General features: G+C 35.3%; 1 protein-coding gene across 2 annotated transcripts; it reads left to right on the top strand.

Moving 5' to 3' along the window:
• Positions 1-1774: 1774 nt before the first annotated feature.
• Positions 1775-57685, top strand: LOC149805826 (glutamate dehydrogenase 1, mitochondrial-like). 2 transcript variants are annotated; one of them, XM_089950540.1, is made up of 12 exons: positions 1775-1974; positions 10888-11088; positions 21002-21088; positions 28701-28789; positions 35298-35396; positions 39089-39226; positions 39732-39869; positions 42402-42482; positions 43744-43867; positions 48504-48592; positions 51091-51153; positions 54310-57685. In XM_089950540.1, exons 1-12 carry the CDS (start codon positions 1962-1964, stop codon positions 54424-54426), a joined length of 1239 nt encoding a protein of 412 aa, XP_089806666.1. In that variant the 5' UTR covers positions 1775-1961; the 3' UTR covers positions 54427-57685. The 2 variants fall into 2 exon arrangements, with proteins under 2 accessions (XP_089806666.1, XP_089806665.1); XM_089950539.1 differs by lacking the exon at positions 1775-1974 and adding an exon at positions 7434-7942.
• Positions 57686-57922: the final 237 nt, after the last annotated feature.

Below are 57922 nucleotides of genomic sequence, written 5' to 3'. Positions count from 1 at the left end.
GTTTTACCCTTCGAATTGATTACAGTCAGACATAGTATGTGAAACAATCGTACTGCTTAAAACGCACGCTTATGCACGAACTTTAAAAAATATATATGTATTTTACATGTGTGAAAATCTTCATATTCACTTCTATGTGGCATATCTATTCAATTGGAAATGGGGAGCACGAACAAACACATTTATTATTCTTACGTACTCGACATATTCTCGAAGTCACAAGTACTACAATGAAACATATAACGAAGGCGGTACAGGCCATTAAAAATAAAATTATCAAAGAGACTTTTCCCCATTGCTAACTTTTACAACACAGGGCAAAACAAATTAAGAAACTTTTCTTTATTTAAGAACATTCTCTTTATTTAAGACAATTCTCTAGTAATGATGGCGATATTTAGCTTCTTGTGTTCCATTAAATCTCGTATGAATGTTTTGGCCTTTGCATGTTTTAGTTGTACATCCTACAGAGTATGAATCGAAAACATTTATCTAAGAAGATTATACAATAAATTATTTATTCTAGGAATATCCTTGCTGGCGTACAGAGAAGCTGTAAATAACAGAGGGGAAATCAGTTTTGCATGCAGGCCATGCAGAGAATTGAATCAGGTATGATATAAAGCAACAAACAAGAAGAACTAACAGTATTTAAATCATTTATGTAAACGTAGACAAATGCATATGATTTATTTTCAATTCTGACAATTCGATTTCTTCAAAATCCTGGACAAACATTTGTACTTATATATGCGACAAACATAACATAACAATTCCACATGATACTTTCAATTTAGTTTGTTAATATGGACTTGAACTTACGTGCATGAAGTGAGATTACTGCAGTATTTAAATTGAATTTGTCCTTATTTAGAATCAAAATACATACTTACTGAATGTCCCCATATTGGTTGTATAATTTATAACACTGAATATTTGTGTCCCCGTTCTGATGGTAACGATTGTGATACGGTGTTTCTTGGCACAGGTGTACGCCAAAGTAATTTTTTTGTCATCATAGCAATGTTACATTGGCAGCTAATTGTACAATTTGTACAAAATCAACGCACATTTGATAATATTAATAATATTAATGTAAATTTAAAATTAAACATTACTCAACAACGCTAACAGTGCTAAAATTAATGACATCACACAATATCATTAGGACACCGTATTACCTTTCACATAGAATGGTTTCATACACAAACAATATAATTAAGGGATTTTTATTTGCATATTTTTTGCTGCATGGCTCGCCATCAGAGAGACCTTAAGGGCTGTCCCTTCCACTGGTCCCAGGCTGTGTGGCGACACGTTTAGTCTGTTGGATTGGCTGAAACGTACATGCGACGAGAGGGCCTTCACTCCTTCGTTCGTCAAGTGCTGGTCCTTCAGTTCCTGCCCAGCGCTCACATACGTCAAGCAGTGCAGATGCTGCAAATGAAGGCTACAACCGATGCTACACGGACCCTTATCGGGTACCTCCGCAGGGAGTGACTGGACAACCCAGTGTTTGCAGCTGAGGCCTGGTCAGTATGCCGCCAGAAAGTACGAGCGAACAACGACGTTGAAGGTAAGCACAGCAAAAATAAAGCATATCAGTATAAAGACTTTAGTCTATTAATATGAATGACATAATTCTCAGTATCATATTAATATTTATACATGTTGATATGTTAAAAAAATTATTACGTTTACAATTAAATTGTTCGTTATCTGTTATACATTTTCAAGCTGGTACCATCATATAAATTCAAGGGCAGTACACATGGGACTAGGCTTCTAACAGCTAGTGCCACTACTGCGGAGGGAGACCGATCTGGTGCGCTTAGCCGTCCAGTGTAACGACCTATGACGTGAGAGACGAAGCTACAGATTTGAAAAATCATTAAATACACTTTGGGACCAGTACATTCAGCACGAGATCAAAACCTTTCTGAGTTCCATCGGCGAGCTGTATGGTCTCTGAGTGTAAGTATAAACACTGTAGCAACAACACGGGGTTCCCACGCTACTAGAAAATCGGGAAAAAAGTCGGGAGAAATTATAATTTTTTTCCCGACCTTGAAAAGTCTTTAAATCTCGCAAATATTGATGAAAGTCGGGAAAAATCCGGGAATTTTTCGCCAACATTTGACGCCCGAAATAATCACGTTATTGAGTCGTAACTAAATTGATCGTGAGTTAAATTTATCGAGTTTTAACCTAGCCTAGCAAACTTTAAACGTTGTTAGATCGAGTGATAGATACATGAAATCGATATGAAAATTGCTTATTTTCTCAGGAATTGTGAGTATTAAAAATCGTTATGTATTTATTCTGCTGAAAGACATGATTAAACTACGTCGTTGCTGAAATGTGACCTGGTACTTGGGTTTTGCATAATCAACGCAAATAAAATAAGCATACACATGTATTAACGATACTGAATGTATGTGAAACAGGAAGAGTCAATAGTCTTCGCAAATTCAGTCTTGATATGTTATAACAAAGCTATTACTGATTCGCTTTACATAGTTTTCTTACACAATTATTATTTGCCTTCTTTGTTCATTTTACATAGAACATGTAGTAGCGTGTCGCGATTATTTTCATGATCACTTGACGTACGATTGTGACATACTGCACAATGATTCTCCACTGCACATTATTTATAGACATTTCACAGTAAAACAAGGATTTGATATGTACGTATTAGTTAATTTTCTTAGACATGATACTAGTAATTGGTAATTAATACATAAATGGGCCTTTTTGGGTCGGGCCTTTTCGGACCGGGCCTTTTAAGCACTGGTCCATTTTGGTCGTGGGCCTTTTTGGTACCGGTCCGTTTTGACCCTGATCCGTCATGTGGGATAGATCACTACAACCTAGATCAGTCACCAACAAAGTCGCTATTATCATACTGCTCACGTCTCTGAGATTGTCCGTCGATGTGACAAATACATACGCGTGTGCAACGAATATACACCATGAGTACATGCACGTCCATTATCCACTGTCATGATTTGCATATGCGACAGCATGGTAAACATATCGACCACTATAAAATGAAATGTATTATAAACACCCACACACACCAATCGGACACAACATGATCGGTGGATTTGACCGATTTGTTAGCTGGCTATTTACAAACCGTTTCATCTCGGATTTCCTCTACGATGTCTTTTGCCATCTGATTGCTTTCTTTTCCATATTGTTGTTTTATAAAATACTCGTTGACTTTTACAATAAAGTGTGTTAATACTGCTAACAGTGTTACAAGCATTACGAACTTATTTAATGACACTGAAAGATTATCTTCCATTTCCGATATTCCTTTGCACACAACTGATATTTTTAGCTCCATATTGTTGAATCTAAGCATCAGTGACTGCATGCTCTCACGTGGAGACTAATTGCTAAACAGGCTGTCCATGTTCGGCTACAATATGCGTATGCACTTCCAACCATGCCCTTTTTTTCACGTGTATAACCCTCACACAAATTAAGTATAATCTGGGGGGAGTATTTACGTCTCCGGCAATTGTGCGTTCCTGGGGTTTGACACTGCTTTCATTTCGAAGCACGCAATATACGCCTTTGCATTTTTGTCCCTAACGATCGTATTCGTCCAATAACTTACTCGAACAAGTGTATTACTGAATAACAGTCGAGATCTTTCACTTCTTAATACAGTCAATGCTGGTATTACATATTCGCTAGAGATGTAACCGGGCTGATTCAGCGGTGAATTTTACTTCACCGTTGCAGAAGCAGCCTTTGGTTTGTTGCACGTCCGACGGTGGCTTATTTTTTTTGTGTGTGTGGCGTTGTCGTGTGCTAATGCTATGAATACAAGCTGGTTCGCCAAGAAGTGCCACCTCGGATTTTGACATCTTTAATATCACTGAGCTGTTCTTCGATTTGCTGCATTAAGCTGATCAAGTCACGTTTGGAATAATTCCAGTATACTTTGTTTGAGAAAGTTTCAAAGTGACCCCACAATCCTTTCGTAATGAGCTCTTGTTTTCGCAAGCGGCTCTGGCTAAGGTCATTCTTAACTGCTTGATAGGACATTATTATTTGAAAACATAACAGGTTCAATTACAATGTTATGAATTATCCAAAGGCACATCGATGACACCTTATTCGACCACTTGCGTGCTCCAACATCGTTGTCTTGTCGGAGAGGATCACATCAGTACGCTTTATTCGGGGACAGCAATGCAGACCAGTGGGATTAGCACGTGCGTGAAAGTACATACTGACCACGGACTGCTTGAACAACTCCAAATGTTCAAGCAAAATAAATCGGGTGCAGCCAAGTCAATGCAATATCAGTTGCTTTCGTCCGAGTGATAAAACAGTCCAACTTATACGTACAAACGTTGACTCTCTATGGAATACCTAAAAAAATCACACACACACACACACACACAACATGCAACACATTTGCAAATTTTCTTTTATAAAAATAATATTAATGTACCAATATAAGTTTGTTTCTTCTCTCTTTCGCTGCATTCCTCAAATTTCGTACATGACTAACTGCTCCTGTTTCCTTTTTGGGACGTTGTTTATGTTCAAATAAACAAAAAATAGTAAAGACAACATTATGTAAAGTTTTGAGATATCATTTTTCGAATGACACGCATTCACAGTTATTTCCAAATATGCAATGGTTGTATATATGCACAGTGTATGTATATATGTATGCATGTATTCATATGGTGAAGAATAACAACTCGCCTTTTCACTATACCGTCATCATGTAATTTCATTCATCTGAATAAAAGTTTAACACTCCTCCTTTAAAGTGCAAAAGAGGACAACTATGAAAAGAAAAGAAGCTTTCGTGGTGTACTACATTTTGAATGAATCTTCTTTTCCAACGAAAATATTTTGAAGAAGACATAAACAGTCAACTTTTTGACAAAACAAACAGACGGTTGTTTAGATTGGCAAACAAGCACAATATTGGATGGATAAAAAGAGGACGAACGGGCAGACGGAAAAGAGACGATAAGAGAAACGAATGGATCAGCAAAGAGTGAGTAGACAGATAGGAAAAAGGAACTGATAGACAGACAAGCTTACAGACGTAAAAAAGGATTGAAGGACATGTATACTCTTTGGTCAACATATAAACGGACAGAAACATGGTTCAAATTCAGAAGGAAAACGAACAGAAACAAGCACGGCCATGTAAACGGTATATAGGGCAGATAATGCAGCTGTCCAATGAAAAGCTGAACGGAAGTATGATCAGAATTTCCAATAATTGATCAGAATTTTCAATAATTGTATAGTATTCATATATACAAATAAGAGATCAATCAACTGAAACGTTTGCCTGACAAAAACACTCGAATACAAGTAATAATGTGTGACTAATTTTGAGCCCATTCGTTCCAAGAGGAAATCTGATATGCCCAATAAATCATTTTTTAAGAAGTCGGTTTATGAACACATTATATCAGAAACATTCCTTTGGCTTGGTCAATGTAATAATATTCCTATATTAGACAAGTTTTAGTCGCCTCTTATATAGATAGCGAATTGTGTCAAGACTTTTTACAAAAGTATTTAATACCTTTGTGGCAACTTATCAGATATATTCAACAAAGACCTTTTCTACACGCTGAATAATATACCCGTTATTATTATTATTATTATTATATATATATATATATATATATATATATATATATATATATATATATATATATATATATATATATATATATATATATATATATATATATATATTTTATATATATATATATATATATATATATATATATATATATATATATATATATATATATATATATATATATATATATATATATATATATATATATATATATTGCTAAGAAAAATATACATGTTGTCTTCAGTATTGAATGAAATTAGTCTCCATTTGTTTATTAGCCTGTCAGACATCAGTTGGGAGGGGGGTTGGTGGCCGAATGGTCTTAGACGCTCTCATTTGCCAATCAGTGTCTTCTCACATATGCCCGCGTGAGTTCGAGTCTCGGGCTCAGCCAATGCGATTATGCTAGAAAGCTCGCCAGTAGCTTCTCGTATGTCGGTGGTTCTTTTCCGGGTTCTTCCTCCACCAGATATACTGGCCGCCATGTATAGCCTATCGTGTGCTGACGAATGGTGTTAAACCCAGAATACAAACATCACCAAAGATACGAGTGTCATAATAAAGTGGAATTAAAGTACACATATCTGAAAATATGTGAAAACAATTATAAAATTATAAGCCCATGGTGGCACACTAATGAAAACAAAAAGGGACATGATCTGTCAGTCAATGTTCTTAGGAACACGAGGAAACCATGATGTTTTTTTTACGAAACACACACACACACACACACACACACACACACACACACACACATATATATATATATATATATATATATATATATATATATATATATATATATATATATATATATATATATATATATATATATATATATATATATATATATATATATATATATATATATGTAGTGTAAGGCAGTGTGATTAAAGACAAATTTACCAGTACCGGGAAGTTCGACCCAGCCTAGCCAAATGAAATGAAAGCCCTGACGTCAAAGGGATTTCTTTCTTTCTTTGTGCTCATAAGTGATTTAGGTCTAAAACTCTATGACGCTCTAAATGAGACAAGGAAGATTAATTCATTAACAGTTTAAGAATTAAAGGCGACGTATGTTTCACGTCAAAAAAGATAAACATTTTTGAAAGTTTACAAAGTTAGTTTATATATATATATATATATATATATATATATATATATATATATATATATATATATATATATATATATATATATATATTCAGTGTAAGAAATAAACTACATCTGTGGGGATATGTAGATAAGAAGAATTGTTGCATCAAGAGGGTTGTCGTGATAGTGGTGGCAATATGATAGTTTCTCAATAAAGTTCATTTCTAATGCTATCTTAACCGGTATATCAGAGCGGTTACTGCAACATATTCCCCCTTCTTTTCAAAGTCGCACAAGTGCGACCGTATTATTTGTATGTCAGTGCCCTACCTACTTAGGCGGAAAGCCAAATTCTTGACGAGTATGACGGGTCTTAATGTGTTAATGCTGCCACTGCCACCAAAAGTCAGTGGACAAAAAAATTGCGAACGGACCTTGGCTGGAACCCCCGTAATTTTTGTCTGCAGATCTAGGACAGTCATTTCACCCGATTCGTTTTCGCGACATTGTCTTGCCATTAATGATTCATCTGTCAATCACATATTGCTTAAATTTGGAGTTTAATATATTTGAGGCATTATGGTGGGGCATAAGATTTCCATGAAATTTAACTATTTATATATCAGAGTATCACCTGATTAGGCTTTAAGATTATGATTTCTGCGAACTGCTGGCACAGCTTAAACTGCTTATTTCATACACTGTTGGCCGGACTCTTTGTATATAAGGCATTGCTTTTTTAAAACCATAGACTAGGTCTTGTCTGAAATTATATTTTTATGGTCTCCAAACACAACAGAATGCTGCGAAACATTACTCCTAGATTTGTAAGAACTTTGCATCAATTAATCAATAAAAATGGGCGGTGTGTGTTGTCTGAAGGAAGATGTACCCCTATTTCGCCAAGATTTGTTAGCAGTCATGTACAACAAAATGAATCTGAGAACTTGAGCTTCGCCCAAACAGTTGACAAAGTTTTCGATAAAGCTTCAGCGCTCATGGAAGACAAGTTGGTGTCTGAAGTGAAAGGCAAGGAACCAATAGAAAGAAAGAGGCAAAAAGTAAATGGAATCTTCAGGATTATTAAAGCGTGCAGCCACTTGATCAAGTTTACGTTTCCAATCCGGAGAGATACGGGTGAGATTGAACTCATCGAGGCATGGAGAGCCCAGCATAGCCAACACAGGACACCATGCAAAGGAGGTGAGAAGCTCGGATATTGTAGCAAGGGCCAAATTATTTACTTTCAGATACGTTTTCTGGTATTGTTTATAATTTGATGATCCAGCTGTATTACTTACTTCCGGGACTGACCTGGGGTTTTAATTGTAGAGCTTACTATACCCCGGGTTATCATGTCCCACACAGCAGATGGTATAAGGGGAAATAGCTATAGTTTTACTGTGCTGTCATTCCTTCCTGGATTGTTTAGGTCCTCTAAAACTTTGAACGTGCTCGAATTATAAGAGGGCAAAATCTAGGCCTTGAAATTATTTGAAAATTAACATGTTGGGTAAAAGGTGCTTGAAAGTTTTCGAATATTTAAATGAAATTCAAATGTCGCTTAAATAATTTTCAGAAAAAGTTTCCGTCATGCTGACGATTTGCTTTGATTTGAAACAAAAGACAAAAAAAACCCACATAATTACTAAATATTTTTAAAGCTCATTCAAGACAAAAGATACACAACTGAGCCTTAATTTTGAAGTTTTAAAAGTAAATGGAGATATGAAAAATAACTGTTATTACACCAAATGCAATGTATGACAATTTATGTGGCTCATCAAACAGATTCAAATCTTGGTGGCCGATTTACATATATTTGGTGTAGATGAGATAAAATTGGTACAGTTTATTAATACCAACAAAATAGTCATTTCTCCAGTGGACTGAAATGCCGCACAGAGCATTCTAAGTTAATGTCATAATGAAAGATATATCGAATGTGCTCACTTTTTAAATTGTTCAGCTTTTTTTTCATTGTTCCCACAATAACTATCTTTTACTTCAACCACAGTAGCGCTTTGATGTCATCCCAGGCAATCATGAAAGCCCTTATACCTTCTCATGACCTGCTGCTTGAAAATTATTACATGCATCCTAAAACATCCTTAAGAAGTTCTGGAATTTTATGCTCCCAAAGCTCTATGAACCATGTCACCGGTAGTCTGCCAGCGAAACCGACTATGACTCATTCAAGAAGGCGATTGACTTCAGTTTTCATCAATTGAGGGCATTAACTTTTGATAAAGAACAAAATCAATCAAGCCTGTCAATTTTTGTTTTAAAAATTTTGTATATTTTTCTTATTTTTTGGGTGGGTGGGTGGGTACTAATATGTTGAGATTTATTCCCAAGATTTTCCAACATAAATTTTAATAAAATTTCATTTTTTTTAGAAGGCAATATGAAGAAAAAAATTCAATAAAACAAAATGTATTTGTCTTGCGGAAATGTAAATCTAATCTTTGGATTGGGAACATTACAGGTATGTGGTTTATTCAATAGCTGACAGAGCAAACGGCACTAACTTAAATCCTGGGCCAATTGTATATTACTGTCGTAAAACCTTCCAGGATCTGGATGTTTAAATACAGACTTCTTGCCCTTAGGTGGACTTTTTCAGAAATTAATTGTGGTGATGAAATTTATTTAATTTTTTGAAAACAACCACTGGCACATAGCCTATATTCTTGAAAATTTAATAATAATAATAATAATAATAATGTAGACTTAGTGCAGAGCCGAATCTTCAGATGCACAGGTGCTTCACAATATTAGATAACACATAAAACGTATACAACGACAATTATTTAAAAAAAATATCGTGAAATTAAAAAGTTAAGTTGATAGGTTTTCTTGTTTGTCATGTATTACTTATGGTTTTATTTACCATACGGATATTTCTCTTAGTAGCAAAAAGTGATGGAGGGTTAAGGATTGGTACGGTGAGATAGCATATGACGCAGAGGTAATATGATGCAAGTTCGTGGGACATTAATATTATCATTACGTCTGTGAAGAATCCAGTCTATACTGAGACTATGTTTATGAGTGGGTTGGCTAACAAACTGTTTGAGATTCCAAAACAGAGAAATGAATGAGTAAATGGTCCTGGAATAGCATGAGCAATTTGTCTCCAAAGACTTTCAGTTGCCTATCTGCTTACCTTGTCATGTGTGTGTGTGTGTGTGTCCTTGGGCAAGGCATTTTACTCTAATTGCGTTGGCACTAAATAACCCACTTGTCTGGCTGTGCTTTTCATGTTGTCAAAAATGACTATTTCCACAGCAGTAATAAAACTTGATCTGCAGAGGATTATCCATTATTTTTTTTTACAGGATACATGTAATTCAGTCTCTTTACTCTTCACCGAAATGTCAACTGTATCGTTGGCCTTGATAGATGATATTTTCCTCGCACTTCTATATATGATTACCAGACTTTTTCATCTTGTCTGCTGGATCCTGCCATATTAACCAGTCTGTAATGGGCGACCAACTGCATAGGTATAGATCTGCTTCCCCGTAGCAGAGTTTTTTTTTATTTTTCATAATATATATCTCAGTTTTGAGGCCCACTCATGTCATGATGTTTTGTATGCCGTAACATTCTGCCATCATAATACGGGTGCGCATTCCATGGCTGAATAAGATTTTCATGTACCCTGGCACTATGGCAACTGCTTAAAATATGCTTTAACTAGCCGATTTTTTTCAGTCGTTCCTGAATTGAAAAGAAGCATCTATTTGAAAAGATAGATGTCCGTTTTCAGTGTAGAAATGTTTTACACATCCTCTCATGCTGTCACGTTTGGGGTATATTTAAAATATAACACTGAAAACCGGCATTAATATTTAGAAATGGATACCTCATTTCAAGTCATTACTTCTAAGTTGAACAGAGAGTATATACCTTGGTAGACCCTAATCTGACGTTTGTGATATGACAACAAATCTTTTGCTGATTGTCACGCAGTGCACAAGAGTGAATATGATGATCGCTTTGTCAGAGTTGTCAATTCGATAACGATCTTGTTCATGACAAGGGTTTCAAGTCATAGTACTAACTTTTGTAAATGAAATACTTGTAAGGTTGATCAAATCTGGATTAACACTATTGCTTTATATTCCTCTGCTGTTCCACAGGTATCCGATACAGTACAATGGTTGATGCCGACGAGGTGAAGGCTTTGGCTGCAATGATGACATACAAATGTGCTGTTGTGGATGTTCCCTTTGGTGGTGCCAAGGCCGGAGTAAAGATTGACCCATCCAAATACTCGGAAACAGAACTAGAGAAAATCACCAGAACATTGGCAGTGGAACTGGCCAAGAAAGGATTTCTTGGTAGGGAAGTAAACTACTTCTTTAAAGTAAATGTAGACAAAACCAAAATTTTTCAACCGTTTTTTAAGTTGGGCCTAAATTAGCTAAATTGGGGATTAAGAAAAAGAAACAAAACAATACTGCAGAGGGTTTGAAATTAAAATATTTTCAAAGCCAAGAAGACTGGAAGTGGGAATATCTAAAAATCCTCAAAGTTATTGGAAAACCTCCAACTGCCATCACAGAAATCGCCATCCTTACTGCATGGTTCATACAATCTTGAAATCACATTGAATATGAGAGCGTGTCTTGGAAATTCCTTGAATTGAAAGGTTTAATTTTATCCTTAAAATATCATTGAATTTTGCCAAATACTCTCATAATTTATCTAAAGAAATTAAAAACTTTAAAGAAATTTATCACTTTTTACTTTCAGAACTTAAGTGGATATTTTACTTCATTAATATCGAATGAATACATAAATAAATAAAAAAGGGATAACATGGGCGCATCAGCGGCCAAACACTGGTCATTACCATGTAACCAGTATTCCTTTGCCGCTGACACAATATTTTACTTTTTTAAAATTCCTTTTTTACCTATTTATGAAGTGATAAACGTTGTAGGATAATGGAAAATTTTCATAAGACAAAACACTCCTCGAAAACTTTTATAAGGAATTGAAAAGTCAATGAAAACACACTCAGCAGTCTGTATGCACAATGTACAGTGAAATTCACATTCCTTATTATCAAAGAACAAGTTGGACATTTCATATTAATGAAAAAGTTGGACATTTCATATCAAATAGCAAGTTGGACATATTAAAAAAATAAGTTGCAACTAATTCTCGTCACAAACAAATCAGCTTTAAGGAATCATACAAGTTTTTCTTTCATGTAAACATAAATGACCCCAAAACTAATTTGCCAGTAGTTGATTTCCTCTATTTAGGCAAACAAAACCGGCATGATGTTAACAACTCTAGAAATAAATTGACTTAACTGATATCAATTTAGTTACATATTCCTTATTCCTTGTTAACTTTTCAATAAGTAATAAGTAACCAGTTTTACCTATTCAATAAGGATTTTGACATTGAGTTGTCCCGTATTCCTTATTCCTGATTCAAAAAAAAAAATGGCACATTAAATCGGAAGACTCTTTAGGGCATTCATAGCTAGTGATTCATGTGGACCCGTATAAGCATGCTCAGATTTGATGTAGCTTTCTTCCTGAAACCTGTCTGTAGTTGTTACGGGATTCGCGTTTTACTACCGGTGCCACCAGGTAAACAAATTCGTATTCAGATTCAGTGCCTTTTGCGAAACTAAACAGTATGGCATGTATTAAAGAATAACGTTGTTATGACTGCTTACAGTTTGGAGTAAATAAAAGCACAGATTGATGGTACAACCGTGGTGATAACAACGATCTAGGTGTGTTTTGTATCAGCTTAGTTCCAGGAGGGCCAGTTTATTTATCAGACCCGTGAGTGATTCACATAACACTGTATTTGACCCAGGGTATTAAATGTCCGAGGAACCTTTAGGTGGAAAGTAGCACGTTGCCCTATATCCCACAAGACAAGGATAAAGAAGCATACAACGTTTGTGTGTATTTTATATTGCACACATTACAGGGCATTACAAACGTCGGCGAGAGGCTTCTTAATGACAGCGTTCTGCTGCAGGTTCGGGAATTTTGGACGCACAAACAGTTGCGCTCAGCAAACGGAGAGGATACGTTGGAGCAGAAAGATAAAGATACGCCTCAGCTCATTAGCAAAGTACCGGGCATTTATAGAAAACGCCGTAAGTGATATAGATTATGTTGTTGGGTAAAATCTTTACCTAATGCCAAGCAAAACATCGAGCTAAAAGAAGCAACATAGCGGTGCATAGCAACGCCCAAAAAGGGCACAAACAGCTGAGCTCAGGAAACGGAGTGTGTATTTTATATTGCAGGGCATTACAAACAATATGCAAGCGGAGGCATACTGACTGATACAAAATATCAATAATATAATTCAGAAAAGATATTTACCCAACCACCTTCGCTTGTTGCAGCAGCACCATCACCCCAACAGTCGCAATGACAAAAAATGAATATGTGCATTTTGACACTTCTTACTTCGTGATAAGCGGCAGACTGACTAGCTCTTCGCCTGTTAGAGAGCTTATCGCGTGGGTTATTGTTAGCAGCAACGACAGCGTAGGTGGAACAGCGAAAAGCTCATGCAAAATGAAAGCTGAAAATAGCGAAGACAATAACATGGCAATACTTACAGCTAGCATCAATGCGAGTCTTTTAGTTTTTACGTTCGCAGTTAATAACTGCAAAAAACGCGACTGGTATTTTGATGGCAAGCACCATGAGGTTTCCGGATAGTCAACCAAAGGCAGTTCCAGCGTTCGTAATCAGGAACGCCACGATTGATCCGATAATTCCGGGCAGGGCCGCAGCCACTTTTTCTGCTAGTGTTGTCAGCATTCCGAAAAGCTGCTCCTGATGCATTTTGATCCTTTGTTTCGCGCTGTCATAATCCGGTTTAAGTGTTGGGGCTGGAGATGGTGTTGGCGGATCTGCGCCGTATTCGCATGTGATTGAAAGTACGATCATATTCATGATGAATTTTTGAAGCTATAGTGATGCCTTGCTCGCTTAAGAATATTCCCAGGCACTCGGCCAGAGGTATATCCTTGTGCTGAATTATGTTGGTAGTTTCTCTGATCGTGGAAAACTGGACGCAAAGGGCTTATCGATTGGTGTAAGCAGCCTCTAGCTACGACCAGCGTTTGTCTTATACGCTTATAATGCGAGCTCGTATCTCCTTGTCTCATCTTTTTTTCTTCTTCTATTAGATTGGCTCGAGTCGTTTTCTTCCCGGGTAAGATTTTATTTTCTGTGGCGATATGTTATTGAGCTCAGCAAACTTCAAGAGGTTATTTTTAAGTTCGTTCCGCATCCTTTCAAGCACCACCTTGATACAAATGATTTTTCGCATTGGGGAGGCTGTTATGTTCCTCTGCTGTTGTTGATCGCCGTATCTTCTGATCCCACTACAGCGAGGAGCGCATCATCTGAATACACTCATCGTTCTCGACGGATACGCTTCTTATGGTTTCTGAAGTTTTTGCTTTGCTCTTTGCTGACTGCTCCTTTTGGCTTTTCTGTCGATAGATATTCGTATATTTTAACGCGATAGAGATGTTGTACATATGATTTGGTGCATGATATAACTTTCCTTGCGACCGTGTGCTCAAGATATGTGTACGATTTGTCCGTCTTGACCATTAGTAGGTCGTCTTTCAACTTTTGGTCTGAATTCTATTTAGGCCATCGTGCTTTGAAATATTATCATCCTAAACATTTCGGTAAAAATTCAAAAAGGTTCTCCATCTGTTATTACCAGTAGGCGATCTGCCCGATCAATCATTTCAACGCTAATGCATCCTTGTGTCATGTTTTATTTATTTCATGGCAGCAACTATAAACGCTAATTAAAGGGAGAGTACAAAAGCTGAAATGCAAGATGTTCCAGTACGGAAACAAACTCAACCCATTTCCTTCTCTATGCTTAGCAAATAGGCAGTCATGAGCGCTACTGTTGTGACCAACGATCCAAGCACCACAGAGCAAAAAAAAAAAAAAAAAAAAAAAATATCTTAGCAGCAGCGATGTTTTTGTTCCTGGAGCTGCCAGACTGGCATTTGTAATTGCTTTGAGCAGCAGGAATATGAGCCAGGATGACCCCAACCGTACAAGTGTGATAAATCTGGGCAAGTCCAGCTTGAAGAAGATAAGAGTTTAGCTCGAGGGCTTTGAATTTGTATACGACGACCCGGATTTTTGGGGTGCTTACAAAGATCTTTGGATGACTTAAAAAGAGAGGACCAGCACGGTCTTGAGGGGATACAGAACAATAACACTGTCGCTATACGTGTTAACACTGACAATTCCGTTGTCGCCAGCCAGTTCGAAGCATCTACCGCTGCCTTGTATTGAAGCTGCTTCTCTGTGCCGCTCGAGTTCGAGCTGAAAAGTGTGGAAACGCAACCTCAACTCACGCGAGACGAAGAAAAGCGATAGTCATTCTCTTCTATGACACGACGCAAGGAGCTGATTTTGCAAACGATATTGATCATTTTTACAACCATCTTATCAAAAACGTTCCAGAGACAATCGATGGTGCTACAAACAGTATATATGATCATTGACTGGCGCCATTCCAGATGGGGAAAGACACTCTAAAAATGGCAAATAAATCTATCAAAGACGCAGAGCTGCTGTCGATGAACATTGGTGAATATTTCCAAAACGAATTTTCCTTTGTGTTCGACATGTGGTCGACGGAAGACCAAAGTTTCCACATATCAGAAAGGGTTATTGAAATGCGAATGCGTACTGTCGCAAACCCAAAACAAATCAACCCAGGCAGCGTGTTGAACTCGTACATATACATCATAGTGGACGCGTGGTTCAGCGAAATAGCAGTTTATGAAAACCACGTGATAACAAAGCTTGCGCGCAAGGTTTTTCTGATAACACTGCGCCGTGATCGTTGGCCACCGCGGCTGTGAGGAGCGTTTGCATGTGAACTTCTTCAGTCGGCTTTTAACACATAAGACAGGCCGTGGTGCCATAGTCTGATTATGTTTTGGTTAACTCTGCGGGCTACAATATCGACACTCTGTGCGTTCGCTAAATAATATCGCGAAACAATTCAAACAATCACGCCTTTTCTGCTTGATAGTCGCCGCTGCTGTGTCAAATATTGAGCAGCAACTGAAAAGTTCGTTGGTGAGTGTTCATGCTGGCTGCTAGTGATGTGTAAGATGATAAAGCTTCACATTCTGCAGTATCTACCATTTCGAAGCAAGTGTCACCCAAGTGAATCCCCAAAATGCCATCATAAACGTGAAAACTGTGGCATCCTGTGTTCGCCCTACATTCACCTACTATCAACCGAAACTCACTAGTAGGTAGGACCGCTACCAGAGCGAATTCCGGACTGGTATTAAGTTTCTGATCAGGGTGTTTGAAATAATCACGTTTAAGAGCATTAAACGCAACATTGCTCTGAATGACTCTAGTTAAGACCATGCGCTCTATCCCAATCCCGTTTCTGAATAGGCGCTAGACAAATCTATCAACCTATTGATACTAACCTACCTCGAAATTATCGCTATGGGTGGATTAAAGTCTTTTCCGGATTACTTAAAACAACAGTAACCACAAGAGCCAAGGACACGGTTGCTTCCGATGCCTCCACGCTTTCTACACTTCGGACCTGCTTGAGAACTATGCGATAGACTGTCGCGGAATAGGAGCGAAGCCGCAGAGGACCGTGCTGTCTGAATCTGTAATGAGCAAATCGTACTTCAAGCACATGTTCTGCCAGATGTTATTGCCATATACATATAAGTAATATACGCAGGCTTACATGCTTTTGCCGTAATTGTAGAAGGGTCCGACAACAATATCCACGCCCGAAATCGACACCCTGAAAACCGCTAACCAACCAACCAACTCCCTTGATGCTTCTGCGACATGATCGTCCGTAATGAAGGGAAACCTGGTGTCTTAGCAAGGAAACAGTATGATAGCCAGCATTAGTCGGAGCCGTGATGCATGTCACATCTACCGAATGCGTCAAAGTATTCTATCGGGTGACAGACCACTGCCAGAGAAGATGTCCACAACGAGACGCACCAGATCAATCTCTAGTTTCTACCTAACGACAAGCTTTGACGATAGACATACATAAACGGGCTCAGCGTTCTTTATTAAATCAGCTGCTACAAGGAGGCTGAGCCCCTGACCACAAAGAAGCATTCTAAGGCTGGCTACGCTTTGCTACGTATCTATAAGCGGGAGATGCTAGAGACTGAAACACCATATGATAATCTCTAGTTTCGACCGAACGACGAGCTCGGGCGATAGTCATACAAGAACGTGTTGAGAATTGTTGATATCGTCATCAGCTACAAGGAGGCTGAACCATTGGCCACAAAGAAGGCTTCTAATGTCGGCGACCCGTTCACACGTACCTGTAAATGGTAGATGATAATGTGGTCCAAGTCTGACCCCGGCTAGGAGTTTACGTGCGCTGTGTCGTACCTGTTGAAAAGTACAAAGTGCATATATGGAGACGAGGCCAGCGTCCATCGTGCGCAACGCATTATGAACAGCTTCAACCGTACTATCAACAAGCAGTTCAGTCATGGTGGTTGTTCAGGATACCCGCAACAGGTTTCCCTGACATTTTTCGTTTTAAGCTTTCTGAGAGGTGCCGTAAGGAGTCGGAGGGAAATTATGCAAATAACATCCCAAAATATACAACCTGGAATACTCCCTTATCCCATATGCTCGGGAGTCTTCTCTTTTTCTGGCAGGTATTCCAGCCATAAACGCTATAATAGTTTTAGTCATTAACAATCTCAATCACCCATCTCCTTGACTATCCTATTCGGTGGACTGGTAACTAAGGCTTTGCTGCGTGCAAGAGAAGATTTTCCCCTTGACTCCCAAGATTCACATGTTTTAAGAGCATTTAATGAAATACGGGCATTACTCCGCCCGCCCGAAAGAGATCAATTGCCCACGTAGATTTCTCTGATTCTATGCGACCATTAAGTTTGGAAGATTTGGGTTTTTTGCGCGTATAACTGGTCTTTGGTGTTAAGTGAAGCAGAATCCTGCAGGTCACTCTTTGAGCTCCAATATTCATCGTGAGACAGAAATTATTTCATACCACTGCCTCCATTCATAAGCCTCGATTGAGACGTTTGCCAAGAGCAATTTGTTTACATCACACCCCATACGTAGGAAGCATTCATTGCAAAATAGAGGCTCAGCGTAGTAGGCGTTTACATCTACCAGCCTTTCCACTCCACGAGAGCGGTATTAATCTAGTCGGTTGCCACATTCACGGCTTCTTTCTTAAATCTCTGCAGTATGCTGAAAAGGTAGGTGTACTGCGGCTGCGAGCCATCATATTATGTAATAACGTGTCCTGTGTGCCTTTGTCGTAATCTACCAAAGGCATTGGCTTCTTTCCAGCTGCGCAATAAATAGTTCAGCGCGCCCTCATCAGTAACTAGCCGGGTCATGTACTTGCAGACTTTGGCCCTACAAGCTATAAACTTGCCATTCTGCCCATTTCCTTGATATCTGTGAGCAAAACGTTCGTCTGTTCATTAAAGGAAATTCTGGTCTTTGCTATATTGAGATGCAAGGCAAACTTGGTATCCACCACGAACCGTAGAAGCACGATTGGAGCCCAGCCACGGACTTTTATGGATGCCTCTCCTTCAGCTGACTTGGCAAAATGGCGGCCAAACCAGGCCGGACTAAACGCACGAGTATCTGGCGAAAAGAACCAAAATAGTATCTATGCAGATCTTGTTAGGTACATTTCTGGAAGATCACCGTTAATAGCTACTCTTGCCATTCCACTTTTTTGATGACCCAACCGCTTAAAGTAGGGGACGCATTCTCTCATACCTAAAAAGCTTCCAGGATAGCATGCAGCCATATTGAGGTTTACAACATTTGTTTACACTATAGCCTTTAGTGCTGTTCTAGAGGTCTCCATGTCTGAATTCAAGGCACTCTCACTGAAAGTCCTCGAACACAGATGTTGGCATGAACTTCTGACCGTTTCGATCTTTTGCCACTTTCGCTACGACTATAGAAACACTAAAAACTTTGATCGCTCGTTTTACTGTCTCTTCTCTTGCTTTTTGCATACTTGAAGACATTAGCAATCTGCTTGTACTTTCCATTATTCTAAAGCATTTTCTATCCGCCAACACAAATTGCTCTGTTAGGACAGGATTAGTATTTGTTTCTCTTCCGCCAAGAATCCACACAATCGTTTGGATATCTTCAGTATTTTCCTGAACGGCTTTTCAAATATCATTCTCAAACAACGCAGCCTTTTGGAGTTCTACGAAATCAAGACTTTCAGGCCTGGTCGTTGTGGACATTTAGATTTACAGGGCGATCATTGTATGGGTGATAAAACCCATAATAAGAAATGTTGCCGTCCTTCAGAATAATCGTGCGCTTTAAGGCTGTTTCCTTGTTAGCTTCATCGGCAATAGCTGCTCCCCTTCATGAAGTTCTTTTCCCAAACACTCTAGTACCCCTTCTTCGCGATTTGGTTAAGCCATCTTCTCTTTTAATACTTGTTGAATGCTCAACAAAGTGCTTTCTAACGCAGTTAACATCTCAGCTTTAAGCGGGGTTATATGTCTTCGTCTCTTGACTTGTATATCCCATGAAGACCTTATATACTACCGCTATCGCTGCATGGGTATTTTGAATTATGCCAAAGAAATAATGTTTGCTTGGTAGAAGATGAATTCCATTTTGTTTGTGTTTGTCCAGCTTATTACCATTTAGGTATACTTTAATGAAGTTTATTATCTCTATCCGTCTGTAGAATTTTTTTTAATCCCTAATGAGTCATAGTAATAGAATAATTATAAGGAATCTTTCTTTATATCCATTCGGCTTTTCGTCTTTGACAATCCTTGATAATTCAAACGAATGGTGAATAATATACTTAGAGTTAGTAACATCTTTTTAATAGTATGCACCGATTATAGGAAATGATGTATCTATACTCATGAAGTACATCATATTTAACTTCTTTACACCATGGTACACATTATATTTACTTGTGCTGTATTTTGTAAAATAGGCCAGTGGCTGAATAAATTATTATTATTATTATTATTATTATTATTATTTTGAACTATTCTGTCATGAATAATGAAAACAGGCTGTTAATATCATTAAAATCGTAACAAGACCTCTGGGGAATATCCATACATTCCATACTGACAGAAACTACCGATGTACCGGTACAGAGAAAAAAAATACCAAAGTAAATCGGTATGTCGGTAATACGGAGCACCTCTACTAATTACTCATACCATATTTGTTGTGTTCAAAGTGTTTAGTCTGGCTGATAATTTGGTTTGAAGTGTTTAGGCTGGCTGATAATTTGGTTGAAAGTGTTTAGACTGGCTGTTAATTTGGTTTGAAGTGTTTAGACTGGTTGATAATTTCATTTGAAGTGTTTAGATCGGCTGATAATTTGATTTGAGGTGTTTTGACTGGCTGAAAATTGGATTCAAGTATTTCGACAAGCTGATAATTGGGTCACTGAGCCTAACATGTGATATAACTCGCGCACACATGCAGCATTTATCAAGCCGTCGTATACTGCCGAAGTCCGAACACGACGTAAATTCAAATTCTATCAATGACCACTTACTGTAGTATCACAGGATAAGACAGAATAAATGAAGAGAGGTAGATTCAAGCATAATGGCCAGATATCAGTAGATAAAATGATTATAGAATGATTCAAGTATGACAATTTGCGTTTACCCGACTAGTTTTAAGACAGAATAAAAAAGCACGCATCGTGGGCTAGCGCCATGGAAACTATGACTTGTCCAACATGAGATGTCGGGCTATTGGATTTGATCAGCCTCGACATTTAGTTTTCATAATAAAAAACCTTTATTGGTGTTTGCTTGGTCTTAAAACAATGATGCCGATCTGATGTGCACCTTGTCTACCACTGTGTCTACCACTGTGTCTAAGACCGTGTCTACCATTGTGTCTACCACTGTGTCTACCACCGTGTCTACTACTGCAATTAATTTGAAAATACTGTTCTCGCTATTGGATTGGTTCAATACTAAGCAGTTAACAGCAGGAAATGGAATCATCTTGTTTGTCTTAGAATTATTTTTACCAGTAGAGCGTTAGTCCCACCGATGTACTCTTGTTTATTTTGTACGATTTCATAATGCCATACGTATATTTTGCAATATTTTTCGACCACTGACACTATCTTCTTGTACGATATAACGGACTTTTGATATATGTTGTATTTTGCATTTTGTAGGTTCTTGTATTGACGTGCCTGCACCAGATATGGGAACTGGGAACCGAGAGATGGGCTGGATAGCTGACACTTATGCTAAGACGTTTGGTGTGTACATACACTGTAGCATTACGTGTTAAATTCTTATTTACTATTCTACATTCACATTGTGGCTATAAAGTTTTAATGTGGGTATTGCATGTATGTTTCATAAGCAAAACAATACCAATTGATATACCAATTATAACAAATGAACCCCAAAGTAATGTCAAATACCTCATACTGGTCTGAACGGACAATGCTATGTTAAAGTTTTGATTTTCTTGACTTTTACCAATACATTTTCTAGATGTACAATATTCTGACTCATTTCTTTTGGATCAGCTGGTCTGGAGTTATTATTTATAAACATCCAGGGATACATCTTCATGAAAACTGGTATGTGGATAATTTCAAGAACTGCAACTCAGCCATACCAAAATTATGTCATTGTAACTTAATTTTTATACTTGAATGAATTTATTTTTAAGCCATTCATTTTTTAGTTCCTCAGTATCTTTGAGATATATTTACCAGCACGTATTAAAATCGGCATGTGGATGCATCTCATCAGGAGTAAATCAAACATACCAAAACTTGACTAGTTGACCCTTATTTTTAATGAGTGATTTTGTATAGTTTTAGCAATTTGTCCTTCAAACTCATTTTCAAGTACCATATTTTACATATACTCCTGAAAATTGATGCGTCCCAGCAAGAGTAAGTTAACAATACCAATCTCATTTTCACGTTTGAATACTCCTGATAATTGATACGTGGATGCGTCTCAGCAAGAGTAAGTTAACAATACCAATCTCATTTTCACGTTTGAATACTCCTGAAAAGTGATACGTGGATGCGTCCCAGCAAGAGTAAGTTAACAATACCAATCTCATTTTCACGTTTGAATACTCCTGAAAATTGATACGTGGATGCGTCCCAGCAAGAGTAAGTTAACAATACCAATCTCATTTTTCACGTTTGAATACTCCTGAAAAGTGATACGTGGATGCGTCCCAGCAAGAGTAAGTTAACAATACCAATCTCATTTTTCACGATTGAATACTCCTGAAAAGTGATACGTGGATGCGTCCCAACAAGAGTCAGTTAACAATACCAATCTTATTTTCACGTTTGAATACTCCTGAAAATTGATACGTGGATGCGTCCCAGCAAGAGTAAGTTAACAATACCAATCTCATTTTTCACCCTTGAGTGTTTTATATTTTCAGTCAATTCATTTGTTGCATGTTAAATACGTTGGACCTGTTTGACCAACATTTTTAAATATTCGTATTCGGATGCATCTCAGTAAGTGTAACTCAGCCACACCAATATCAGGTCATCGTGAAGTTATGACTCTGTGATCTTCAACTAAGTAACAGAAAGAAGCGAGTCCAACAAATTCATTAAAATCAAAAAAAAATTTTCCGCTAAGTTACGAAATTAAAATTTAAGAGGAGCTTACAATATTAAGAATTAAATCCCAAATGATCCTAAATTTTCACAAATCCAAAAATAAAGAGAATTCCGAATGAATTCGTATAGAATGTTCTGATGTACCAATAGTTTTGAATGAGCCGATGCGCCAACAGTGTTGATATAGCACAGTGATATCATATATATAAGAAAGTCTTTAAATGAATTCACAATAACCCTGCCCCCCGTATTGATTTAGTCCAACATGTCAACGAGCACTTTGTAATTCCAATGAAGAATTTAATTAAAAGATACATTTCCGATTATTTATGAATACAACTGAACAATCTGATTATAGATTGCTAAAGACTTATATTAAAAACAGGAATAAATCATTTGGTTTTGTACCAAAGCCTTAGACAATAATAAAATAACCAGGATGTGGGTAACAAATTCTCTTCCAGCACATGTTATGTTTGTCAGTAAGGCTAGACCTTGAACTCATATATCATTAAACGATTTATTTATAACTTGTTAAAAAAATCAGGGACACACAAAATCTCTTTCCTCAATAATGGACAAAGGTCAAGCACACAGTATAAGTTAAATATACATAACAGTGAACTGATTTCCACGCTCTTGTACATTTGTTTTATACATTCCTAAGTAACATGGGCCTTTCTTCACCTAAACCCATGCAAGTTGGTATGTAGATGTATATCAAGAAGTGTGTAACTCGACCAATTGTGAATTCTATAAAGTGGAAAGTGGGTCACAGGGGTATCTACTGATATTAAAAACAGAATGAGTAATTTTGTTTGCCATAACATTACACAAAAGCCTAAGACACAATAAAATAACCAGGACGTGGGTCACAAGGTCTCTTCCAGAACGTTAATGTACGTAAATAAGGCTAGACAATGAACTTATATATCATTAAATGATTTATTTATATCTCGAACCGCTGTTAATTCCAGAAATGGGAAAAGCGGGGCATACGGGCATCTACCTTGTCAAATATGAGATAATTTAGAAAATGCTTAGGTCGCAGATATCCTTACCTATTTCTTGCTTACTAAAGTTATATCAATACAGAAGCGTTTTCATACTCTTCTTAATGTTTTCTATCCGTGAACAGCTACCATCTGCTCTGAACAGGTGTCCAACAGGTGTCCAAGTTCATCAAAATCAGTACTTATATATATATATATATATATATATATATATATATATATATATATATATATATATATATATATATATATATATATATATATATATATATATATATATACCATGCAATATTAATGTTAAGTAACACAATTCATGTTAATAATCCTTAGATATGTATTTAAGGTTAATGCTACGGTCACACAATACATGCTAATAACCAAGCAAATAAGAGAGGAGAGGAGGGGGTTGTACTACATGCGTATGAAACATGACGGTTGTATTTCACTGCAGGGTAAGAAGAATATTGATGATTTATAATGTTTAGATATATCATATCAATTATTTGTATCCGCTTTATTGAATATGTATGACCATATACGGCGAGTAACTTTAAAGTAGCTAATGGAAAAAACAAAAGAAACACAAGAAATCGAAAAACTCACCGGACGATATTGATGTATCAGAGCATAACCGAAACAAAATAACAACGTCGTCTTCTACTACAATATCAGGTCCGAATAATCCTGCTGGTTCTTTTGCTTCTTCTTCATCTTTTAAACAAATGTCATATAAGCATTTACTTGTATAAATACTGCCATGCAATGCCAATTTATACTTCGCCGCCTCCACTCGGATTTTGATCATTGGCACCCTCACCTCTATCTGTCAAAGCTATATCTCGGCATCTGTATACAAATGGAGCATCTCCACAGGCTTCTATGAGCTCTAAATCTGCATTTGATGTCCCACAGTATTTTGTAGAAACAGACAAAATATGAACATTGTTACGTAACAATTGACAAAGTATATTACCTAGACATGCAGTTCAGAGGGCTACAAAAGGAAATCCAGGGTATGATTTCTGTTGGGCTAGATTAGTTAGTGGTTATGAAAAAAATAATTTTTGGATAATTCTTATGACACTTAATGGATAGTAATCTATATCAGATGATGCTGGGTTTATCTACATGTGGAGAAATCAAAGCTTTGTGTCAATGAAATGGTTAACAAAATCTATAGAACTACAACATAAAGATAAATACAAAAAAGTCTGGGCAGCGAACAACAATAAGACATGTAAACAGCTTAACTACAGATAATTTATAACTAGCCTTGATTTCTCATGACCAAAAATACATCTTAAAAAAATGATTATGTTCAGAACTGCAAGTCATAGATTTCCTGTTGAAACTTGTATATGCCTAATGTTTTCTATAACAAAAGAGACTGTACACTCTTGTCAGTCGCAAGAAGTAGGGTATGAATACCAGTATCTTCTGTTGTGTTCTTATTGTCACGATGAAAGACAAAAATGATTACCACATTTTTACACTTCCAGGACTAACGTTTTTAAATATAATCAGTTAATGAATACAGTTAACATACGACTCTTGAAAAATATTTGTAGGTTTCTTAGATTGTGTTTTCTGAATTTTGAAATCCTTTTAAAACATTACGTTATGCTATCACACGCCATACTCACGTTCTTTTTCTCATATAACTAATAGATGTTGTAAAGTTTACAACCTGAGTATAATAACATTTTGTATTGTCTACCGTATCCAGACCGTAAACATGTATAATTTGACACTTAATTGCATGAAATGACTATTGAGTGACGCGCATTATCGTATTTTTTTTAATCAACTACTGTGTACACATGAATCTAAATCGATCGTTTGTTTGTTCAGATCTAGTTCTTTTGAAAATAGTCTGCATTTATACCGCACTATATTGTATGTGTTCAAATTATCAGTGTAACTTCACTGTTCCATTGATAAAACAAGTTGAACGGTAATTGAGTGCTTTATGAACGTATAACAATACCTATGAGGTAACTTGATTCTGTTTGGTGCGCTCTCAGAAAAGTTTTAATTATTTTTATAAGCAAAGGCACATACAATTATGAATAAACCCTGGCCTACTCTGAGGTAGGAAAATAGGTTTGATTATTATCTATGAGGGAAAATATACTTATTGGATGCTTATATATTGTAGACATTTTGTATGTGATTTATTGCAAACTATGTCCTTTTTTTTCTCACTCAAACGTGGAATTTGCAGAGTCATTTATGCCGTACTAGTATTTTAGCAGATTTAGTATAGACGATTCGTTTTTTTTCTATCCTTCACTTGCATTAAATGCGTATGTTAATTTTGTACGTGGAAAACTGGTTAGATACCTTTTCAAAGTCACACACACACACACACACACACGTGTGTGTGTGTGTGTGTGTGTGTGTGTGAAATTAAAGATTAAACATCATTTCTCATTTCGGTTATTATATGGTAAAGAAGTTTATACATCTTTGTAGCCTTATTATTTTAAATATATCTAAGTTTTTTTTTTCTTCTCCTGAAATATGGAAATTAAGTCGTCCATCTCACTTTGCATACTTACTCAAAGTTTTAAATTCATATATGCTTTCCTTATTTTCATTTATATAATATGAATGAAAATAACATCAAACACGAATTGTATTGATATTTCTGAAGCTCTTATGATCAAATTGTCATATTTCTTCCCCAATGTGTGTTTTTTTGTTGTTGTGATTCTATGATGATCGTCTGGAAAGCATTGAAGAACAATTAACTATCGTTTTAATGTGAAGCGCATTTGCGGCCCAGCTTAGTTATTTCATTATATGTCATACTTAGCATTTATTGCTATTAGCCAAAATATCGCGGTGGGCGATGCATGCGCTCGATATTAAATAATGTCAAAAAAGTATGTTTATGGCCAAAACTACGTTTTTAAGTGTTACAGTACCTTTTAGTCACATGACGCCATGAGGTATGCATGTTCTTGTGACATCACATCGGTATCAAATTGAAAACTTGTCGGTATTGTGTTATTTGATGATGGAGGTAAGTCTGTGCATGAAAATTTATTTTTACCAGATTTTTAGAGCTGTTTAGAAAGCAAAGCAGGGCCGCGGACAGGGTATGACGACTAGGTTAAAATTCTGGAGGCCCACCACCGTTACAACTGGTAATTTATAGGGGTCTACTGGAGAATTTTTCCTAGGGTCCACAAATCCTGTCCGCTGTCCTGAGGTAAGGTAAACCGAGTCCTTTCCATACGACTAGTATCAACAATATTCTAGTTTGAATATAAACTAAGGAACTAATGATTCTTTAAACAAAGCCGCCAACTTAACAATGTGAGTTCAGACGTTCTTGACATCTGTTTCTTTCAGGGGTAGGTTTTCCCATGATAACGCCATTCTTTATATAGTCCGATTTGTTTTCAGATCTCCAGAAACATTAAAATAAGTTTATTAAATGAATGAACCAGCTTACATGACTTGGCTCATTTGCATATTTGAATTGCTCTAAATGGAGTAATGTGTTGAGATCAGAAAAGATGGCTTGTATTTAAAATTTTCAGAGATACGATCTGTATCTCGTTTTGGAGATATGTTTGGCAGTAATGGACAATCTTAATACATATAAAATAAGAACTTGCTCCCATCAGCAGTTAAATACATTATTATAAGCTAGGTCTCCATGATGTTTAGAGATAAATTTCTAACAATTTTGGAGAAATTAAGAAAGTTACATCATTTGGGCTGATTACTAATGAAAATTACATTATATAGGCCGGTTACTTAGGATATTTGGATAATGCGAACATTTATCACCGTTGCAGTAAATGTTCGTGAAAAGACTGTCATAGTTTGACAAACAAAAACAAAGTGAAAAGCAACACAAAAAAACCACCACAACTGCAACCAGAATTCTTTATTTGTAAAAGAAAACACCGAAACATTATCAGGGAAGTGTCCTTTATTGTCAAGTAGGGATATAGTACAACCTCCTGTCATGGCCTATTTATATGGACACTGATATTGTATTACTGTTATCTCTTTTTGGATAACTCGCGTACTAATGAAATTGATCAGTTTTCTGGAATATTGTCTGGAAAAGTAAAATCTGCATTGTCATGACTACTTCTCCATACGCAAAGTAAGTACACTGTCTAGGTAGGTCATTATTTCCTTGCCTGCCAATAGAAGACAATTATAGGCAAACGTTTCAATGTTCGTTTACAAATAAAGAAGTTTGGTTGTATATCTGCTTTTTGCTCTTTGTAAAACGATGACGTGCTGCTGTTGGAGAATAGTCTAATTAGAAATGTGACCCAATTCTAATATCGATATCGTTTCGTGATGTGAAGACTGTCTTGACGATGACATAAATAATATAAATCTTTTCATATTCTCTTATCTTTCATGATCTGAAAGATAGTCCATATTTTAACTTAAAAATACTTGAAGTAGTATCAACAGTAAACCTACAAATAGGGCGTTTATTGGCTTAAATTTGTAATGGAGCCTAATCAACTCGACTGGTTCAGAAATTGTATTAGAATACCGCTATTTGTACTCGGGTTTCACTTACATGTATGAACACTGGACCAACTATATCAAAATGAGGTTTCCGAGAGGAAAGATGTCACAGAATAAAACTGAGACATGAACTTGCGAAACTAGCGTGTCAGAGATATTAACCGCTTTATCAGAAATAAAATAAACTCAGCTTAGTTTTACTTGAAAAAGGCAAAAGAAAGATAAATAGCGTTCATGCATATTTAGACACTTTATATCACACAATTGCAACCACTTAAGTAAGAAGAGGATTGATGTGCGTAACTGCTACATAAGAAGCCAGCATCAAGAAAACTTAAACAGATATTTGTTTTAATATAATCTGTCAGTTTGTTAAATCTTACTCTGTGAGATTAAAAATAATTAAGATGTAAATCCCTTACCAACTGCCCTGCCAATCCAGTGGTATTTTGTTCCTATTCTTTCATCATCTTTTAAAAAAAATAACAATCACCTTATGTATGCAGTACACGTCCACCTTTCCAATTTTATACCTCAGGAATGACAATGTATATTGTCTCATTATGGTTAGTCCGAAAAGTCAAGGCTGTCCATAATTGTGTAATTTTATCTGAAAATCAACTACAGCTTTGTGGATTGCGATAGTTGCATGTTCTAATGATAGAGGAAAATCGCAGATGAAACTACAAATTCATATCCTACGATGTAGATGTAAAGGTGTTTGAAATAAATTTCAGGTCACTCGGACATAAATGCCTATGCTTGCGTCACTGGGAAACCCATTTGCCTAGGAGGTATTGACGGACGTACATCTGCCACTGGTATGGTAAGTGCTCATCCACCACACTATATACATACATCCGAAGTAGTTATCTGTGGTACTTGGGACTTAGCGGAAATCGTTTATTCCAAGGGTCGAAGGAATAAAGACTCAAACGTTAATTTAACATAAGGAAAGTGGCGGCATGGTATGGTGGTTGATCAGCATTGAGTAAAACGTTTGAGCCTCAAAGGATATAACGTTTATAGACTCAAACGAAATTTACAGTGGGAAGGGTTATAAACTCGAGCGTGAATTTAACATATTGAAGAATTATAGATTAAATGGAAAATTATCATTAAGCTTAAGGTTTCAGTCCATCGTAATGCCAAAGGCAAACCTATGGGCCTCCAACGAGAATGCTAATATTAAAAGTTGTAGATACTATCAAACACATTTTGATGCACTATCTATCACCTATATTTTTATATACTATCCAACACACTTTTCGAATACTATTCAGCACAACGTACATACTATCCAAGGAAAATGGTATAGGTGTTGATACGCACGTTATATATACATACATACAAGCATACTGTCACATTCAAGCAAGGGCAGGATTGTTTATATACACTATACTGACTTGCAAACATACTACAACGGACTCACTTGAGACAGCGTCCCTAACAAATGTTACCAGTCCACCCCCACCCCCCGATCTGTATTTGAGATAACAGGTTAAGTAACCCGGGGTATTTGGAATGTGTTGTGGGGTTTCGCTGAAGTTGGTCTCATGGAGGCATACAACATTCAGTATATTTTGGTCGTGCTGGATTGTAATGTATAAATTTCTGGATATTTTTTTTTATGTACCCTATAATTCCATTGTCAAATACGAATTAGATCATTTGACTTCATTTCTAGGTATTTGTATTTACATCTACATTCCCGCTGTGAGTAGCCTCTGTTGAAATAAGTTCCCTTGGCATAAGTCGTAATATGAAATTATTGAACTGAGTAGATACTGTGATTCTTCTCATAAAGGCATTGACGTTGTCTCCCAGAGGAGGTAATCCATAAGGATCAAAATATTACACACTGTTGTTGTTGGGAAAGCAGACGGCTACCCAGTGGGTTGACGGACGATATCTGTCGTCTGTGTTGATTGTATAGGTTTTAACGTCTTAAGTTTTTCTATGTGGACGTTTTCTTCAGCACACACCACTGCATTCCAAGAAGCTGTGTACGAACTGTGAACTGTTGAAGTTCCCAGTAAGTATCCATTCTTTTTCTCCACTGGTAATGCTAGGCATCTGTTTACAACTGACTTTCTCATGAAATGTTCTTTGGCTGGCCCGTAATTGTTTCAACCAAGTCAAGTGCAAAACAGGAAACTGAACGTGTTTCTTGTTCTTGCCATCTTGACATCATGACTGAAGTTTTATCTTCTTCGATCGTGTGAATGTTGTTGTGGATAGAAACAACCTCTTCATCTATTTGTATAGGTTTGTATTTCATCGTTTTCTCTTCTATGAGTCTAAGATCATTTCTCTCAGACTGTCAAATTCTGCATAAAATATGAATTCGTTGTGTTTTCCAGAGTTACTGAAAACCCAAGTTCCACATAAAGCTGGCCCGATTTTATAGAGTGGAAATGTCTCTCCTCAAAGTCACAGTCAGGAGTTAAATCAAATTCTACCAAAACATAATCGTTGTACGAAATCATGTTGAAACAGTGTCAAGCAAGGTCTTAATTAATTATTCTGGGCAAAGTTATTTTAAAAGAATCTGTTACACAACGCATGGCTATCTCCGGTGACTTCTGTCTTGGACAAGTTGAAGTGTTAGAATTTGAAAGGATTTTGATGGATAGTGTCGTTATACGCCGCATTGCTGACGATGCCAGCAAATAAACATTTTTGTTCTTGGAAAACATGATCTTTGATCTTGGATCGGAGTCCAGAGGCAATGGTGAAAGTTTTAAACTTCCACTCGTCGTAATGGACAATTGGATGCAGTTCTGCTCAGAATTTGACTAGCGTCATTCCCCACTTTTGGTACGACTTCCTTAAGGAGCACGTAAGGTCTGGCTTCTTCGATGTTCGATTTGTAATCGTTAGCATTAGCCACGGCACTGCTTCGATTCTGTCTCGAACGTACATCCATTCCATTCAACAGGAACTTGTCTTGCAACCACATGTCCAGATGCAGATATCCGTTATTTATCAATTGCGTACTTATTTGATTTCCTTTCGACGATTGTCTAATCCAACATTGTGAGGATAGTCATCCGCAATCATCTCTGTGTCGTTGGACTAGTACAAAGCTTTAGGTTTCCATAATACTAAAGTATCCAGATGTGTGTTCTTGGCTCTTGTCCTTACATTAAGAGACTTTCCAAGTACGTTCGGTAGAGATAAGTGTCCATACTGATAATGATTAGTTCCTTATTCAAATGCAAATCTAACTTCGTTGAACAACGAATGCATGCAATTTGCTGATGGGAGCAAGTCTGGCATTGGTGCCTGGATTGTGCTGTCCCTTTTGAGACTTTTGACTATCAGGTACAAGTAACTGTTAGTTATATCGATGTAATCTTCTGGTTGTTCGTTGATTTCAAACTCGATAGGTGATGAGGTGGTCAAAGACGACACGGGATGAAATTATACCCATTGGGATTCAGTTAGAAATGAAAAAACGTCAAATTCTCTGGCAATTGATGTTTTGCTTTTCTTATTCTTTTTCTAAATATGTTTGTCAGTTCTGAAGGGTTTTTAACGTCTCTTTCTGCCAAGTTCTTGCATTGGCGTAGAGGAGGAAGTGCCATCTTGACCAAAACTACAAATCAAATTTATAGTGATGTCTCTCCTCCCCAAAAGGTCTTTTCCAGTTTGAAGAAAAACATTTTTCCTGCTTTCATAAAGGCTTCTTTAGGACTTTGTCGATGAATACGTTTGGGGAATTATTTTCCTTGTGTAAAGTTCCATCTTTTAAAGTACGCAATCATCGAATCTCTAATGGTTTTAACCGTACCAAAGCATATCACGTAAACCATGTTCTCATTGTCCAACTAATCCTTGGTGAACATGATGAATGTGTTACAATTCACTGGAGAATCTTATTTGAAAATGTAGTTTTATTATGACCTCTCCTTTGGAAATATAATATTTTATCCAAGATCTCCTTTTATGGTAGTATGGACACTGTCAAAAGGAAAATGTAAATATATTTGTTGAACATCATACGTGTGTCCCCTTTCATAGGAAGCAGCTATGATATAATCCGCTTTGGAAGGAATGACTCTCAGCAACGGAGCTGCCGTGTTTCTCACAACGTTGTACTCAACGACATCACAAAACAGAAGCAGCAAATTTTGTCCCTCTTTCAATTCGATAAGAGGACGAAAATAAGTGTAGAATCAATGGTTGGTGTGAATGAAATTCAGAGGAAGGAGAGAGATGTATTCACTATTCACCCAAAACAAACAAAATGTAATAGCTATCATATTGGCATCAGAAGGATACACGTTAAGACGGTGAACAATTTTTTGGGTAATCAATCTGCACTTTTCGGCGAGTTGTCTAAAGTGCATTGCCAACATGCTTGTTGACAATAGCTGCAATGGTTTCGACGAGATGCTGAGCATTAAAAGTAAGAAGTCTGTAAGAATTCTCATTTTATAGGTATTCAATTGAGGAATGACTGGTGTTGGTTTTTTCGATTCGTGATTGAGAAGATTATTGTTGTCCAAGTGTTCTTGAACTTATTCTTAGATATTGACGATCAAAGTGATTTGGTCTCAGCTGATAGTGATGGCAGGAGTAGGATGATTGATATCTACCAAAGCTACTTTCCAACAAGCCTCCTCATCCAGTTGTATGGATTGCGGTAATTTGATTATGAGACAACATAAGGTGCAGATGGGAAACACGTCCCTAGAAATGCCACTAGGTAATGTTAAATTAAACTGAATACTCACAGTTCTACCAGAGATACTTCCCAAAGAGCTTCATGACCTTATTGTAAATAAAATTGGTTACTCCTGGTTCGATGGTTCTGATTTTCGAAGAGTCACTCCTTGTCAAAGGATGCTTTTCTAAGGAGGGTTCCAGAAGAGGGGTGGTACAGTGATTGGAAAAGTGGTGACTGGCATAGGCGGCAAAGTTAACGCTGTTGCTGACCGTCTTGGTATATTGCAACGACGGACTTGAAAGAAGATATTCAAAACAACTATTGAGTAAAATAGTCCACGATTGTTCATTTTTATAATTCCTCCAAAGGCAGCAAGCGCAGGATTGTAGCAAATGCTGGCTAAAAGCGTGTCAATGGTGTGATTTGCTTTTTTATTGCTCCTCCTCAATAAGTCACCCAATGATTGTCACCGCTTTTAGGATGTTTCTGCGATATTTGTTTGGATTGCGGCGATTTTGTATGTGTCCGACCAGCAATACGAGTAGAGGTAATCATTCGTTGTTTGGTTTCTTTTCTTTAATTTCTTTTTTTGCTGAAGAATGTTTCGACGTCATCTTTTTGATCCAACCTTTCATTTCTTTTCGTCTGGAAACACAGGAAGGCGTTAACAAGGAGGCTGTCATACTAGGTATACTTGGTATTTGAGCAGATGCATTGTTAAACACTTCTCATGTTTCTTTTTCTTCTTTTACCATCCCTGGACTGTTTTTGTCGCCGTCTTTGTTGCTTTTTATTTTTCGTTGCTTTTATGACATTATTGGAGTCTATCAAAGTAGATTTAACTGCCTCGTATAAAGCTTTCTGGTGAAACAGATGAAAATGTTGCAAACATTGTATGTAACTTTTCGAATTTTTTGTTTCGGATAAATTCTTTCGATCCGTCAATGATTGTAATTCTTGCTGTAAGTGTACGTATCGGTGACATTAGGATAAGGAAGTAAATGGGGTCGAATACCATTGATGGGGTTTCATACATCGTTTGTATGACATCTCGATGAATTTAGGATTATGAGGTAAATGGGGTGTCTTTAGTTGATACCAACGATGGGGTTCCATCCATCATTTGTATGGAAATAAAGTTAATTTTCGTCATTTCATGTCATCCAAGGGTACAAACGTGTCATCTGTCCAGGAAAGTATGTCTTTTTTATGTTATTTTTTTCTGCATCTCACCATTTATCTTGCTAAAAGAGATCCAGCACTCAATCCTCAGTAGGAGCAGCCACATTTAACAATGGTCTTATCAGCATGGGTGTAAATCGTACTCGTTGAACGAGCATTTTTTCAATTTTGATTGACGAGTAGTTTCTGTTTCACCCTTTGGCACAACACGTGACGATGTTTTCCTAATCGCTGGTTCAATATCTGGTACAAAGGCACAGTTTCTTTCAACGCTTCGAAACAATTTTTTCACACTGTTCGATGATTTCTTTGTGTGTTGTTTGAGTGATTATTCTCGCGTCGGAACATTTTATTTCGTCAATGCTAACAAAATGTCTCAAATTGTTTAGCTAAACGAGGAGGCAACCCCATTTGCCGTTTTCTCGGATCAATGTTTCTTTGGTCGATGATGGTTTAATCTTGGTGACGTCATTGTTTCAAGAGGAAATAAAAACTAAAACGAATCTTATCCAAAACTTCTTTCTGTTTGGCTACATTAGGAGCATTAGTGCAAAACAGAAAGACAACTTCATCGTCTTATTTCGAAAGAAAAACAATAAAAGAAGACATTGACTGCGAAGTAGTACTTACTTTAGAAGTGGATTACTATTTTTTCATAAAATTTTATAACGTTGGTTTTAAATAAGGTTTGTCAGGCATCATCAGGAATGAAGGAGCGTCAGGAGGAATGGTCACCGATTGAGGTTTTCTTCAGTAAATGCGGGCTCTAACGACAGTAGCTTTTTTTTGCATGAGATGTGTTGTTTTTTATTTTCCTTGGGACCTTTCTTGACATTTTGATTCTTCATATTTTGTTGGAGTGTGAACTGGCTACTCCACTTCCACCTCTCTTCTTTTCGGCCTCCTGTCTTTCAGGTGGATGTAGCACTTTTCACTTCGATATAAGATCCCATTTCAAACGTGAACCAATAATGACACCAACTAAAGATCCATTTCCACCAGGTTTCCATGTTATTTTTATGATAAAGTTCTTTTTCTTTCTGCCTATTGCTTCTGTAAATAATTTGTCACGTTTGATAAATGTAGCCTTCTCTTAACATCATTTACTTTGCAAGTTGAAATACACTTACAACCGATATGTACATACCACAATTTTGCTAAAAGACTTTTATTTTTGCCTGGTATAAGTGGTGTAAATAACTTATTGCACTGCGTTATAAAAGCTCTTTTCAGACATATATCTGCTGATAGCAGAATTTTTTCACGCTCCGAGTGCGTGTTCGTCTTTACCGTTTGTTCATTTCCTAGGTTGATCTCACCCTTACGTTTGTTTTACTTCACTTTTATTTCAATACCATTTTATCGCAACTTCTTTGGATTGAGAACATGACTTGGGGTGGACTCAACTTGCAGACTGTGACCAGCATCGTGTTAACATGAGTGAGAATTCTTTATTTCTGGTATGCTTCGTTTGCAGGGGATTTGTTACGGACTTGAAGCTATTCTGAGGGAAACAAGTTACATGAGTAAACTGGGACTAACAACAGGCTTTGGAGAAAAAACCTTCATAGTACAGGTAAAAGTTCTGACAGGCATAATGCTATATTGTAAATATAAAATCCATTTTAATAACATGTTTGTCTTATAAATTAACCTTTTTGCTCCATTGAGAAAAAGTTTTCAGTTGTTCTTAATTACATTGACTATACAAGTGAATAATTTTAATTGTGGGGTTATCATATTTCATGGGCTTATCATCTACGGAAAACTATACTGAGTGACGATGTGTAAATCTCTATACAAAATATACTGACATTCACTTCTATGCATTTTTTAGCAAAAGCCTCATCCATTTTGCAGTAATTAGGTTGATTTGGTAAGTTATTCATTGCCAACTCTTAGCATAAATGCCGAGATCCGAATAAAGAAAAAATGCAGACCTATTTTTCGATGTATGCATAAGTAATCAAGTTGAATTTAACTTCTTTAACTCAGACTCTGGTTAGGCTTTTAACTGTTCCTAAAGACACATGTCAACATATAGCGATTAGGTTTGTAACTGTTCTTATAGAGCAAAAATGTCGAAAATTAGAGATCAGGTTTTTAACTGTCCTTAAAAAGTGATGTCAGCAATTAGGGATTAGGCACTAAAACAAAACCAGATACAGCAAACCAAGTCTTGAAACAAAGCTTTTATTTTTTTCCTTTCTAAAATCTCTTCTGACAAACGAGTTGCAATCTCTCCACTATCATAATATCACCGACCCAATGATCAAAGAGTGGGGAAGAGTGAGTAAAATTTTATATTATTGTCGACCTCCCTGCTTCTAAGGTAGTCCGATAAATCATCAAATCTGTGTTGATACTGATGGATGATATGTGGGTATGATATCAGCTGTTAATTAATATGTACATTTTTGCTGCGTGCAAATCTTTCCGGAACAATCATACGAAATGTTGACATTTACTGATATTAGGTAATAGCCATATATAGCGCGAAATTCAAAATGGACACCTGACAGAGGGTTATGATATTCAACGTGGATTTACAAGTTGTCAAGCATAGGATTTGATCCGGAAATATTATGTACATATAGCCAAAAGAACCCTTCAGACGACGATAGCTCAACAGCCGCGAGAAATACCGGTAAGTATATAAAAGTACACCGGTGTGTGCAGACAAGAAGGGCGGCAGATTTGTGATGACATATCTGTATCCTGTACTGTGTTGAAGTCTACAGTTCCTTTTAGAAACACAAGATTAATGAAATGTCTTTGTTCAAGAATTCTGCATGAGCACTCAAAATATTTCCAGAGAAACAAATTAATCTTTTAAATTCCAAATAATTCGAATAAACATTAAAATGTAATTCCCAAAATGACACAACAAAAGAAACACCTTTACGTCCTAGCATTTAGAAGCCCGACTGTGAGATCTCTCTAAGCAATGGTTTAAAATTTGAATATCACACAAAACATATGCCAGGATAAGGGTCATGTGATCATGTTTACATCACATACTCTCAGGATGGCCCTGACAAAAACCAATCATTTACTTAAAGAATAAAATTTTTAAAAACTTGTTTACTTCACTAAAATCTGTTTACAAGTCGAGGGTCACATATCCAACACAGCCTCGATCTCAACCTTATTATTCCCACAATAAAAATAAATTAAAAAAACACTTGTGGACATGACTGTTACTAATTTTGAATTAAGGTCGGGAACTAGGTCAGCTTTATGTGTTTATGAAAATGAACAGTCAAGGTCAAACTATTTTCTGGAAAAAGTATCGAGTTCCTAGTAAACAGAACTATGTTATTTTGACATAAAATGAAATAAAAAAATGAAAAGATTTTAAAACTTACAAACAATTAAAACAGATATAAGTTAAATCAAATATACATAACAATATAATACTAGTATGTGCTTTGAGTAGTAATTTAGGATACAAATTATGAGTAATTTGTATTAATTACTTCTGCATCGGAATGTCATTACATCAGCAAAGAGCTTCCAAGTTCTTGAAATTTTACCTGCAAATTAAACCATAATCATTCAATTTCCTTTGTTATAAATGTTTCTTAAACATATTTAGATATATTTCCAGGGCTTTACAACTTTTAAACAAAATTTGCCATCTTAGGGCAAGCTGACTGGAAAATTTAATTTGCTCATTGGAAATTTGAATTTGCTCCAAAATATGACAGCATGCCATCACAAGTAAATGTAAAACATTAGATGAAACAAATTATGGGTTATTTTAAGGAAATCACTTTAAAGCCTTAATTTTAACAATTAAAGAACTTTTGTTTTCTTTTTTACCTTTGTTTGCATTTTGAAAACATTTGCCGATAATTAAAGTTATATAAAATCTAAATATAAATAGTACATGTTTTGTACTTAGTTGATAAAAAAATAATGCAGAGGGGAGCTTAGAATGCATATACATGTATAGTTTAAAATGTAACGACATCAATGTTCATGTAGATAAATGGATAGATAGATAAGGGTTTTGGGAAACAGTAGATTTTTTAGACAGACAGACATACAGACAGAGACTAGGAAAGAGAGAGTTTTAGGTAATAATCATGAACTGGACAATTAAACATTTTTAAAAAAAAATAGGTTGATTAGATTTGTTTGTGGAAACTTCATCAAATTTCCTTAGCTTTACCATAATATTATACTACCAGACTAATTTTTTCAAGTTATGCAAACATTAGTGATAGCTAGACCTTCCGTATTGATTATGCTCACAACTGAAATAACTCTTATTCTATCCATTTACTCAATAAGTGTCACCCAATCACTTTGAAATTGCCGACAGGCATCAAAACACTCTTTGACAGTTTGCTTTTGAGAATGATTTGAAAACACTTTATCGATTTTGTTATTTGCCAAACCAATAAATATGTATCATTCTTCTGTAATTATCATGGAAATAATAGACAATAATAACCACTTGGGATTTCATTAGATTAATTGCGCTTTTAATGATATCCAAGTGGTACACATTATCAACAAGTACCTTTCATTTCTAAATAAACATGCCTAAGAAGGCTCGTGAGTTATATTGTTCAAGTATTCATCTAATCACTAGTCACATTAAAATTGGCAACATTCACCAAAAGAACCTTTGACAATGCAACAACACTCAGCATATTTGACATTCTGTCGCATCAGTGAAGATACAGCAAGATCGCTTGTCGACTTTCTTTTGGGAAGTTTGAACAACAGTACCATCTGGTTTTCATTGAGTGCAATGATGAAGACCAATGACACCTGCATTACGTCCACCCCACCCCCAACTACTGAGCAGCAGAGACTGTATCCACATGTAATTAAGAAAATATTCTGATGAATTTTGAAGACTGAAACTTGGTAAATATTTTTTATTTATTTAATGCCTGCCTGTTTGTGATCATACTGATGCTGGCACATGTGTGGTAACAATGGGACATTACTAAGTCTAATGATGCTCTCTTTGTTAGTGTATTAAATGCTTAATAGAAAACAAATGCCATTTTATTTCTTTTCTTAAACAAATTTGATATTTCGAGTACTTTTCTATAAACCTGTATGTAAAGATAACTTAATCTCCAGGATCAAATTGCACTTGTTTTGGTCATGTGCACTGACCCTCCACCTTAGGTCATGAAAATACACTTTTTAAGTCTAAAGACCACCCCCCATCCCAACATTATCTGGAAATAGGCAGGAATGAGATCATCATTTATATACTAAAAGCTTTTGTTTTTTGGACAGGGCTATGGAAATGTGGGAATGTACACTGTGCAATGCCTGCAAAAAGCTGGAGCCAAGTGTATTGGTATCATTGAGATTGATGGAAGCATCTACAACCCAGAGGGCATTCATGCCCAGAAATTGGAAGACTATAGGATGGTTAGTCTCCCTCTCTCTCTCTCTGCTTTTCAATTTATTACAATGCTTATATAATACTTTAAGTAAATGAATACTATTTTTAATTTGTCTCTTTGTTACGAATTTTATGGTACTTTAATTGCAGTCACCTTAATGATCTCAGTTTCCTTCATCAGTACATTGTTATTCATATTTTGGTATTAAAGTTTCAAATCGCCATATCAGATTATAACCAATAATCTAGATGCTTCTAGAGAGTTCAAATTAAGACCACAGAAAAGTTGCAATGTTTTGATAAAACAGTGTACCCACTTATACCCTCTTTTTTGTAAAGACCAAATCCTCAGTGATTAAATTTATTTATTATATAGTGTTATGACCTGTCATACAAAACACTTGTCTTGAAAGACCATAACTTTTTGGCAGAAAATAGGTGGAACTGAGTTTTTGTAGATAGGTTCTATTGCATTTCAGATGAAGCTTTGGATAAATGATGTTTTACTGTTCCTATTTACATCAATTACAGAAGAATGGAACAATTGTTGGATTCCCAGGTGCCAAGCCATATGAGGGAGATTTGTTGTGTGAAAAGTGTGACATCTTGGTGCCAGCCGCAAGTGAGAGACAGCTGACCAAGAAGAATGCACCAAAAATTCAGGCCAAGGTCGGTAAACCAGGTTTAATTCCCATTGTGGCCAATCAACCCATGATTGACAAAACAATTATGCTGACAGTATATTAAGAAAGAAATATTACATAGCATTAGAATCAACCATACAATCACATTTGCATTAGTGAACAGTTCAAATGACATTAGTAATATAGTATTCAAAAGACACAATTTCAGATTCATAACGTGTTAACATTATGTATCTCAGAGCTTCCATTCTAAGTTTTATATTATCTTCTCAAAGAAAGATCTTCATTTACAAGAATTTTTGCTGATGTTCTTGGGCTTAACTAAGCTACATTTATTTTAAAACTGTAATGTTTTCCCTAATTGAAGGAGCCATTAGGGTGAACATGCCATCTCTAAGAAAGTTTAGTAGGATTTTATAAGCTGCTGACCTGTCTTGTGTGTCCTATGCAGGTTTGTCACCTCTTTGTGGGGATAGAATTGGGATAGTATTTCTTAGTGGGGCTAGAATTGGGATCAAATCTCTTAGCGGGGCTAGAATTGGGATCAAATCTCTTTGTGGGCCTTAATGGATTGGAATAATATCCCTTTGTGCAGCTAGAATTGGGATAATATCTCTTTGTGGGGCTAGGATTGGGATACTATCTCTTTGTGGGGCCAGAATTGGGATAATATCTCTTTGTGGGGCTAGAATTGGGGTAATAATCTCGGAGAATATCTCTTTGTGGGGCTCATGATTGAGATAATATTTATATCGATCTAGGATTGGGATAATATCTTTTTGTGGGAATAGAATTGGCATAATATTTCTTTGTGGGGCTAGGATTGGGATAATATTTCTTTGTGGGGCTAGAATTGGGGTAATAATCTCTTTGTGGGGCTAGGATTGAGATAATATCTCACTGTGGGGCTAGAATTGGGATAATATATCTTTGTGGGACTAGAATTGGGATAATATCTCTGTTGGGCTAGGATTGGGATAATATCCCTTTGTTGGGCTCAGATTGGGATAAATCTCATTGTGGGTTTAGAAATGGGTAAATGATTGAGTACAACAACAAGAGCTACTGCTGAAGAGAAGTTGCAAATAAATATTTCATGTTTTGATAAACATATTTAAAGCTGATATATGCAGCTGTTAAGATTGGGATAATATCTCTTTGTTGGGCTCATATTGGGATAAATCTCTTTGTGGGTTTAGAATTGGATAAATGTTTGGGTACAACTACAGGAGTTACTGCTGAAGAGAAATTGCAAATAAATATTTCATGTTTGACAAATATATTTAAAGCTGATATATGCAGCTGTTAAGACACTATTGAATACTGCATAGCTCAGAATGTTTGTGATTATAGAATGCAACCAAGATACACCATCAGCACAATATATCTTTTGCAAGTGGAGATGACTAATGTACCACTCAAAACTTTGTGACCAGTCACCTTTAGTAGTGAGCTTAGGAAAGGTTTTGGATATAGTAAACTGCTTATTTTTAGCTCACCAGCCCATAAGGTAAAGGGAACTTATGGCATGGCCTTCCACTGTATAGCCAAGATTGTGCTGATTTGCTTTAAAATTCTATACCTGCATACATACAGATTGACTATGGGCAAGATCTATCAGATTATTTTGTACCTGTTTATCTGAGCTTGTTACCTCTCTGGGGACCAAATTTTTTCTGATGTTGTTGCAACTTGTAAATAAGCTTAAATCATCATATCATTATTGTCTATTTCTATGCCAGTATCTTTGAAGACAAAAATTTGTAACCTTAAAACAGTAGGCAAAATGTACATGACATAATGCTTGCAATATATTTCACATTGGATTATGTTCTTATGATATTATACAATTCTGCCAAGTGAAATGGTCAATTGTGTAGACATGTAAGCTAGGTGAATAACATAAGCTCCACTTGGGCCTCATCTCTTTGCAGAGTTCTAACTTTCACTGAAATTTAAGCCATAGGTTTAAGGATTTATATCATGAGATAATGGCTTGAAAATGTCACTAGTTACAGAGTTACTAATTAAACACTGTAATTGATTTGCATTAGGAAAATGCACAAGAATTTGAAGAAACAAGAGAGAAACCTTGTATTTGGAATTATGACAATACTACTAAAATTTGCTAATGGAATGCACTGTAATAGCTACACACGGGTTAAAAACGTAAAGCGAGAAGCCTTCTATAGTAACTTCTGAGAAGAAAAAACAACTTGTTTAAAAACAAAATGAAAACACCAACAAGTGAAAAACTGTAAAAATGTGAAATAAGTTCACTGTAAAAGTCAAACTCTTTTAATGATATGAACATGAACAAAATTTGCCATATTTCTTGGTTAACAAAAAATGTAGAATTTGACAGTTAGATACACTAACTGTAACACTTGTTATACAGATGAAAGCTCTCCAGACCTAGTGATCATATGGATCAGCAAAATGTCTTATAATTTATTTTGTATAAATTTATCATTTATCCAGACAACCACTTACATGGCAAAATTTACATTTCCTTATTTGTCCATATAATCAACATTTTAGTGTTTGTTTCTTTCAGATCATTGCAGAGGGAGCCAACGGCCCAACCACCATGGAAGCTGATAAGATTTTCCAGGAGAGAAACATTTTAGTTATTCCTGTAAGTCATCTGTATTTTGCATCACTACCCTATACTATACATTATTCTAAAATAAACTTATTTTGTCTTCATATGGAAAAAATAGAAAAAATATCTTTCACGATAAATATCTATCTATCTATCTGTCTGTGTGTCTGTCTGTCTGTCTATCTATCTATCTATCTATCTGTCTGTCTGTCTGTCTGTCTATATATCTATCTATCTATGTCTGTCTATCTATCTGTCTAAGGTATCAATATAATCTATTTATTTATTGTGTAAACAAACTGTTATGCCTGTCGGCATCTTGATAGAAGTTTGAATGATCACTTTGGTGTCAGTTTGCCTGTCTGTCCACACCATATATTAATCTCTACATTGTTTTTTATGTTTACTTCCTTTTTATTTTAGCACCATTTTATCCTTCCCTCAAATTTGAAATGGAGATTAAATACCACTTACCTTTATCTTGCAACATTTTAATTCATGGGTCATCCCATGGGGTGGATATCTTAGTTCCTTGGTTATCCCATAGTGTGGGGATTGTATTTCCATGGTCATCCAATGGAGTGGGGATCTTAGGAGGTGTAGTGGGAGAAGCCTTAATGATCCTCCTCCATCGAAGATTATCTATACAGTACCTGATGTGACTGTTATATCTGGCCAGCTATGTTTAAGTAACAGTGTGCTGCACAGATGCCAAAGCCACACTCTTTCTAGATGTTGATAGGATTGCAGATGCAGTGATTTGCAAAGGAAGCAACAATGCAGTTGCTGGTGTCAAAGAAGTGTCTTCTTCCCATCAAGTCTCCAATAGTGGTTTGGAGCGCAGAAGAGTGTTCTCCCATTTCTTGGCAGCCCATTAACAGATAACATTGACTGGCATGCACAGTCAGTCTTCTTAAAATTTTGTCACTAGATCTAGCTTCACAGAGATGAGATATGGACCTGGTGGATCCAGGTGCTGTAGCCCAGATAACATCAGCACTACATTCTCACAACTGTGGGTTTAGAACTTTCACTGACTTGACCTTGGTTTTTCTGAGGAAATGTTTTTTTTTTTTCATCTTAACCATATATTGTCATGGGTTATGTGACCATCAGTTGTACTGATCTACTCACTCATTTTCCTCTTGTTAAATTATATGATACTTCAAAAGATGCATAGTATTCGATATACTGAGGTTTTAATTACTGAAATTTTACAGTAACATGACCATTTTTATGATATTTAAATCATTTGTTTGGTGGCTATAAAATCGTACATGTTTCTGCATTTCAGGACTTGTTTATCAATGCTGGTGGTGTGACTGTGTCCTATTTTGAGTGGCTCAAGAACCTGAAACATCATGATCTCGGTCGTCTGACCTTCAAGTATGAAAAAGATAACAATGAATACCTGCTGGGTGAGACAATTTTATTTTGACTATAGTCAGTCAATTTGATGTATAGAAGTTTACTGGAAAAGTCATCTTTTAATATTTTATTTGGGATGTACTTTCACATCTAATGCAAGGGTAATGAATTGCCTGGTAGTACCCTGCTGGGTTTCCCGGACCCGGCACCCAGAAAAATGTCCCTACCCATCGATTGGTAGATGCACCAACAATTATATTAAGTAGAAGTGATTCTTTTTCTTGATTCAGGTAGACTTTGAAATTATGTAATTAAGTATTATTTATTATGCATGTAATGGGTTCCATGTATAAATCATAGAGAGTAAAATTGACCTACATATTGGAGGTCAAATGTCATTTGTTGACAGAGTGGAGATTTTATGTTCTATACCTAAGGGTCAGATGACATCTGGAAGACATACAGGAGCTAATCCAAGATTAATTTTATATAACTGAATCAATTTATGCTTGTAATGGTGAGAATTTTAATTGTACCTGTTACTATTCTTACCGTCTCAAAATTTATCTTTTTCTAGGACATTTTACTTCTACATTGTACAAATTGTCCCAAATGTGTAATCAAAAGTTAGTAAAATAAGATTTGTACAGTTTTTGCAAAGCCAATCAATCCAGCTTGAATTTAATAGTTTTGAACAGTTTAATTTCTCTCAGATTTATCAGAAATAAATTTAATATGCACATTCCATAGGGCATCACTGGCTAACATTGTAGTGCTGAGTAACCTTTTGTATGTTTGTTTTGGCCATGCATTATAAAATGGTGGATATAATTCAGATTAACATTGATCCAGGCTTATCCAGATTAAACATAACCAGCCATAAATGTCTGCTCCATACATTTATCTTTTAAATATTAGAGGTTACGATTTCACCAACTAAGACATTATTATCAACTATCATATATCTTGTTGCATCATTAGCAAATCAGTGATTCTATGAATTCTACAGTATTATTGGTGAAAATTGGAAATAATAGTGACCCCAAAATGGACACCAAGTGGACACTTCCTGATGCATCAGACATCTGAGGATTTAGAATTTTTAATAACACATCATTTTCATAACATTAAGTAGTTTAATTTCAAACCATGATAATGAATTTTCTGAGCATTATCACTTTTTCCTTATAAGAACTACCCTTGAAAACCCACTTGATCAAAAACTTTTCCATTATCAACAGTGAAGAGACATAGCCTCCTTTCCTTTTCTAGTGCAAAACAGTTTAGGTGTATTGTAAATGCATGTCATCTGATGTGTTGCCAAAGCTCTGGAATGAAAAACCTGGTTGATTATGTGAAATTATATCATGTTGTAGTCTTGTTGTTTTAGTATTTATATAAACATTTCTCCACATCTTGACAGTACAAAGTACAAATAAAAGATATATACCTTTCATATGCACAGGCACTACATTTGCTTATTTCCATTGATCTGGGAACAATGAAGTTTGAAAAAAATAGGTATTAAATATGTGGCAAAGTGAGTTCTTAATTGATTACAAATTTTTAAACAAGTATTTCTTGATGCAGCAAGTCTAGACTGCATGCTTTCAATGGATTTTAGAACTGCTAAAATATTATAAACATCCATTGCTGTAGTAACGTTACAAAGAACAAGAAAAGACAAATCTAATGGCATATAATGGTTTTGAGAATTTGCAGTAATTGCTCAGTTTTGTGAGTTGATTGTTCACAAAAGAAATAATTAAAATCTTTTGCCTCTACTTCATTATCAGGTATAGCTAATGTCATCTACAACCAATGATTTGCAAGATTTCTCTTCTCATTCATTTGAATTTCTCTAATTAGTTTCCAGCAGACATTCATATTAGCATGTGAAGACCTGATTCATTGCAGGAGTGTGTTGTAATTATAACATTTAGACTTCTTAATCTCAATAATAACCAGATTCCTCCTTTGCCTGTAAAGAAACCAGTGTCTGGGGCTTTCAAGTTCATTTTGCTTGATTATACAATTCAGATTTAGTTTTGCATCTAAGGTGTATCATTAATGCAAAGAGTAATACATTTGTGTGATATTTATTTCCTTAGAGCATCCTGTATTCTACTGAATTCCTGACAAAGACCTTGATATTGTTTTTATTAATAACACTGTTCCAAAGATAGACTTGAAATTTGAGTCCAAAGAGTATTGTTCCCTTGGCTGTATGATCAGATTTTTCATTCACAGCACTCATATTTAGAGAAGATAAATTTAAAAGAAACATATAAATGAAAATGAGAATTATTGGACTGGGCTCTCTCTATATTTAATTCAGCATGCTCCTAAACAGCTAAGTTGCAATTGGGCAGGCTGTATTGTATCCAAGTAATAATTTCTTCCAAGTATTTTCTGTCCATATACATTTAAAGTCAGAAAGGTGCAAGTGGGCCTAATAGAATATGTTGTTTAGATAATTAACTAACCCACCTCCAAGTGTATCCCCAGCTTTCCTAGAAGGTTCAAAGCAGTTTGAAAAAGCCATTTTATAATTCTGAATACTCTGCTTAAACCATGTCCTGGTGAATGTCAATACATCAAACTCCTTCACATTTGTCTGTGTCAAATCAATTTCATTGTACTTTATTTATCAGTCTTTGTTGTTAAGCCTGGCTGTCTTTTGAACTCATTGACTAGCATTAAGCATTCACGACCAGTGTTAATCACAGAACATGTTTATTGTTGTAACTTGTATTTATTTAGCCAGTGTTAATCACAGAACATGTTTATTGTTGCAACTTGTATTTATTTAGCCAGTGTTAATCACAGAAAATGTTCATTGTTGCAGATTGTGTTCATTTAGCCAGTGTTAATCACAGAAAATGTTCATTGTTGCAGATTGTATTTATTTTGCCAGAGATTAAAAGCTCTTAAACAAGAAGATTTTGATTCCATCATGTTTTACTATAATAAAAGCTGATCATTGTTAGGTTACTACATTAATTCAAGCCATAACCCATCCACAAAATAGCAGTATTGGCTTGAAATTCTTTCTAAGGACATTTTTGTTTGTCATAAAGCTTGTTTTATTACACTGCACCTAAAATGAGTTAAATGATACTAATAAAGATTGACACTGATAAAGATTGACACTAATAAAGATTGACACTGATTGACACTGATAAAGATTGACACTGATTGACACTGATAAAGATTGACACTGATTGACACTGATAAAGATTGATACTGATTGACACTGATAAAGATTGACACTGATAAGATTGACACTAATAAAGATTGACAAGTGAATGCATTTTTTTTTGTTTGAACATATATAAACAATGCAAAAATGAATATTATAAGATAACTGACAATGTTGCTATATGAAAAGTAGCTACTAAAATTTTTATTTCAATGCTGTTACCTAGCTAGCATCTGGTATTAAATCAAGGTAATTATAATGAAATATTATTAAGTCAAAGGGGAAGGCAGTTTTAAAAAAGAGCACATGCTACATTATTCTAATTGCTCATAGAGTTCATGTGAAAATGATACAAACTTCTTAATTGCATATTTCAGTGAAATACTCCATGTTGAAAATGGCTTCCCAAGGGCCAAAGCATATTTTAGTGGAACAGTCCTAAAGCCAGTTAGCTTATAGCATTATTCTGGATCTGTCATCAATCAGCCTGTCAACAGTTGCTTGCAACCACTATGGAAGCAGTATTTTTGATATAGTTTTGATCAGAATTTGAATATAAGCATTATATGTCATAAAAATCTCAAATGAGTCTGATATTAATAGGATTATCAAGCTTCTGATGGACAGGGTGTGTTTTGACTCTCAAAGTCATACTTCTGATCTGATTTTGATCAAACTTGATATATAAGCTCATATAATGTTTACCTCAGACAAGTTAATGAGCTAGATTTATGCATCTTGATCAAACTTGGAAGATGGGTTTATGATCTTAGACAAGATCAAAAAAGATCTATGCATATTAATGAGGTAATCTTGCATCAGACTGGCTGGGCTCAACACTAATAAAGACTTTTTATGATCAGACTGTGGTCTTAAGAAGCCTTGTATGATAAAAAATGTTGATGCATGATTATGAGCAGATCTACATGTGTTTATGAGGTAATTCTTTGTCTAATTGACAGAGCTTGTTACAACTGTCCATGAAACCACATTTAGACTAGATTTGCTCAAACTTGGTAACAAGGCTTATTTTGTTATGGCTTTAGACAGATTCTATAACAAATGAGCTCTGCCCATGTGACAGTCTTATTCTACATAAGCCTGTCATAAAATGTTCAACTGTTATGTAAGTTATATGACCAGTTTCAGGTTCACTTGGGTCTCCTGCTGTTGGTTTCAAGTTAACAAAAGAATAGATAAAAAGTATATATTAATTTTCAAATATGGTGTCTCCTGCTGTTGATCTCAAGTTAACAAGAGAATATATAAAATGTACATATTAATTTTCAAATATGGTGTGTCTGCTGTTGATCTCAAGTTAACAAGAGAATATATAAAACGTACATATTAATTTTCAAATATGGTAAGAATCAAAAATTGCATGTTGAAGCTGGTCATTTAGTGAATTTAATGAATAATTCTGATTGTTTGATCAGATACATTATAAATTTATTGGTGATGAATTTCTCATGTTGTGTTCACAGATAGTGTCCAGCAATCTCTAGAGCGAAAGTATGGGATAAAAGGTGATATTCCAATCACACCAACCCCAGAGTTCAAAGCAAGGATGGAAGTATGTTCTTCATCACACTCTATTTGAGAAAAGAAGTATTTTTTAAGTTCTTTATCATCTTTTTGAGATAAACAGATGATTACTATATATTATTCATCATACTATATAAACAGATGATTGTTATATATTATTCATCGTACTATATAAACAGATGACTGCTATATATTATTCATCATAGTATATAAACAGATGACTGCTATATATTATTCAACATACTATATAAACAGATGACTGCTGTATATTATTCATCATACTATATAAACAGATGACTGCTATATATTATTCATCATACTATATAAACAGATGACTGCTGTATATTATTCATCATGCTATATAAACAGATGATTGCTATATATTATTCATCATACTATATAAACAGATGATTGCTATATATTATTCAACATACTATATAAACAGATGATTGCTATATATTATTCATCATACTATATAAACAGATGATTGCTATATATTATTCAACATACTATATAAACAGATGATTGCTATATATTATTCAACATATAAACAGATGATTGCTATATATTATTCATCATACTATATAAACAGATGACTGCTATATATTATTCATCATGCTATATAAACAGATGACTGCTATATATTATTCATCATACTATATAAACAGATGACTGCTATATATTATTCATCATACTGTATAAACAGATGATTGCTATATATTATTCATCATACTATATAAACAGATGACTGCTATATATTATTCAACATACTATATAAACAGATGACTGCTATATATTATTCATCATACTATATAAACAGATGATTGCTGTATATTATTCATGGTACTATGTTTGAAATAATCAGAAAGCATCATCCTGTACTGCAGCTTCTACAAGATTTTGTGATTTTCTCCTCATGTTTATTGTCCAGATATAGCCTGCAGTGAATAAATTTACAAAACACTGTTAAACAGTGAGATAAAAGAGCTCTGATACTGTCACTGATTTAAAAGGGCTACTGTTATCCAACAGAATAAACCCATAAAGTTCAAATTGTTTGATTCAAAGGAAATATAATTTAAGACATGTGTGATTGGAGTAAAATTGTGCATGTTTTACTCCACAAGCGATATGTTTTTAAAACCAGATTGTTTACTTGCTTGGTTGTAACCGAATGCTTGTATGCTCTCCTAGTGAAAGATCACTGCAGTTAATTTACAGTGTTGCAGCCATTGTGATTTAAGTTTGCTTCCACTTTTTTAAAAACTTTTTATAACTGCTCTTTTGTTGGCAATTTACATCATTAATATAGCAATCTAGCTTTTTGCAGGTAAAACTGTCCACCTGGCATTTGCTTTCCCTTCCCTTTCCCTGGATTCCTCTTCATTAAACATCTGGCAATCACTTTCCCTTCCCTTTCCCATTCCTCTTCATTAAACATCTGGCAATCACTCTCCCTTCCCTTTCCCATTCCTCCTCAGTTATCCTCCTGAATAATTAAGTAACTGTATCAGTTATCAAACATTCCCTGCACCTTCCCTTCACTCACACCCTCCTTTCCTCCTGGTAGTTTTTGAATGCCTTAACATAACTGTCTAATAAGGAAAAAATCATTTTAGTTAGTAGATGCATGAGAGCGGTATGTACTTTCTCCATTGAATACATTAGTGTTCGAAAAATACACGCTGCTAGCTCCACAAATCCAGCTCTCACAAAACGATGAAAGAGTGTGCTTGCCATCCATATGCCATGTAGACAAAGGGAAGAAATTCTTACCCATTACTTGCCCTTACTGCAGCTGGGTAGTACTTCAAGATCCTCAAAATCCTTGAATATTATCATGATTTCAACCCATTCATCCAGTAAGTTGGTATAATAGCTAACCTCTGACAGATTGTTGAAAAAAACTCAACAGCCATTTTGTGTGCATGAAAATATAATGTATTACGTCACTGCTTTTTATTGTTGTTGATTCACAACAACACGATATTCCTCGTTTTAAAAAAACATATGTACATTTATTTTCTGAGAAAAAAAAATGTCAACATCAAAACTAGAATCTGTATTGTTCTATTCATGAAATATTGCTGCGATCATTTCATTTGCAAGTAATAGTGAAACTTCTCATCCCTGAGAAAATCTCAAAGAACAAATTTATGACTTCTTATTAAAAGTTGAGAATTGAATTTAAGTTTCTGGGTTCTAACCAGTTCCTATGATAAAACGAGTGATACATCATCTTGCTTTTATTTATCAATTTGTCCACTTACAATAAATAGGGCCAATATTGTTTTTTATTTTTTAGTTTAGAAATGGGATCCATACTAAACCCTGCATTATAAGTGAGTTATCTGGATGTGAGTTATCAAGGAAGTGGTGTATATTCACTGAAAATACAACATGTTTAATCTTTTTGGAGGGATAGATTCAGGAGTAGTAGAGTTTATTTTCCAAAAGATACCATAAGTAGGTAAGTATTCTCAGAGAAATATAATTTACTAAAACAATTTTGTCTCATTGTTTTAGGATGCCTCAGAGAAAGACATTGTCTACTCAGGTTTGGAATACACCATGGAAAAATCTGCAAGGGTAAGTGATGACAAATATAACAAATATGATTTGATGTAATTTTGGATTTAATAATGATAATCCACTTGGAATCAATCCAGTTTGATTCTTATGTTCAGATAAAAGTGTACAGTAGGACCATGTGGGGGATGGGGGATATACCAGATCTAGAACTTTAATAGATGTAATTATGGTTTGGATTAGCCAGTGATTGGATTAGACAGTGATCTGGAAGTTCAGGTGTGAATTTGTCTACCATTGTAGCACTTGTACAATAAAACAGTGCACAGGTTGCTGATAAAAGCCCATAGGGAAAATAAATGACAACTTGTGCAATGCTGCATTGTAAAAGTTGACGATAAAAATCCTTAGGTAAAATAAATGACAACTTGTTTAACACTGTACTGTGCAATTTATGATAAAAACCCTTAGGTAAATTAAATGACAACTCATCATAGGAAAATATACATGAAACATATTTCAGGCATTTTTATTCATCTAGCTATAACTACAGTATGTCAAATTGAACTTAGAGTCATGACTTTTCACACATTTTACCCCAATTGTAAGTAAATGATCTTACTTCAGGCCATTAAAGCCAGTTTTCAATCTTTTATACATTTTGAAATTTACTTGAACATGGGTATTTTTGTTCTCTATATCTGTGTTAGAATGACAAAGGAAATTACCTGGTAAGTAGGCATATTTAAACCACTTGAGGTATTCATGTGAAAATGACCTGAGAAGATTTCCATGCCATTATGAATACAGTAGTTCTTCAGCATTAAGAGGTTAGCATTAGGATTGGTCAGCCTGTCGTTAGGATAATGTGACTGGGTGGGACATGATGCTACATGTCTGCGGCATGATGCCCCAATGCTAGACATCACTATAAACTGCCACACTGCAGACATCATTGCGATATGTCTGAATTTTGTTTGAAGCTACATTAAAAATCCAAATCACACACACAAACACAGTTGGCATAGTGCCTGACTCCTAATCCAAGGGTTTGATACCCACCCAGGCCAGCTTAGGTCAGCTGCCTTATGGTATGAGGAAAGCGCTTAGTTCCCATTTCCTGATTTTGATATAGGTCATCATTTTGGACTCAATTGGATTTTACATGGGATTATTAAGCTATTATTTTGTCTATTTCCCACATCCATTTGTAAAAAAATACTTTGCAGAAATATCTTGAATGACATCTTTTGAGACACTAAAGAACATTTATGGCTCACCATGATAGGAAAAACAAAACAACCACAACTTATTTAATGTTAAAAGTTAATTAAATTATACTGAATGTAGTGGACTGACAATGCAGTTTTGAATATTTTGTTAATTTAGCCAAGTAAAAGTGTTCAGATAAATCATTCCATTTTGAAAATGATTCAGTTTAATAATCAAATTTACACCAGGTCTCAGTCTGACAGATTTTTGTCCTGCCTATGTTAGTGACAAGCACACCATAGCAGTAACTTCTCCATTGGCATCATCATCATCGCCAGTGGTTTTGTTAAGGTTTGGTTGATGATTTTTCTGTAATTTTTTTATATCTTGAACTGAAAATGCAGGCCCTTGCCAACATTCTTGTCTAAATGTCACACTAATTTTGGACTTTTCATTGATATTCTGTAAAATTACCTAACTTAAAAATCACTTTGATAAAGACTATTAATTATTCCTGTATGATGTATATTTCTGTAAACAGTTTTAAAGTACTTAAGTTTTATGTCAATTTTTTTAAGTCTGTCCAGCCAGTTGAAAACTGGTTGTAAATTTAAGAAGTGTGCTTGAGCAAAAACCACTTGAGGTAAACAAATGACATTTAGTATCCATATCTATGTTGTTGACCTTATTAGAGCTTCATGCAGTTATAGCAATTTTTCAAATCATTCTAATTTTTTAATATTTTGGGCTCTAAACTCTATGCTCAGCAGTGTAATATTATTATCGCACAAGCACAAGTTTAGAATATATACATATCTGTGTGTCTCTGTGTGTGTGTGTATTGACAAATCACTGTACTTGCACTATTTTTGAAGAGGTGTGTGTATATGATTTTTACTTTTGATTTATCTTGATCATGGAGGGATTTGAGATAGGCAGGTGCATATTTATGTGTGCGAATTGCTCACCATCTGTCAGAAGTTTTCATCCGTCAGCAAGCAAACAAATTTGTATCAGTGTGTGGAACACAATCAGTTGTAAGAATATGACTATGCAAGTGGAAAATGACAATTCTTAGCTTTAGTCCTCAGGATTAAGTAATATAAGATTTGGAATTTACCTGATGTTGAATTAATGCAAAAGCCAGATTATATTTATGCATTATCAAGGATTTTGCCTTTAAGAAAACAAAATGGGTGTGTTTTTGGTATCTGACTCAGATCCTATTTTAATGGCTCCAGCCTCCTGGCCTTTTATCATAATACATCCCAAAAAAATCAGCATTCACCATGTCCCTTTTTTCACCTTTTAACCCATAGCTTTAGATGGGAAACAGTGATATGAACTTTAACAAAGCTGGGTAAAAAAAGATTGAAAAAAAATGTATACTTTCTTTTCATATAAACACAATAGAATATCATAATTAATTGTATTTTCCCTATCAAGTTTATGATCAATTGTAATGGGAAAATACTGAAATATTAAGTTGCTTGTTATGACCCACCACAGGTATCAAAAGGACCTATAATGTTACTTTGCCTGCTTTATATTCATCTGTACAATAGGCATTGGTTAAGTTTTGTATTTTCATCATTTTCTTATGCATTATTCACAGCATGGCCATAAATATTTATATGTGAATGTCTCATTGTGAGTGCAACACTTTCCATTAAATTTGAGACCATGCTTCAAAATCATGCAACTCCAGGGTGTTGAGAGAAGTTGTAAGCTACAACAAGCAGAAGTAAATGTTGTCTGCATCTTCTGAGGAATCAAAAAATGTACCAAACAATGTCAAGAACATGTTATAATAAGAGCCTGTGCAGACCTCCACACCCCCCACCACCTTCATCCAATAGAAAAGGAGGAGCTGGTTGCATGCACTGCAAATGCTTATTACAGAATTAGAGTATACTCTGTGAAGTATCCAAATCAGATATGTTATTTCAAAAGCTGAGTGTGTGTGCATGTTTTATAATAAATGTATTTGCTATTTGGTTTCAGAATGTCATGAGCACTGCTGAGAATTACAATCTTGGCCTGGATATGAGGACAGCTGCATACATCACAGCAATAGAAAAGATTTTCAAGGTTTACATGGCGTCTGGCTTAAACTTCTGACCTAGACATCATCACCTTGATTTGCTTACTGTAGATTTTAGTATATGTATCAATGAAACTTAACTACTTAATCTTATTACCATATACTTTTTAATCCTAAAAATATGTTTTTCGTACCAAGAAAAGAAGAATGAAGACGATGTCATCTTTTTTTCTTGTTTTGATGATTGAGGATTAGTCTGGACTTTCTTCTTTCATAATAACCAGTCTCATTTTGGGTTTTTGAATCAATGGGTTTTGCTAAATGTATATGATATTGAGGTTTATCTGATCACTAATGATTGAGAGGTCAAAGGTTAAGTGTGTGTAGTCTGCTGCATGAATATTAGCTGTTTATTGGAAAGGCCCTTCCTTGACTTGAATACATAATAACTGGCATAACTAGTCTATTCAAAATAACAGCTGTATACACCTTGACAAGACCTCGAACCTCTTTTTTGGTCACAATTCTGAGAAAATGGTGCATGTCGCACTATCCCTAGTGTGGCTATGGAAAGGAATTGGCTTCTAAAATCTGCCATAAACATCAAGATTATCTTTGAATGTACCATCATGTGTTTTTGTTATGGAAAGTGATGGAAAATGGCCAAAAGTTTAAATCTACATTAACTTGCTCATCAGTCTGTGATTTTAAAGTGGGTGGATCAGATGGCTGTGTGGGTGGAGGAGGCCATTTTGATGAAGAAACTGATTATTTGGTTTCCTTTCCTACCTTATTCATCAGTATTATTATATTATTTTCTGTAAACCAGTCCAATTTTTGGTCCATTTTGTTGTAAAAATTAAAGAATTTGTGCAAGAAAACTGTATAAGTCATGTATATATTTGTATTGTTACATTGACGAGTGATCTTTCATTTTATTACATTATTACCTTTCTTATATACTAATGCTTTGTGATTGAAATATTTACAGTCTAATGTTTAGCACATGCTTCTCATAAAAAAAATTTAGGAATATTTAGAATTCCATTGTTGGAAATTGCTGACAGACTGCAGCATCAGTTAAAATAAAGTTGTTGTGGTGTTGGAATTAAATGCTTATTTAAATGCCATGTATTTTTAGTGATATTTTCTTTTATAAGATTTAAGTGTGTCTTTAATATACCGGTAAGATAAATTGAAAGAATCTGTGAATGAAATGATTGTTGGCCATTCAAAGTAATCTAAATTTGATAAAAGTATGTGCAGCTCTGTATTTTCATTTAAGTGAGCATGAAGATTTTGACCATCTCCACAGATTGCAGACATTAATGGGTGTCAGATAGTATATTTGATGATATTAATAGGTGTCAGTAATTTCAGATGGTATATTTTCAGACTGCCCAGTATATAATTAAAAAAAAAGGCAACAGACAATTGATAAGAGACCAAGATGTTTTGTTACTTCTACTGTGACAATACTTTGTACCAGTACTATAACAGAAAAAAGACTCAAGAGTAGAATATTTGTTTTTTATTAATTTTTCTAAAGAAAAATGTGATTGTTTGAATAGTATCTTTTATCAAATATTTTTATTACAATAGGTCGCATAGTACTCCCTTGTATCTTCACCATGTTTGCTTTATCTCCACATGACTGAATAGATCTGGCTGAATATTGCATAAATAAATATATTTTGATCGGATTTACCAGTTAGTATACAATTGTTTACATACCTTGAGCTGTCTAAACATCTTCAGAGGGCAAGAGTAATTTGAAAATGCAGTTGTCATTTGTGACTGAAACTTATGTTGATATTTACTTATCCATGTGGCAGTGTGTTGCTGTCAATTGATGTCATACAATATCTGTTCAATATACCTACATGTTGAGAAATATCACCACTAGTTTTAGTACTCTGCAATGTAAAAGACTTTGAAGCAAAAGGTCATAGGTCATAATCCCAAACCCATTAAGTATGCATTGTGTCCCCCACAATGTTTTTAAAAGTTTACTTATCATCCCTTCCAAGGGAAACAAGGTTAGGGGCATCAACATTATAATGATATCACCACATGGGTAACTGTGTACCATTTTAGGATTAGATATATTTACAGACAGATGATTATTTGGTAGACTAATTGAGCCAATCACAATATCCCAGTGCATATTTAAAGGCTTGACCGATGGAGCCAATATATCCCCAAAGCTTTTTTAAAGGTTTGTGAATAAAATGTTAGATGCCTCACAGAGAGAAGACTAAGTTTCACAATAAACATAGATTTATTTTTCTTATACTAGTGACATTGTTAGAGAACAGCTAAAAAGGATGTGTACAAATATAAAATTAATCTTTTTCTTATACTAGTGACATTGTTAGAGAACAGCTAAAAAGGATGTGTAAAAATATAAAATTAATCTTTGAAATGTCTCATAATTTCTTGAGGAATGTGTCAAACCATTTGTTTTTTTCTTTTTTTTTACTTAAACTATGCCATGATGTTGTCAAGCAGCTACTTGTACTTCTTTCCAAACAATGAGATGAAAGAAAATCCTAGACAGTGTAAGGAAAAGCTTGCCAGACTACCTCATACATAAAGAAGTTAGAATTAGACATGCAGGTGTATTTTACTTGTTGAGCAATTGTATTTTATCTAGGAATGAACCACAAATCAGGTAACCATGAACAGTCCTTGTAGACAAACAATGTCCCAAATTAGCACATGAAAAACAAAAATAAATTTGCACAACCATTTATATGACATTTTAATTAATGACTTAAAATTAATTCTACACAAAAATATCTGTAACTGTGACAGTGTTCTGTTTTGACAAGCTAATATTAGTCACTTTACATCTGTTTTTAATTATGCCTGTAGAAGGAATGTTTGTACGCTGTCTCATCATGAATAGTAGAAACCATGGGCAAATGCTAAAGAGGTTTTGAAGGCTGTTACATATGCTTTGCATGTGGAAAAAGAATATAACAAACTTTAAATGATGGAAATGCAAGAGATTACATTTCTTTGAGTACTGAAGTCAGGTTTTAATATGAAACTTTCAAGTTTACTATTGTGATGTTTTAAAAAATATTGTTGAAAAGTTGGCTGCACATATGTGTCTAATGATGTCATGAGATTTTAGTCTAAGAGTACTAAGTTGTTATTATATACAACCAACATGGTTGCAAACAGTTGTTTGATTCCAAGTAACAACTAAAATAATGTTCTAGCTTTTCTTGTTTGTAGATATCAATTTATAAAGTTATAGTTTAAGCTTTTTTAAGATGTGCTTTATGTACAAATGTTAACATTTTCAATAAACACACTGGTAGAGAATTTGTCGTCATTTTTTCTCACCTAAAATGTAATACAAATGTCACAAGGAACAAAAAGTAGAATATTAAAAACAGGCCATTTTGACTTGAATTTCACTCTTCTGTGCCTTGAGTTTTATATGTCTTGGTTTCTCTGGCAATATTGGCCACAGAGGCTTACAGTTTGGTATGCATTTTGGTGACTTGAGTTTTGTATGCCTTAGTTTTTATGGCAATATTGGCCACAGAGACATACAGT

Source organism: Sinohyriopsis cumingii, chromosome 2 (genome assembly GCF_028554795.1).
Source record: "Sinohyriopsis cumingii isolate HCF-2022 chromosome 2, ASM2855479v2, whole genome shotgun sequence".
NCBI lineage: Eukaryota > Metazoa > Mollusca > Bivalvia > Unionida > Unionidae > Sinohyriopsis > Sinohyriopsis cumingii.
The sequence above is the reverse complement of the archived record's forward strand: the minus strand, read 5'-3'. Positions and strand labels throughout refer to the sequence as shown.

Bases quoted from the DNA above. Each gene is read 5' to 3' on its own strand.
- LOC149805826 (XM_089950539.1), top strand. From the start codon at position 7,519: ATGGTCTCCAAACACAACAGAATGCTGCGAAACATTACTCCTAGATTT. The intron at 28,790-35,297 runs GTAAGTGCTCAT...CTTCGTTTGCAG, and splicing joins GTACATCTGCCACTGGTATG to GGGATTTGTTACGGACTTGA. The intron at 39,870-42,401 runs GTCGGTAAACCA...TGTTTCTTTCAG, and splicing joins CACCAAAAATTCAGGCCAAG to ATCATTGCAGAGGGAGCCAA.